This window comes from Populus trichocarpa, chromosome 5 (genome assembly GCF_000002775.5).
Source record: "Populus trichocarpa isolate Nisqually-1 chromosome 5, P.trichocarpa_v4.1, whole genome shotgun sequence".
Classification (NCBI taxonomy): domain Eukaryota; kingdom Viridiplantae; phylum Streptophyta; class Magnoliopsida; order Malpighiales; family Salicaceae; genus Populus; species Populus trichocarpa.
Window position 1 is genome coordinate 15,853,897 of NC_037289.2, and position 72,089 is coordinate 15,925,985.

The 72,089-nt window shown below is 32.5% G+C and overlaps 5 protein-coding genes and 1 long non-coding RNA gene across 10 annotated transcripts; 4 read left to right on the forward strand and 2 right to left on the reverse strand.

Annotated features, from left to right (window-relative positions):
- Nucleotides 1-14,815: 14,815 nt before the first annotated feature.
- LOC7468883 (uncharacterized) lies at nt 14,816-17,474 on the forward strand. Of its 4 annotated transcripts, none has more exons than XR_002981834.2 (4): nt 14,838-15,226; nt 15,643-15,707; nt 16,512-16,700; nt 16,950-17,474. XR_002981834.2 is itself a non-coding variant. In XM_024601152.2 (3 exons), exons 1-3 carry the CDS (start codon nt 15,082-15,084, stop codon nt 16,578-16,580), a joined length of 273 nt encoding a protein of 90 aa, XP_024456920.1. In that variant the 5' UTR covers nt 14,816-15,081; the 3' UTR covers nt 16,581-16,930. The 4 variants fall into 4 exon arrangements, 2 of the variants coding, with proteins under 2 accessions (XP_024456920.1, XP_002306562.1); XR_002981836.2 differs by having other exon boundaries at nt 16,975-17,474; XM_024601152.2 differs by lacking the exon at nt 16,950-17,474 and having other exon boundaries at nt 14,816-15,220; nt 16,512-16,930.
- Nucleotides 17,475-23,262: 5,788 nt separating this feature from the next.
- LOC18099530 (uncharacterized) lies at nt 23,263-24,221 on the forward strand. The gene has a single exon (XM_006383441.3). It carries the CDS (start codon nt 23,440-23,442, stop codon nt 23,923-23,925), a length of 486 nt encoding a protein of 161 aa, XP_006383503.1. The 5' UTR covers nt 23,263-23,439; the 3' UTR covers nt 23,926-24,221.
- Nucleotides 24,222-44,813: 20,592 nt separating this feature from the next.
- On the forward strand, nt 44,814-49,352 carry LOC7468885 (O-fucosyltransferase 7). Its single transcript, XM_002306528.4, has 12 exons — nt 44,814-45,207; nt 45,484-45,588; nt 45,820-45,913; nt 46,002-46,069; nt 46,362-46,450; nt 46,547-46,727; nt 46,840-46,968; nt 47,050-47,183; nt 47,263-47,476; nt 48,150-48,334; nt 48,417-48,512; nt 48,782-49,352. The coding sequence occupies exons 1-12, from the start codon at nt 45,052-45,054 to the stop codon at nt 48,933-48,935; spliced, it is 1,605 nt and encodes a 534-aa protein (XP_002306564.2). The 5' UTR covers nt 44,814-45,051; the 3' UTR covers nt 48,936-49,352.
- Nucleotides 49,353-49,617: 265 nt separating this feature from the next.
- Nucleotides 49,618-53,158, forward strand: LOC7468886 (thylakoid lumenal 29 kDa protein, chloroplastic). Of its 2 annotated transcripts, none has more exons than XM_002306529.4 (11): nt 49,618-49,848; nt 49,956-50,054; nt 50,444-50,528; nt 50,612-50,646; nt 50,780-50,845; nt 50,957-50,997; nt 51,425-51,555; nt 51,702-51,808; nt 52,160-52,297; nt 52,425-52,559; nt 52,752-53,158. In XM_002306529.4, exons 1-11 carry the CDS (start codon nt 49,633-49,635, stop codon nt 52,860-52,862), a joined length of 1,164 nt encoding a protein of 387 aa, XP_002306565.2. In that variant the 5' UTR covers nt 49,618-49,632; the 3' UTR covers nt 52,863-53,158. The 2 variants fall into 2 exon arrangements, with proteins under 2 accessions (XP_002306565.2, XP_024457448.1); XM_024601680.2 differs by having other exon boundaries at nt 49,618-49,788.
- Nucleotides 53,159-59,859: 6,701 nt separating this feature from the next.
- On the reverse strand, nt 59,860-63,262 carry LOC7486579 (cytochrome c oxidase subunit 6b-1). The gene is made up of 5 exons (XM_002307326.4): nt 63,096-63,262; nt 61,797-62,099; nt 61,594-61,676; nt 61,388-61,469; nt 59,860-60,227 (listed from the first exon to the last, which is right to left on the reverse strand). The coding sequence occupies exons 1-5, from the start codon at nt 63,141-63,143 to the stop codon at nt 60,174-60,176; spliced, it is 570 nt and encodes a 189-aa protein (XP_002307362.1). The 5' UTR covers nt 63,144-63,262; the 3' UTR covers nt 59,860-60,173.
- Nucleotides 63,263-66,605: 3,343 nt separating this feature from the next.
- Nucleotides 66,606-67,460, reverse strand: LOC112327448 (uncharacterized). The gene is made up of 2 exons (XR_002981649.2): nt 67,229-67,460; nt 66,606-67,120 (listed from the first exon to the last, which is right to left on the reverse strand). It is a non-coding gene; the product is annotated as an uncharacterized LOC112327448 (long non-coding RNA).
- Between the last annotated feature and the right edge of the window lie 4,629 nt (nt 67,461-72,089).

The following is a 72,089-nucleotide window of genomic DNA, read 5'->3' on the forward strand; positions in this document are numbered from 1 at the left end:
ATAAGAAACCTTATGTGATTTACTATGCAAGTAAAACTTTAAATAGTACTCAAATGAATTACACCACCACTGAAAAAGAATTACTTGCAGTAGTATTTGCATGTGAAAAATTCAGGTCTTATCTTGTTGGCTCACCTGTTGTTGTTTTTAGTGATCATGCAGCATTGAAATATCTTCTTTCTAAGAAAGATTATAAGGCTACATTGGTGCGGTGGATTTTGTTACTTCAAGAATTTGATATCACAATCAAAGATAAGAAAGGCACCGAAAATGTTGTCGCAGATCATTTGTCAAGATTGACAACAGATTCAAGATCTGACATCACACCGATCGATGACTACTTTCCTGATGAATATTTACTTTCCATCTCTACAATGCCTTGGTTTGCTAATATTGTTAATTTTCTTGTTTCAGGACAATTGCCAGCTCATTGGAGTACCCAAGACGAAAGTTCTTGAACGAAGTGAAGAACTTTTATCAGGATAACCCTTATTTATTCAAATATTGTCCTGATCAAATATTTCGAAGATGCATTCCTGACAATGAGGTAAGTAATGTCATTAAATTCTATCATTCTGAGGCATGTGGGGGTCATTTCTCATCAAGAAAGACAACTGCAAAAATCTTACAAAGTGGATTTTACTCGCCCACCATGTTCAAGGACTCACATGCATTCTGCAAGACTTGTGAAAATTGTCAAAAGTTGGGATCTATTTCAAAACGTCACATGATGCCTTTAAATCCTATTCTTGTCATTGAGATCTTTGACTGTTGGGGTATAGATTTCATAGGTCCATTTCCTCCATCATTTGGTTTCTTGTACATATTAGTCACAGTAGATTATGTTTCAAAATGGATAGAGGCAATTCCAAGTCGAAACAATGACCACAAAACAGTGATAAAGTTCTTGAAAGAAAATATTTTGAGTCAATTTGGAATCCCTCGAGCTATGATAAGTGATGGTGGAACACATTTCTGCAACAAGCCATTTGAGTCTTTAATGAAGAAATATGGAATCACACACAAAGTTGCCACCCTTATCACCCTCAGACAAGTGGACAAATAGAGATTGCTAATAGGGAGATCAAACATATCTTGGAGAAAACAGTGAACCCTAATACAAAAGATTGGTCTTTAAGACTTAATGATTCACTTTAGGCTTATCGAACTGCTTATAAAACATCATTAGGTATGTCACCTTATAGACTAGTCTATGGAAAACCTTGTTATTTGCATGTGGATCTTGAACATAAAGCTTATAGAGCTATTAAAGCTTTCAATTCTAACCTTGATGATGCTAGTCAGCTGCGAAAATTACAAATGAGCTTGAGGAAATAAGAAATGATGCATATAAAAATTCAAGAATTCATAAAGCAAGAATCAAAGAGTCTCATGACAAGAAAATACTGAGAAAAACATTCAATATTGGTAAAAAAAGGTCTTGCTTTATAATTCTCGACTCCATTTATTTCCTGGAAAACTAAGATCAAGATGGAGTGGTCCTTTTATTGTGAAACATGTGTATCCATATGGGGTCTATGATATCGAGAATCCAAAGACTCGCAATGTTTTCAAGGTAAATGGACATCGTTTGAAAGTTTACTTTGACAATTTTTTAGTTGAAAATGACTCTATTGAATTGAGTGATCCTGTATATAAAGATTGATTCTTTTTCTCACATTGTTTTGTGTTTCGTTTTGGTGTAACTTTTATTTTGCTAGTCTCTCTCACCCCTGTCAAATGGCGAATAACGGTACTCCGTGACTTAAGTTGGTTCTTTCAGTTTCCCATAATAACTTATATCTGTATATATATTTGTGCAATTCTTTGCTCTTTCTCCCTTCTTTAAATCTCTTCTTCAATTCTTATTTGAAAATGGACACTACTCTTGAAAAATTGAAAAAGTATTTTCCCGCTCTGCCTCAGAATGCGATTACAAAAATTTACAGTGCTAAGTGTGCAAGATTGAGGTTGTTAATGAATCATGGAATTCCTGAAGATATTCGTTGGCTGATTGAAGCAAAGGTCCGATTATCAGGTGAGTCTTCTAATTCTTTCATTTCATATATGCTTGGGACAGGTAAAAGCACTTTTGCAAAGAAACATCGTGCAAAACGATTGAAAGTCTGTCACCGATGTCCCAGATGGACTTGTAATGCGCAATGTTGTTCTTTAGGAATGGTATCTGTAAACCGTGAAGATAAAATACAATTCATTAAGGATGGCCTGAGTAAGGGTCATTAGATAATCTTCTATTTACTCTTGAGAAGTATCCTAGTGGAGATGTGCATCATGCAATTCATGATTTATGGCCATAATTCCATAAAGAACATGACCGACTTAGTCTTAGGAATCTGACTATAAAAGACCTTGTTTGCCAGTTTTTAAGAAAACTGGATGGGAAGCCTATCCTCGACCCATAGAGGGTGTTTAAGTCGTTCTTGAACGTAAAACCAAGGAAAGATGTGAGCCACAATCACAACTACCTGTACATACACATGCTTTTTCAAAATAAATAAATAAAGAGAGAGAGAGAGAGAGACTTTAGTTGGCCTACATATAGGTGGTATGATTGCATTTTCAACTTCTCATCTATAAAATCTTCTCTTCCTTCCCTTCATTTCTACTCAACCCATATTTTCAACAGATATAGAAGTTTGTAGAAATGGCAGGTTCCTCAAGTCATCACATAAGAAATATTTGTGTTTTCGGTGGATCTAGTCCTGGGAAAGAGAAAGAGTTTTTAGAATCAGCAAATCATCTTGGTCAGGTACTAGCTGAGAGAAAGATTCATTTAGTGTATAGGGGAGGCAGCCTTGGGTTAATGGGGGTGTGTCAATAGCTACATTTTTAGGAGGTAGTCAAGTTTTGGGGGTCGTCCCCAAAGCTTTAGCAAAAGGGGACATCATTGAAGAAACAATTGGAGAGGAACTATAGGTCTCCACAATGTCTGATCGATTGAATGCAATGTTTAACCATGCTGACACCTTCATTGCCTTACCAGGAGGTCTGGGCACATTGAAAGAGATTTTTCATATTTCCTCTTGGGCCCAACTGCACATTCACCATAAACCCATAGGTCTGTTAAATGTTAATGGTTTTTATGATAATTTGTTATCTTTTCTTGATCAAGCTGTGGAACAGGAATTTCTAACATCTTCGGCATGACAAATTATAATCTCTGCTGCTACTGCTAAATAATTGATTGACCAACTACAATCTTTCATCCCTATAATTGATCCCTCCATGAGTCACGTAAATTGGTCAACTAAGGAAAGTCGTAAAAAGCTTAGATTGGATTTGAGCCTTCGTTTGTGAATCCTTGTGTCTTTTGGTTTTATTAATAGCATATTATTTTGTTTTGTTATTTCTTATATTTGTTTAAGTGTGTTTCAGGTTTGTCAGTGTTCGTTGTTTCAGGTGATGTCTTCTATACTCTATCTTTCTACCTTATGACATGGAGGACAATGTCTCGTTCTGATTGGGGGGAGAGGGTAGTGGTTGACATTAAAAAAAAAAACTAACTTACTAACTGTTTTTGCTATTATTAAAACCATTTGACAACTATTATTAGGATGGCAGAGTAAGGAGGAATTTTATTGACTTTTGAGACGCATCTTAGTAAATATTCTTATCAAGGTCTATCAGAATACTTCTTGAAATATTTAGGTTTACAAACTCTCGCATTGTTATCACTTGATTCTGCCCATATACTCATTTAACAAGTATTCTTAAACCTTCATTTTCACACACACACACTTTAACATATGATTATGGGTTGCACATTGGATTATTACATTATTTATGTTCTTTTGTTAAAGGTAACAACTAAGGGAAAGGGATCGTATATAATTTGCAAAAAAAATATGATAATATTGATGATAATAAAAACATAGATAAGTTTAGTTTCGTAGCCTCCCTAACCTAAGCAATTAAGCCCGAATGGGTGTTTTAACACCTAATATCCTAAAGTCAACTGACTTGGGAGCTATTGATCCAACGCTTGTTACATGGGTTAAGGAGAAAAGCTTAAGGGAATCAAACATTGCACTATCTACATATCAGTATCTGCAACCCGAGTTACTAAGCTCGTAGGGGTGTCTCAACACCTAATGCCCTAAGACCAACTGGTCTAGGAGTCATTAGCCGAAAGCTCGTTACATGGGTTAAAGATGCATTGTGTTTTAAGTTATATGTATATATATTAAAAAAAAAGAGAAAAAAAGATAATAATCCCAACCCAAGGAAGTTATCCTTAAACATTAGAACATAATATTGTTTTCTATCAATAAAAGCCTCATCATCTATGTTATCATACATTGAGCACATAAAAAGGAAGGTTTATTAATATTTTATTTAAGAGGTATTGAGCAGATATATAAATTTAATGAGAGTTTGTTTATCTAGATAGATTAATGGAAATTAAATTATGAATGCCTTGCTTTGTGGAACTTGCAAATTGTTTTTCTATTTTAACGCTTTGATTACTAGGGACTAGTAATAAGCTGGTTGGAGGGTGTGATTAGTACTTAAAAGTGTATTTTTATCAAGGTTTTATATCATTAGTTTGCACTTGAAGTATTAATAACTTCTTAATTAAAGCATGTTTTATAATAACAAGTCTGATACTATAAGATACCTTTAATTTATGGTAAATGTTCATCTTAAATGCAGGCCTATCACATAAATCAAAGGATTGATTGATGAGTTGAACTACTGAAATTGAGAAGACAAAGAGAGGGTTAAGTTTAGAAAAGAGATGCTGGTTCAGTCCAAACTGGAACACTGTTCAGTCATTAGGTCATATCTGGAGTTGTAGATCTTGGATTTCAATTTGGTTTATATGGATAGAAAGCTAAGACATGGGCCTAAAACATTCATGGGAAGTGCAAGACTCAATTCTGTTGTTTGGAAGTCCAAATCTTAGCAACAACAGAGAAGTCAGAATTTGTCCTGCAGCCCAGACATTGTTCAGTGTTCAGCCCATATCTCGAGTTCTAGAAGTCCAAATGCACTAATTTTTTTTGGAAAGCTGAGACAATTTCCTAGAACTTTCATGATTTAAGTCTGTTCAAATTCTAACGTTATCAATGATGTTTTGTTCAGACAAGAAGATAAGGATTGTCACAAAGTCAAGATGTGGCCACCCACTCAAGAATTAGTCATCAAATCAATAGTTCTAAATTTTGGCCTATAAAAGGAGGCATTTGCCATGCATTTAGGCATCTTGATTTTCATATCAAGATCATGTTCTTGCTCTCTCTCTTTATATTTTTGTAATGCTTAAGTTTTGTTTATATTAATCTCTTGTTTATGCTTTTCATTTCCTTTCCTTTACTCAATTAACTTATATCTTATTTATATTCTTATCTTGTTTATTTATGTTTCTCTTCTTCATTATGTTTAGCTAAGTTTATCATGTCAAGGTGAAAAGGGTACACTAATGGTGTAAGAATAAGTATAGTATAAACTCAACATGGACTTTAATGTTTGATACTAACATGTTTTGTATTTGTTATCTTATTCACTCTTAATACTTTGCTTGTTAAATGGTTAATCTAGATTTATGTTGTATAACCTTGGTACAACAAATACTTGGCACTTTCATAGCCCAAACCGTATGGTATAACCGACACTTGTGCTATGAAAGGAACTTGATTTGTTATTAACATAAGTTATAATCATTAATGCTTGACAACATTTACAAGCATTAACATTATTCGAATAAGATAACTAATGTAATCATGTTAACAATTTATAATCCGATTGGAACCTCCTTTGTGTGTGGTTTCCAGTTGAGTAATAAGAGTTTATACTGTACATGTTTGAAATACCATTAGTGGATCCTCTAACCTTGACAATTATTTTTATCATTGTTTAATCCTTATATCAATATCAAATCTCAAAGCTCTCTTCAACTTATTATTATTATTATTTATAATTTATATAGTTAACCTCCTTGTGGTTCGACCTCGGTCTTGTCAGGTTATTTATTACTTCGACACTCCTACACTTGGGAGAAGACATCAATCTTTTGGTCGTGTCAATGGCTCCTCTTACAAACTAGCAATTGTGGCCTTTTGTATATCCATTTGATCCTTCTCTTCGCCGAACATTACATTTATCCTCTCAAATTATTATTACATGGCCTGTAAGACAAAGAAAGTGATCTTCTTCTCTTTCTTAGGTGATGAAGCGTCTTTGAAAGACATCATCAAATTTGAAATTTTTGTTAGTAAATAAATAAATAAAAACTCACACAATCTTTTATATGTTTACACTTAAAGATATAACACTTTATTTGTGTTTCACTCAAAATTTATCTTTTCATGATAATAGTCTTACATTTTTTTCCTTTTACCTCTTTTTCTCGCCTATTTAGTTCTTTAAATAACTAAACAAAAACAAGCAAGAATTTCAGTTCCTAACATCTAACCAACAAATTAAAAAAAAAACAAGACAATCAAGAAAACAAATACAAAGATAAAAAAAAAAAAAAGTAGTTCAAGAATGATTCAATAAAACCTGAAACTACACTCAAATAATCTAAAATCAATATCAAACAAACAAATAATCACTGATGAAACAAAGTGATATGAGCTGAAATTTTCTTAGGACCTGAAATAAATTGTAATTTCAATTTGCAGCATAAACCAAATTTACATTTTCTTTCTTTTTTTCTTTTTTTAATCTATTTTAGTAGTAGTTATAATTTTACTGAAATTTTTCTTTTCTTTTTTAACAGGTATCTCAATTCAAGAATTGATAAACAAGAATAAAGAAACATATTCTTGAAATTAAACAAGAACAAAGATGCAAAACAAAATAAACATAGATAGATAAAACCTACTTTTAGAGCTAAGCTCTAATACCAACTGATACAAGCCAAGAGGGTAAGAACCCTGGAGTTTATAATTAAAAGATTGAACACAACCTAAGAAAATTAAAATTAAGTTGAAAAGAACTTGATCTAATGATTACTTGAACTAAAATATCACAGTTATTGGATGAAAAAATTGTGACCCGTTGATTTTAAAGAATAAAGAACCAAAGGTATAAGATTAAAAAACCTCGCTCGTTACCAAAGGTATAAGATTGAAAAACCTCGCTCGTTGATTATAACAAACCAAGAATTAAAGGTATAAGAATGAAAAAAAAATGAAGAAGTAATCTTTGATAAGTTCTGAAAGTTACATGAAGAACCAAGAGTAAGAGAAAACTTTCACACATATATTTTTATTTTCAAATAATCAATCCATTTCTCTAAATACAAGCTAAATAGCTCTATTTATACTAGGTAGAACATCATAACTAAGGCTGTTAAAAAAAAAGTTCTAAATAAAATATAAAAAATAATCCTAAATCAACTAGGAAAATATTGTAAATTCTAAATAGTGACTTTTAGGCTTTACCATAAAGCCTTCTCGATGTTTGTTTACTAAGAAATTTTAACCCTAGAGAAAATATGACCTTTAAGATCTGCTTAAAAACTTTAAGCCAAATCCAATTGTCGGGTCGAAAGTAATACCCATTAACGTAAAAATACATATTAGGAAAATAAACCTAATTTGCATGCCTCAAGCCCAAGAACTAGCTCTTTCCTTTCCATAGATTATATTAATTAAAGCTTGATCATTCCTTGTTGTAATATTAAAGCTTCCCATTAAATACCTATTTAATCTTTCTAGTCATTGACCTTGTAATTGACCCAATTGACATCTACAATGGATTATTTAATGATACTTATTGAATGTCATCATTTATATGTTGATAAGAAATCCTTAGAGTTTAAATAGGGTATTGAACAAGAAAACACATTTAATTTGATTAAAGAAAGGCTATTTTACACATTTTTATTAGCATTACCAGACTTTTCTAAAGCTTTTGAGATTGAGTGTGATACCTCAGGAATAGGTGTTTAAGTTGTTTTAATGAAGGAGAAGTGACCAATTGCCTATTTTAATGAAAAACTTAATGGACAACATTTAACTACCCAACTTATAGAAAAGAGCTTTATATATTGGTGAGGACTTTGAAAATTTAGCAACAATACTTCTGGCCAAAAGAATTTGTTATCCATTCGGATAATGAATTCTTGAAGCATTTAAAAGGACATGGTAAGTTGAATAGGAGTCATGTCAAGTGGATAGAGTTTATTGAAACATTTTCATATATTATTAAGTACAAGCAAGGTAAGGATAATATAGTGATTGATGCACTATCTATACGTCATTCTTTTTTAATTTAAATATGAAATATTGGGTTTTGAATATGTTAAAGATTTGTATGTCACTGATAATGATTTTGCTAATGTATATGAAGCTTGTGAGAAGTTAGACTGTGATGAGTTTTAAGACTTGATGGTTTGTTTTTAGAGATAATAAAATTTATATGTCCGATAGTTCTATGCATGAAGCTCATAGGGCAATTTAATGTGACACTTTGGTGTTAGGAAGACTTTAGAACTTTTACATGAACACTTTTATTAGTCTAAAATAAAACATGATGTACAAAGAGTGTATGATAGATCTATCATGTGTAGGCAAGCTAAATCTAAAGTCTTATCGCATGGGTTATATACTCCATTACCTATACCTAAAGAATATTAGGAAGATATTTCCATGAAATTTTCTTAGGTTTACCTAGATAAAAAAAAAAGGGCAGGAGTTTAATTTTTATGGTTATAGATAGGTTTTCTAAGATGAAACATTTATATCATGTCACAAAATTGTTAATGCAACCAGTGTTGTTGATTTATTTGTTAGTGAGATAATACGACTTCATGGTGTTTTTAGGAGCATTGTTTCTGATTGTGATGTTAAATTCATTAACTACTTTTTGAAGGTTTTTTAGGGAAAGTTGGGAGCTAATTTGTTATTTTTTTACTACTTTGTTTTTTTATTTTTTACTACTTGTCATCACAAATGAATGGTCAAAGAGAAGTAGTAAATTGGATTTTAACTATTTTATTATGTGTTATCATTCAAAAGAATTTAAAAAATCGAGAAGAATATTTGTCATTTATAAAGTTTGCATATAATAGGGGTGTGTATTCTACTACTGATCATTCATAATCTGAGATTATTTATGGCTTTAATCTACTAACCCCTTTAAATCTTATTCATATACCTGTTAATGAAAGGGTTAGTCTTGATGGAAATAAAAAGCAAAGATGATGAAGATACTTAATGAGAGTGTTCAACAACTTGTAGAGAAAAAAGAATAAAAAATATGCATCTAAAGATAACAAAAGTAATATGCGTTTTATCTTTTGATGCGATCCAAGCAACACCAAGAGATCTGTTAGATGTTCTGGTTGATCCAGCGATAATAAGACTTAGGGTTAAAAGGCTTTCAATGGATTTCTAAAGTGGACTTCAAGAAGATATTGAATAATAAAGTATAGGCCTTGATTAATTTAAATCATGTTCAAGAAGGGCTTATAAATAGGCATTCAAACATTAAAAAAATATTGGAATAAGAAGATTTAAATCTGCCAGTTTTAACATTGTTATATTGTTTATGTCATAACTAGAGCTATAAAAATACTTTTAATGTGATTCTAGTTTGGAAAGTAGATATCCATAACTTTCCAATGATATATGGAACACCTTCTAATTCATTAAAACAAGAGAGTACCATGCATTTGAACTTAGGTTTTGACTTTACCGGCAGATTTTAAAAATGACTTTATTCTTATTTAAATTAGTTAGATATTTTTCTATTTATCTTTTAATTATTATTAGAGCTTTTAGAGATATTTAGGCCTTTATTTAAATTTGGGTTCATTGGATTATTATTATTTATTAGGTTTATTCATATTCGTTAAGGATATCCTATTAAACTTAAGATTATTTCTAGTATAAATACTCTTTTGTAGAGATTTATTGAGAAAGAAGACTATTTTTATTTTAAAAAACGACATTCTTGCTATCTCTTATGGTTGAATGATTTCCATATGAAGTTCTTGTTTAAACTTGCAAGCTTTTCGAAGGATTGATCAACTTCATTGTAATTTTATACTATTCATTCGTGTCTTTTTATAGGTGTAAGGTGTCAGTGATTATCGCGTATAACTTTGGTTCTTCAAGATAGGTTCTTGTTGGGTCAAGTTACAAACCATTCAAATATGATTTTAGTGTATCTTTGGAGGTGTCTGCATCATCTTTGAACTAGATGATTGAGTTTGGGTGCATACGAGGAATAAAAGATTTCTAGTACATAGAAGATCTAAGTTACATCTTAGAGGAGATGGTATGTTCCAAGTTCTTAAACGAATCAAGGACAATGCATATAAAATGGATCTTCTAAGTGAGTATTGCTTTAGTGTTACTTTTAATGTTTTTGATCTTTCTCTATTCGATGTAGGTGATGGTTCGAGGTCGAAACCTTTTGAAAATAGGAGAAATGATAAGAATCACCAAGTATCACCAAATGATCCATTAAGGGTATTAATTAGGCCAATTACAAGATCAATGACCAAGAAGATTAATACAACCATTCAATGAGTTTATTCAAGATATTTGGCCCAAGTCAAACATCAAGATTACAATAAGGGATGGTAAAGTTTTAATTAATACAATCCATGCAAAAGAAGGAGTTGGTTATTGGGCTTAAAGCATGCAGATTGGGCTTATTTTCTTAACGTGCAATTTTATGATAATGAACACAACTTTCAATACAACCATAGGATCAAATTGAAATCTTGTTAGAAGATTTTAAAGGCCTTATTTTCTATAGGGTTGAAATATCTTAGCGATCAATATTATGAAGGCTTTACGATAAAGACTAGAATTTACTATTCAGGATTTGCAATATTTTTCTAGTTGATTTAGGATATTTTTTTTATTTTATTTAGAAATATTTTATTATTTTTCAAGCCTTATTTACTAAACTTAGTGTAAATATGGTTATTTAGCTTATATTTAGGGAGATTGATTGATTATTCAGAAATAAAAACTTGTGTGCAAGAATTTGCTCTTACTCTTGGTTCTTCATTGAACTTTTAGAATTTATCATAGATTACTTCTTTGTGGCATCTATCCTTATACCTTCGGTTCTTGATTCGTTATAATCAATGGGTCGGGTTTTTTATCCAATAACTACTGTTTTTTGGTTTATGCAATCACTATATCTAATTTTTATCAGCTTGATTATAGCTTTTTTGGAATATGTTCAATCTTGATTATGTATTATAAAATTCTTACCCTCGGAGTTCGCATCACTTAATATTGTATGTTAATGGGTTTTTATCTTATGTTAGTTCAAAACGTTTGAAATTAGCTCCAAACTAATAGAAATGATTGGATTGTGAATTTCTTTATCTTTAAAATTAAAATATTAATTTAAAAATAAAAAACTAGAATTATTATTCATGTTGTTAGTGGATGGTTAAGAAAAACATTTATCTTATATTTTGTATAAAATCCTCACTGTTGATTTTAAATCAAACTATTCAGATTAATAAACATGATACATTATGTTCTTGTGAACATGAAAAAAGCCAAATCGGGAATGATGGAGTTGACGGAGGACTTTGAATTTCAGAAGTAAAAACATACCAGAAGACTGACCATCTCTTTAATTCTCTTTAAATATAAAATAGGTCCTTAGTTTGAGAAAAAAAGAAGTTTTTCCGGTGACCGGATGCTACAGATCAAAGATTGATACGAGGATGAAGATGCAAGGTTGGACTAAAGCCTATCCTTAGCAACCAATTTTCCAGCATGTAAACAGTTTTCGAGCAAAAATACAGTTATATTATTGGTCCTGTGTTATGGGTCAAATGGAAATGCTCCCACTATTACTGACTCCAGTGATGAATGGTTGGCTGGCGATGATCGTGTCCCCCTAACACATTACAAAATGAAAAGTAAAACGGTGCGTTTAGCTATTTGGTGAATTCCCGTTTTAACCAATGATTCAAATCTCCACTTCCTCTGTTATTGCTTGTTCTTCGTCTTCGTTTTCAAATCTCCACTGCCTCTGTTATTGCTTGTTCTTCGTCTTCGTTTCCTGTAGTGCTAGTATTTGCAGCATGTGACATCCTGTTTGTACCAAATATGAATTAAAAAATAAAAAATAAAAAATAAAAAGACCTTGTTATAGAATACTCTAAAACGCGTGGGATATTCACCGTAGCAGTAGGTTTTTTTTTTTTTTTTTACATTTTTTTTTGCTTTTTTTTTTACCCAAAACTGATTTCTTCTTCTTTTTTTTGTTTCTTTTTTTTAAAAAAATTTTTGTTTCAAAATTATCTTTGCTAATTTTTTTAAATATTGAGCTGGTTGAAAATTTAACTACGTAGTTTTTTTCTTTAAAACATTGTGGATTGCTATAATATTCTCATACATTGTTTTTTTTTTTAATGATTTTTTTTTTTCAAAATGGTCTTTGTAGATTTTATTTTTTTATATTAAGTTGGTTGAGAATTTAGCTTTGTAGTTTTTTTTAAAAAAAAAAACAATATGGATTGCTACAGTGTTTCCCCTACATAGTTTTTGTTTTGCTGCAGTGTTTCCCTATATATTTTTTTAAAAAATTATCTTTATCGATTTTATTTTTTCAATATTGAGCTGGCTGATAATCTAACTTTAGCTTTTCCCATATGTTTTTTTTTATTTTTTTTTATTTTTATTTTTTTCCAAAATTGTCATTTTTTACATATTTTCTTTTTTTTTTGTTTTGTTTTTTTCAGAATTATTTTTGTTGATTTTATTTTTTTACTATTGAGCTGGTTGAAAATTTAGTTTTTTTGTCTTTTTCTTTAAAACAATGTAGCTTTCCCCACGTGGTTTTTTTTTTGCTTTTGTTTCCTTTTTTGTACATTTTTTTTTCATTTCTTTTACCCAAAATTGACTTCTTTTTTTTTAGATAGCCTTTGTCGGTTTTTTTTATATATTGAGCTGGTTGAGAGATTAGTTTTGTAGCTTTTTTAAAAAAAAATACTATGGATTACTACAGTGTTTTCCTTACATGGTTTTTGTTTGGTTACAGTGTTTCCCTCACATGTTTTTTCTTTAAAATTATCTTTGTGAAATTTATTTTTTCAATATTAAGTTGGTTGAGAATTTAGCTTTAGCTTTAGCTTTCCCCACTTTTTTTTTTCATTTTTTTAAATTTTCCCCACGTTTTTTCATTATAATTATAATTATTATTATTATTATATTGTATTATATTATATAACTGTTTTTTTCTTTTGTTTTTTCTTTTTATTTTTTTTAATGAATTTTTTTTGTTTGATTTAGTTTGTTAATGTTAAAAAAATTTTATTTAGTTATCAGATTTTCATGATACGAATCTCGGGTTTGATGGGTTAACCTGATTTGACGAGTTATTTTTTTTCATTTAGTTTAGTTTGTTAAAGTTAATTTTCTTTCTATTTAATTATCAGACTTTCATACTTTCATGACACGTATCCTGGGCTTGACGGGTTAACTTGGTTTGATGGGTTAACCTGGTTAATTCTAGGTAAACCCGTAATTTTTTTTCTATTTAGTTATTAAACTTTCATGACGCAAATCCCAGGTTTTACGGGATAACCTGGTTTAAAAGGTTGACCCAATTAATTCAATGTTTTTTTTTCTTTTTCTTCATTAGTTTTTTCTTTCCTGTTGATTTTTTTTCTTTGTTGTTTTTAATTAATCTATTTAATTATCACACTTTTATGACACGATCTTATAGCCAGACCCACATTCAGTATTCGTGGGTCCGGTGTTACAGCCAGACTCACTTAAATTTGGCTCATGTAAGTTTAATTTTATTATTAATATTATAAATATTACTTTTAGGTCAGGCGTTGCAGCCAAACCCAAGATTATTAGGTATAACTTTGCAGAAAAACCCAAGATTTTTATTTTTTTTTATTTTTTTTAATATTTTTTATGTAAAAAAAATAACCCGCGACATCACGCAGGCATCAAAGCTAGTATTCTCCATAACCTGTGCTTTGTGCTTCGAGGCGTAGAGTTCATAGAGGGGATAATCTTCCTGTCAATCTTGATAACCTATTTTGGATTGGAAACGCTAGAAGATGTGACATGAGACTCTGTGCGGTGGTTGATGCTGAACCCAGAGACGTTGACATTTAGCAAACTTCTTTATCTGAATCGTGATTTTTCGACCTCCTAAAGGAGGGACCAAGTTTATCTATATATTTTTCTCGATGCAAGAGCTCCTTCTTGTTGTGGTCACCAATTAACTTGCCGCTGCATTGCTACGTGGTACTACTATGTTTATTTGTGTTGTTTTTTAATTTTTTAGTTTAACGTGTATATTCGGGTCAACTTGCGCGTATTTTGATTAATTTCGCGGGCTTTAAAATTAACGACCATATAAGCTTTCAGTGACCATCATATAAACAACTATAGGGCTTGAACCTAAGACCACAGAGAAAACAAATCTCTTAATCTCAAGTTTTTACCACTACGCCACTATCTAGATAGTTTCATTTGTGTTGTTTTTACCTGGGGAACTCCATGCTCAATGAGATTTCACAGTCAGGATTTGGCGGTGTTGGACTTGATTTTTATATTTAAAAGTAAATTAGGCAAAAACCTGTGATGTTTTGCATTATGTATGTATACATATTGACGGGATCCACTATTGATTTACAAATCCGTCAATTGATTTAACTAGTTCAATCATCTTAAATGTAACGAAGGAACAATATTATCAAATAATTTTGTGGGGATAAAAGGACAATTCCACAATTAAGAATTTTAGGGTTTACTCTTAATTTCCTATTCAAACTCAATTTGTTCCAAATTTCCAATCGAGAGCCATCTATATAAAATATTTTTTATAATGCCTCAAGGCGACAATCACACAGCCCATTTCTGTTCATCATACCTAATTAGCCCAGCTTGCTTGTTTGGGCAGAAACCCAGTCTCTCTCAAGCCTTTATGTAACAAGAAGCTGCAAGGAACGAAACCCCTGAACCCTCTACAACTACAACCCAGTAGGACACCCACCCTCTTTATTACTCCATCGCAGCTTTTCATTTTCTTTTAAAGTCAGGACAGCAAATTTATTCGTTTGGTGCTCTTTCTGTGCTTGATTCACGGTTTATTTGGGGGGAAATGCCGTTGGGATTGATAACCGGGATAGGGAGGGCGATGAGGAGGAAGCGGACGTCGTCGCTGGACATTCTTTCGTCAAAACGTGCTCCCCGTAATTACTACAAGGGAAAGAATTGCAAGCCCACGGGTTTTCACACTCGTAAAGGTCCTATTTCACTTTCATCTTTTATTTAACCAACTCACCAAGTATTTGATAAATGCTTCTCTGTGTATTTGGAAACTACAATCCCAACACTGTATTTTATTATTATTAACGCCCAGATGCTGAATCAGAGGTTTTAGGTGGTAATTTGTGAGGTCAAATGCGCCAACATCCGCAACTCAACTTTGTTTTGCCTAAGGAATTGTATATCATTCAGATTGTTAATTCTGTTCTTCGAGTTGTTGATTGATGATGCTTATCTTATAAACATGCAAATGGTTAAACGAGAATATAGATATGTATATTTCGCTATATGATTTGACTGTTTTATTTAAACTGCCTTGATTTTTGAAAATGCTGTTGGTGTATGAATTATGAATCTAGGACTTAATGTTTCCTAACCAACCACCTCGTTGCAGGTGGGTATGTTGTTGTACCGGAGAAACTGCCCAACTATGTAGTCCCTGATTTGACAGACTTCATGGTAATCTTATTTCACCATTGTCATTTGTTTGAAGTTGTATAATTTTTTCTGTGGATGATGAATGTTAAGAACTTGCATCAAGTATCAAAATGGCTCTGCTGATAAGTTGGCAATTTTCGGTGTTGCGGGAGTATGTTACTCTCTTTAAATTTCTCAGGTCATAATTTGGTTAGGATGTAAATTTTGCAAGTGCTTGACTGGCAGTATATGGTGGTAATCCTTTAATACCACAGGAAGATAAAACTATAGGTTTCCTACTAATCCCCTTATGTTCACTAGAATAGTCGTTGTCATGTCAATTCTTACTGTTGGTTTCGATATGGAATATGACATGTTTTTCTTAGTAGGTAATGGTGTGCTTTTGAATTTTCTAGTATTTGTTTTTGTGACCATGGTTCACGATGGGGGAAGTTGTTTCATTATAATGAAAAACATGGAAAGTGGAAATTTTGATGATCGACTTTGTAGTTGGCAATCAGATTACAATCCCATCATTTGTATAATATCTTGATATTTTCAAGGTTCTGCTCTCCCTGGGAAACAAAAGATTGAGAGTGAGAGCACTACATGATACACTGCCTTCGTGAGCAGAAGGATCTGTATTCATTCTGCTAGTTCTGTGGCCAGCATGTATACTAGGAAAAACAGGGCCATATTTCACATATAATACATAAAATCCACAACTAAAAACTGCATAATTTCCCCCCTGGTAAGATTTTGGTCGCTGAAGTTAGTGATTGAAGGATTTTTTGGAGATAAGGTTCTGTATAATCACTGACTGGGATTTGTCTCTTTTTTTTCCAGCTCAAACCATTTGTGTCTCAATGTCAGACGGATGTTAAAACAACTGAAGCATCTGAATCTGCTAAGTAGAGCAAGAATGAATAGTTGATCTCTTACAGTATTGTTTGCTGCCCATTTGTTGATCTCAACTCAAGCTGGACGTAATGTTATGGTGCCATTGTGGAGTACGTGAAAGGGGTGGACTAGCTGGTTAGTGTTTTTTTCTCATTCTTGTTGAACTAATGAGTTAGTTGCTTATTCAAAGTCTATTGCTGGAAATTCTGTGATGGTACCAGTAATTTACTTTTGTTTGAACTTGTAAAGATACAGTGTCGTGATTTTGATATTAGAATGAGCAGGCAATTATAAAAAAACTAGCCCTTAAGCAAGATAAAAACAGTAATTAAAAGTATGGATAGTACTCCTTTTCCTGCTGACCATTCATGGTGTTTTTGATAGGGAGTCTCGAATTGAATTTCTTCAGGTTTTTGGTGGGTGTCGGCTTCCTAATTTGTCTGGCATGTTAATCAACCACGGTTAATCGATTCGAATCTTTATCCTATCCTCTTTCGGTCACTAAACTAAAGGATACAGGTATTGAGTGATGGGAAACAAGTTCATCACTTGCAGACCAAGAACCAAATTCATTTCCTTTACAACCGTTTCAAGTGATCATCGAAAACAAGCAGCGTAAGTGGTGTTTGGTTACGGAAAGAGACCGTAGCTCTTAAGCTAGAGACAAGTACACCTAATAAAGCAGGAGTGGCTGGGTTGCCATTTGCCAAGATCAGAAACTCTTAGTAAGATAACTAAGGCCCGTAAGCATAAAGCCTGTATTACAGATGGGGTATGGACCATTATGGCTGTAAGTACAGTGGCTCCACGGCCAAGTTTCTGCGTGCGAATAATTTCTTGTTTTGCTTGTTTGTTGAAAATTGTTATTTTTTAAAAAAAATATTTTTTCTGAATTTCTTATTATAAAAACCTAATTGGTATGGAAAAAATATTTTATACATGTCATGGTTTAATGTGGATTATAGTAAAATCAAGATTTTACTCTTTGCTTAAAAAAAAAAAAAACCACTGAACTGGTTACCCCTAAAGAAAAAAAAAATTTACCATGCATATTGCAATTACTCTATTATCTCTGCAACCAAAGATTCATAGGCTTGATTTTAGGGATATATTAGTCATTTCACTTTGTTTTCTCGCAATATTCATGTTTTTCCTAAGCAGTTTGGTAATTTAATTAAAAAAAATATTAAAAAAAATTGTTGGTGTGTTCATGAAACTCACTAGTAAATAAGTCACATCTTTGAATGGTGTTTGCAGTGGCTCACAATAGAGAAAAACAATCTTCCTTGGTGTTTTTCAATTCTTCACGGCAGAGCCTACCTTCCTGGGTGGCGTGTGTACTTGAATTCCTGCTGGTTTAGAAGCGGTTGACTTTCTTCTTTTTTCTTCCCTTCTTTTTTCTCTTCCTTGGTTTCCATGCCTAACCTTGCAACATTTTATAGCAACTTTTCAATTTGTTTTTCATAAGGATTTGGTCTATATTCTTTTAATTGTTATTTTTTTATTTGAATTCATTCATGAAATTGAATTTTTTTTATTTATTTCATCTTCCATCATTTTTTATTATTATTTTAGATTTGGTTTTCATTCTTTTGAATGTTATTTATCTTAATTAAGATAGTTTTTGAAATTGATTATTTCTTACAACTTCATCCTCTTTTATTATATTTACATATTATGTTTTATCTTCATTCTTTTGATTGCTATTTTTTTACCTTGTTAATTTTTTAAAATTGATATTTTTTTTTAATTCCTTCCTTCAATATTAAATTGAGTTTCTTGATTGATCCTAGGTCTAAAATTTAACAGGTTGTGAATTTGAGAGAATAATTCAGGTTTAGAAGATTTGCTTAAGTTCATTTGTTTTTCTATTTTTTAAACTCTTGTTTTTCAGTTCCATCATTTAGCATTTGATTTAATTAGATATTGGACTCCTTATTTTGTTTTGCTTTATATAGGATTTTTCACTCATTTTAAAAATAAGCTAATTATCCCTAGTTTTTTTTATTTGTTTTTCTCTGTTAGAGTTAGCTTCTTTTTAAGGAATTTTTTTGAATTAAATTAAACTAATTGCTCATTATTTGTTTTTAAAAATATATCATCCAATATGTCATCATCTCTTTCTCTTTTTTTTTGACATTTTTTAAAAGGTTAGGAAAAAATATATGACTTGTGGCGTAGCCCAAAGCAAAAATTCATTTGTCTTTTTTTTTTTTGTAAGTTCATGTTTTCAGTTTCATATTTCAGCATTTGATTTGTTTAGGGATTGAGCTCTGTTATTATTGTTTTTTTTTTTTTTGCTTTCTATAGGATTTTTGACTGATTTTAAAAATGACTCAGTTTATCTCGATTCTTTTTATTTATCGTTCTTTGTTAATTAACCTGACTTAATGGATACATTCAGGTCAATGACAATGGTCTTAGATTTTTTTTTCTTTAAAAATATTGGCATCACTTGGACATCCTTTTTTATGTTTGAAATAATTTAGGTCGAGCTGCGACATAGTGCAAGCCATCTATTTATGTTAGCTTGAGTTATTTTTTTTTCTTTTTTTAATTAAATATTTGTTTCATTTTAGGCTTTCAATATTTGGTTAATTAGAATTGGGCTTCTTAACTAGTTTCAATTTGGATTTCATGGGATTATCATGGGCTTATGCCCCGGATTCTAGGTTTCGCGGGTTAAACATAGTTGGCCTAAGTTGATTTAGTGTGTCATCATCTCAATATTTTTCTTTAAAAAAAATATGTCGTCTAGTATATCAACAACTCAATATTATAAAAGTGTTTTGTCTATTATATATCAAACTTTTAACTTCCTGATATTTTTATATTTTTTTAGGTTATAAAAAATGATTTAACCTGCAGTATAGCGCAAGTAAAAAAAAATAGTATTTGACTATATTGTGAAAAATCTATCAACATAATTCACATTTTGATCAAAGAAAAACATAAGCTTTAGATGAAGAAAAATATTTTTCCCGTTTAAAACATTGGAAAACACTTTCCATAAAAGACTTAAAAACTAAAGTGGTACAATACTTTATTATACACACACAAATAATATAGTAATAAAATACTTTAAAATATAATGTTATTATAAAATAATAAATTACTAGTATATTTATATAGGAAATAATATATTAGGATATATTAATATACAATATAAAAATATATTAACTTGATATATTAGTGCATGCATACAATACTTTAATTTAGATAATATTACTAGAAAATACATTCAAATACAAATTATATTTTAGTATACAATAATCATACATTTTAAATCATATAAATTGTGTTATAAAATTAGGATACCATAGGAAAAAAAACTATTTTCAATTTTCTTCAAATACCAAAAAAATAGTTATATGTTTATAATATTATATTTAAAATATTTACAATTATATATAGTTACATTTTATAAAATAAACCCTATGTTATGATGGGTGTGTTCTCACAAAGGGATATTCGTTAAAAGATGAACTCCTCTCTACTAGCTGCTATTGTCTTCTTCTTACCAAAAAAAAAAAAACGAAGAAAAGAAACCATTGTTTGGTAAAAATTCTCTTCTTCTTCTTCATCATCTTCTTTTTTTTATTTGAGTATTAACATAGATGTTTTTTTTGGAACGCGGTTGAAACCATATTTTTTTTTTTGCTAAAAATTATTTATTTTATATTTTTAGATCGTTTTGATGTGCTGATTTTAAAAATAATTTTTAAAAATAAAAAAATATCATTTTAAAGTATTTTTAAATAAAAAATATTTTAAACCGTAACCACTATTATAATTTCAAACAATCCTTCGGATAAAATTATGTTTATTGCTCTCGAGCAAAATCAAACTTATTTATGTTTTTTACCAGCAATCTTGTGCTTTGAACCAGTTTAACAACAACATCAACAACATATGTTGACACGGCTTGCATGTAATTGGTGTGCTCGTGGCGAAACCTTATTGGTGGCATAAACCCTCGTGCAAAGGACTTCTTTCGCAAATCCTCATTTTTTACAAAGACCTACTCCAAGCAAGCTTGATTTTAATTTCCACGCCGCCTCTACAGAATTCCCTTTTTTTTCCCCCTCCAATCCAGACATCTTCCTCATCCAAACACATCACAACCACCGACTCAACAAACCCCATACAGCTTTCCACTTGATTACAGCCTTACAATTAAGTCCTCGGGTATATGTAATATTTATTTGTTTAATATGAGTTGTATCTAATCAGTTTGTTACATTTATCATTATTATATTTATATAAAAACTTATTTATTATTAATAAATATTTAATTTATCTTTAATATTTATATAATATTAAATTAATGAATATATAGTAAAGATAAAATTCTTATGACAAAAATATTTTATAAAGAAAATTATAAAGTTGTTATAATTATAAGACTCTTGTTTAATCAAAGTATTGTTTTTAAAATATTTATAGTCAATGTCCTCTTAAATATTAGACATTCATTAGAATCGTAAAAACTAATACATATTATGTTATTTCTTTTATGAAAAGAAGTGATTGTTCTTATAAGCTGAGATATAAGGGATACTTAGAACTAATATGTAGGTACTTGTCATAAGACATGTACATTAAACTAATCCGCATGAGAATTTCATATGGAGAGATCACATATGTCTATGGAAAGGCTCACGTGACGGTTGTGTAAGTGATCCTTAGACTTGAGATCACTAAGTTATCTTATATAGAGAATATTATACATTGATCCTGTTTCATGTTATCTTAATCGAGGTAGGTACTTGAGTGATTGAGAGAGGATTCATCACCTTAGGTGACTTAGAGAAAATATTTTATATGTTCTCAAATAGTATTGACTGGGAAATCCTTAGCTAAGGTGGAATGATATTTGAAAAGAGTTTCAAATCTTATTCAAACGATCAATGACTATTATGTAGGGAACAAACATGATTTAAAATGGCAAACATACTTCATGCTTTAATGTTAAATTAAAATATTATTGATGAAATGATATTAAATACAATGAGAAACCATTCACTGAAAGTTTAAGTCAAATTACTAATGACTTTTCTAATATTTGGGGATCATGACACATTACTAAGCGACGCACTTGATCTTCAAATATAAATTAATCAATTGTTGTATTCATAATAAATTAAATTATTTAATTTATTTAATTCTACTTAATTAGAGTTATAATTTATATTAGGCCAACATATTAGAAACCTAATGGGTCACACACATTAAGAACCATTAGTCGGAAATTAAATTGTGATGATTTAATTAAGTATAACTTGATTAAAATATATTTTAGAAATTAAGGAGTAGAATATAATTAATACATGGATTATATTTTTAAACCTAGAAAAATCAAGTAATGACTTGATTGAATTAATTTCTAAAATTTTCCTGAATTAATATATGAATATTATTCAAAGGGTAAATTGATATTTTATCAATTTATAGGGTTTTTTAGATTTTTATATAAATAGTAAGTTATGTCTCTTATTTTATGGTTGTCTTAAACAAAAAAAAAAACTATGTAAGTCATAGAATAGAGAGCTTGCACTCTAGGCATAATGATCTCTCTCTCTTTCTTAGAATCAGGAGATTTCTCACTGATAGCTCATATGAATTATCGTTGAAGACCAGATAATTGGACGGCTTGTGGTTTGTGATAATTCACCCTTTAAAGAATTATTTAAAGCCAAAGAAGATTAGATCTTCATGTAATAAATCCCTAAACAACTCTAGATATGTTTAACGGGATCCTAGGGACTCCTGAAATTTTGTTTTATTATTTTCGTTGTGTGAATGATATTCAGGAAACCCAACAATATTTTCATTATTTGACCCGGTCCAACTTGTCCGACTCAACTTGTCAAAGTCAAATAATATAGATATTATAAATGATAATAGATTAAAAACTTAAGAAATAAATATTACATATTGGGTGGCAGATCAAGGTTTTTGAAACCTGATCTAATTCGTATATTTTATACTCTTTTTTTCTTTATATTTGATAGTTTGTGGATTGAACAATTATTTTTATTTTATTTATAAATGTTTTGGCTCTAAAGTTCTTGTTAATGAGCTTTCTATTGGATCTTTTAACGCAGCAAAAAAAAAAAAAAGATTATCTCTTTGTTGGAGAGGAGGGGAAGATAACTAGAATTTAATGATTGTGCAATATATTAAAAATTAGACATAATATTAAGAGTGTCATGATACTTTCAGTCCTTGTTGTAGATCCGTCTCTAAATACAAACTCATGAAAATTAGTATAATAAGTTCAATCTGTAAATATATGTAATATTTATATAAAAAATAAACTTAGTCCAACCTGATTAGACGCAAATAACAACAATAATAAATGAATCAAGTTTACTATTTATAAAAAAATAAAAATTAAGTTAAATAAAAAATTATCTCTTTGTTGGGGAGGAGGAGGAGAAGATAACTAGAATTTAATAGTCATGTAATTTATTAAAAATTAAATCTAATATTAAAACTTTTATGATCTATTCAGTTCTTGTTATAGATTCGTCTTAAAAAAAACATAGAACAACCTGAATATTGGACGCAAAACAAGAATAATAATAAAATAATTATGTTTACAATTCATAAATAAAATTAAAAATTAAGTTTAATATAATTATAAGTCAAAATCCAAACGAGCTACGTCCTTGAATACCGCCACTCATTCCTATCAAATTTCTCACAGCCAGCTTGTGTGAACTTCTCGCACAAACAGTCAAAAAAGCAATTTTAAAGAGAGAAATTCCGAAGAAACCTCCTGCTATGAACTATCATGGAAACAAACACACAACTTCCTTTCCTTTTATAAATATACCAAGGCAGTCACATAGTAATACCAAAACCGAAAATGGCTAGCTTATGGAGATCAAAGGAGGTAAAGGGTCGATCAAAGCGTGATCGTAAGTGCAAGAAACACCCAAAACACGAGCAACCACCAGGTGTTTGTTCCGTTTGTCTAAGTGAAAAGCTTTCTCAACTTCCGACTAGTGCGACTACTTCACGTATTGCCTCTCTTAATACAATGGATTGCTCCTCCTCTTGTTCTTTGTCATCATATTCTTCATTTTCTTCATACTCATCTCCAATGCATCATTTTCAATATCCTACTCATGGGAAAGGTTCTTTCCCGTTGTTCTTCAATGGCAAGAATATGTTTCTCACCAAGAGTAGATCACTGGCTTTTGTTCCGAGAAGAGGGAATAAAGATTGTCACGAGAAGAAGAAAGGTGGGTTTTGGTCCAAGTTGCTACGTCTTCCGAAAGGTAAGAAGGTTGAGGAAGGATTGGTACACTCCAGGACCATGAGGGAAAGGGTTATCATCAGTACTAGCTAGGGTTGAACGAGCTAGTATATGTAGTTTCTTGAATATTTTCTTGAATTTGTTCTTTTTTGTTATATTAGTTCGATTAGTTAAATGTTATAATTGTACAACAAAACTAAAACAAATGGATATAAGAATAGAATAAACTAAGAAGAAAGATAAGAATGCTGTGTTTTTCTTGTAAATTAATTAATCCATGTATTGATCATCTCTTGATGAATTACTATGAAGAGAAAGAATCAGTTCTTGTTCCCGTTTGTAATAATTATGATGTTAGTAATTAATTTACTCCAGAAACTATTTAAGGATCTTGGTTTATGTTAGAGATTAATTTATGGTTAATTATGATATTGTTTGTTGGTTTTTCGATATAGCTAAAATTATCTTATTAAAATCTTTCTAATGGTACATGGTGTGTCGAAAACGAAACCTCAATTATTTATTTATTTATTTTTTCTTTCCCTGTTTCTCTCTCCACTACACCATCTTATTTCCTGTCCTTTTCTTTTAGCCAATTAGATCTTAAATTCCATATTTTAGCCATTGAATTTTCCTTAAATTATGCGTTGATTTTTGTTAAGATTAATTAATATGCAAAAGTAATACATTTTAAAACATGACTAAACAATCTTATAAAAATAATGTTGCGTTCAAATTATGTTAATATTTTTCAAATTGATGTCATTTTTTTAGAATTTTACCAAACTGTGTTATTTAAAAGAAAGAAAAAGAACAATGGATCATCTCGTGTTTATACTATTATTGTCTGTGATATTGTGAGAGAAGTTTAATTCTGATAAGACAAAAATTCCATAAATGACACCAAGGAAAAATGCTGGCATTGAGGCAGTCAATTTGGGGGTAAAGTAATATTGACCATTTCCAACAAATATTTTGAGGTCACAAGTTTTGAAACTTCGACCAGTCTACCTTGATTATGTTGGTAGTAAATGTTGGAAGAGCAAGTCTATGGAACAACAGGATAAACTTGGGAAAGGTTTCTTCTACGCAGCTTCCTGTAGGCTTCAAAGTTGAGGACTGTTAAAGCTAAAATTGAAAATCCTGCTGACAAAATGGCAAAATTCCGAAAACAAGTTCTTGGCAATTCCGCCGTGACAGACACTATCAAATTGCATATCACCTGCGAAATATTCCATGGAAAAGGAAGAATATGATATCATACTAGCCATGTGATTGGTTAGCATACATCACGTATAGAATACTTTATTAACGTCAAGCATGATGTAATGTCACTCCTGCAATTAATTAGCGTACACGTTTCTCTTGAGTTTTCAAAGTCATATCTTAAGTAGAAACAATAAAATAAAATTAACATAAAATAAAATTATTTAGAGATTTATTATTTAATAATTTGATTTTTTTTAATTTTAAATAATTCTTTAAATGTCAGGTTGTCGCATACGACAAATCATCCAATTGTCTGGTCTCCAACAGTAATCCACACGAACCATCAGTGAAAAATCTTCTAAATTTCTATTTATGAGAGAGAAATTTTTATGTCTAGAATGCTCGATTTCTATTCAGTGACTTAAGTAGTTTTTCTGTCTAAAAAATAACCATAAAATAAAAGGTATAACTTACTATTTATAGAAAAATCTAAAAAACTCTATAAATTATCAAAATATCAATTTACTCTTTGAATAATATCCATATATTAATTCAAGATAATTTTAGAAATTGTAGAGGAAAATATGGAATTGCTCAGCAAATCAAGCAACTATAGCTATCAACAAGAGGAAAATTTGGAGGAAGATTAAGAAGACCAACTGATCTGATCTACCCCATGTCTTCTGCTGAATTTCAAATGTTGATAAGATTTTCTGTTAAGATTGTTATGTTGTACCAAAACTCTATAAAGAGTAGCCTTACATCTGTAACATTCAAGTGAGAAAAATACATTTTCTACTTCACTGTTTTCTTTAAGTTTACATGGTATCTGAGCTACAAAAAGACTAGCGTCTCATCATGTCTTCCTCTCCTTCCTCGTCCACTACAATCCTTAACTCCTCCTCTTTGATCCCCACAATAATTTCAATCTCTAATATTGTTTCACTCAAGTGGACTCCTGATAATTATCCTCTTTGGAAGACACAATTACTGCATTATTTCCGTGGACAAGACCTACCTTGATGGTACACTCATTTTTTCTCCCCAAATGATTGATACTCTACATCTTGATACAGGTGTAGTCACCCAAATTCCAAATCCTGCGCATTTTCAATGGTTGCGACAGGACAGTCTAATCCTTAGCACTCTCATGTCTTCCATGACTGAGGGTGTTTTAGCTCAAATAGTCTCTTATGCCACCTCTCATCAGGTTTGGCAAGCACTTGAAACAAACTTCTCCTCACAATTTCGGGCTCGTACCATCTAGGTTCGAACTCAACTTGTCAATGCAAAGAAGGGCAGTCAATCTGCCAATGATATTTCTTATTGATTGAAAGATTAGCTGATGAACTTGCTATGGCTGGCCAACCTCTCAAATGTGATGACATCATTTCATATGTTCTTGCTGGGTTAGGACATGAATATTACAGCTTTGTCTCCTCTATCTATGCCCGTAATGATCCAGTCACACTTAAGGAGGTATACTCTCTTCTAATTGTTACAGAATCTTGTCTAACTCGTCATCATCTATCTACTCCCGCACCCTTTGCTGAAGCAAATATTGCCCAGAGACAACCGCCACCATCCAATAATAGGAGCAGAGGTGGTTCTCGGGGTAGAGGCCATCATAACAACTATCGTGGAGGGGTGCTTTCTCCTACAATAGAAGTGACATATATAATTCTTCTACTATTGTGTGTCAAGTCTGCGGAAAATATGGCCATTCTGCTCGCAAGTGCTACCATCATTTTGATCTCACCTATCAACATTCTTCTTCTCCTCCAAATAAACAGGCTTTTATTGCAGCAAACAATGGCGGCTGGGAGAATGACTGGCATGCAGACACAGGTGCTACTCACCATATCACTCATGATATGGCCAATCTGAACCTAAAGAGTGATGACTATACTGGTACAGATCAACTTCAGTTGGCAACGATCAAGGTTTGCATATCTCTAAAACTGGCAATTCCTCTCTTCATACATCCTCTCATTCCTTTGTATTGAATCAAGTTCTTTTAGTCCCTCAAATTCAGAAAAACTTACTTTCTGTCCAAAAATTATGCACTAACAATAATGTTTATTTCGAGTTTCATGATCAATATTTTCTTGTGAAGGATTACTCGGGGACAGTCCTTCATCGAGGCCATGTTAGTAATGGGTTGTACCATTTCTCAACCAAAAATGTTCCTCCTCAAGCCTTTTCAAGTGTTCGCATTTCATTTGATCAGTGGCACCGTCGCCTTGGTCATGCTGCTTCTCAAGTTGTTCAACGTGTTTTGTCCTCAAATAAACTGTCAGTTGATAAAATAAAACGGCACTCTGTGTGTCCCGATTGCCAATTAGCAAAGAGTCATGCTTTGCCTTTTACTAATTCAACTTATGTTTCAAAATCTCCATTAGACTTAATTTTTACCAATGTCTGGGGTCCAGCATCTGTAACCTCAACTACCGGTGCTCGATATTATGTTAGTTTTCTAGATAATTATTCTAAATTCTTATGGTTAGTTCCCATTAAATTCAAATCTAATGTTGAGTGTGTTTTTCTTCAATTTCAATGTTATGTGAAAAAACAATTTAGTAGTAAAATAAAGGCCATACAATCATATTAGGGTGGTGAATATCGTAGACTTCATAATTATTTTCAAGCAATGACATAGCTCATTGTATTGCATGCCCTCATACTCACCAACAAATCGGTTCAATTGAACGAAGACATAGACAAATTGTTGAAGTAGGCCTTAGTTTATGAGCACACTCAAATTTTCCTTTCCTTTATTGGGAAGATGTCTTTACAACTGCAACCTTTTTAATTAATCGTCTTCCAACACCCATCCTCAATAATTTGCCACCTTATGAAATGCTCTATAACCGGATCCTAGATTTTTCTTTCTTACGTGTCTTCGGATGTGCATGTTGGCCTAATCTTAGACCCTATAATAAATATAAATTGGATTTTAGCAGCAAATCCTGTATTTTCATTGGCTATAGTGTTAACTGTTAATCATCATGGATACAAATGCCTTGATTTATCAACTGGTCGTGTTTATATGTCCTGTCATGTAATATTTGATGAAAATATGTTCCCTTACCAGAAAAATGTTTCCTCTATACTATCCTCAAAATCCAGCTCATCCACACTTGTTACCCTACCTTTCCATATTCCAGTACCACAACCTGCCAGATTTAATGATATGCAAACACAAAGTATACCATCTGCAACTAATGATTCTATTCCTTTAGTGTCTCACTCTGCAAAAACAAACGAAGAACCACTTGTTATGCATACTACTTCTATCTCCTCGCCAGACATAGTTGCTGCTGACCAGCCCATCTCCTCTAATCTATCAGAGACACCTCTTCAACCCACCTTAAATCCTACAGTAATGTAAGGCAATACCAACACCCATGCCATGATTACCAGATCAAGAAACAATATTTTTAAACCAAGAGCTAACTCTGATGCTTTTGTACGATATCCTCTACCTAAAGCATTACTTACCTCTCTTCACTCTTCTGATGTAGAACCAACATGTTATAGTGATGCAGTCAAGTCACTACAATGGCGAACAACAATGAATGCAGAATTTGATGCTCTTCTACGTAATGGGACTTGGTCATTAGTTGCTCCTCCTCCTAAAGCCAATATCATTGGTTGCCACTGGATATACAAAATTAAAAAAAATGCTAATGGTTCCATAGAGAGGTTTAAGGCCAGGTTAGTTGCCGAGGGCTTTCATCAACAAGAAGGAATTGATTTTAATGAAACATTCAATCCTGTTGTCAAGCATGCTATAATTCGAATAGTCTTGTCCTTGGTTGTTACTTATAACTGGCAAATTAAACAAATTGATATCCAAAATGCATTTCTACACGGTGAATTGGAAGAGGAAGTTTATATGGCCCAACCTCAAGGCTATATCCATCCCCAATATCCTAATCATCTTTGTAGACAACATAAGTCAATCTACGGCTTGAAACAAGCTCTAGGAGCTTGGTTCTCTCGTCTAACAGATAAACTACGGGCGATTGGATTTCGTGCTAGCAAGGCAGACCCTTCTTTGTTTATTTGGCACAAGAATGATGTTTTGATTGTGATTCTTATTTATGTTGATGATATTATCATCACAAGCAATTCTAGTACCGCCATCCATCACGTACTTCAAGACTTACATTCAGATTTTGATGTTAAAGAGCTTGGTGATCTTAGCTACTTTTTGGGGGTGGAGGTCTTGCGCTCAACTGATGGTATGTATCTCACTCAAAGAAAGTATGTGGCTGAACTCCTAAACCGTACTCACATGGCAGAAGCAAAACCATGTAAAGTCCTATGTCAAGTACCTGTCACCTATCTGCAACCGAAGAAGCTAAGTTTTCGAATCCTTCTCTCTATAGACAGGTTGTTAGTAGCCTGTAATATTTGGCATTTACTCGACCTGATCTTTCATTCTTAATTCACAAAGTAAGCAAGTTCATGCATAACCCGTTGGAGCCACATTGGCAAGCAGTAAAAAGAATACTACATTATTTTAAACATACCATATCAACGGGACTATTTCTTAGTTGGTCTCCTAACTCTGCAATTCAAGCTTTTTCAGATTCTGATTGGGCAGGTGATTGTGATGATTGATGGTCAATAAGTGCTTATTTTGTTTTCATGGGCAACAATCTTATCTCACGGCGCTGCAAGCAACAATTTACAGTTGCTCGTAGTAGCACAGAAGCTGAATATAAGTCTCTTGCAGACACTGCCTCAGAACTCCAATGGTTGCAATCAATTTTATCTGAAATTAGCTTAAAAATTCCAAACCCCCCCCCCACCGGTGTTATGGTGTGATAATATTGGAGCCACATACTTGACTGCTAATCCTATGTTTCATGCTCGTACTAAGCACATCGAAATTGATTTTCATTATGTGCATGATCAAGTTCAAAGAAAGCAACTTACGGTTCAGTTCATTTCTACTAAAGATCAACTTGCTGATTCACTGACAAAACCAGTGTCTCCACGCAAGTTTCAAAATACTTTGGCCAATCTGAATGTCCGAGCTCTTCGTTTCAGATTGAGGGGCGTGTAGAGGAAAATGTGGAACTGCTCAGCAAATCAAGCAACTGTAGCTATCAACAAGAGGAAAATCTGGAGGAAGATTAAGAAGACCAACTGATCTGATCTACCCCATGTCTTTTGCTGAATTTCAAATGTTGATAAGATTTTCTGTTAAGATTATTATGCTGTACCCAAACTCTATAAAAGGTAACCTTGTATCTGTAACATTCAAGTGAGAAAAATACATTTTCTACTTCACTGTTTTCTTTAAGTTTACAGAAATTAACTCAATCAAGTTCTTATTTGATTTTTCTAGGTTTAGAAATGCACTTCATGTATTAATTATTTTTTAATTTTTAATTTTTAAAATATATTTTAATAAAATATAATTGATGAATTATATTTTATAATTGTTACAGTTACGAAACGTGATTTGGCTCATCAATAATTGTTTAGAGATCACCGATGTCCTCCTGCGTTCCTTCTACCTTTTGTTGATTTGGTCTGTGAGCTCCCATAATCATCCGAATCAATGTCAATTATTAGTGTTCGATTTCACGTGATTGGGCTACAAAAGACACTTGCCCAGCAACTACCAAACACACTTCAATAAACAAGCTTTATGTAACGAAGCCCTGATCGAGCTTAAGGCTAAATAAACTGTGCCCATTCTCTTCTTGCATTCTTGACATGAGCAAATGTTGATGGTCATCTGCAACTCAGGAATTCTACTTTGTGTTTCGTTCCCTTTTGAAGCTAAGCTCCGGTGGCTTTTTTTCCCCTGGATGGTTTTAAGAAGCATAGAGTCAGCTCTGCAGTTCACTTGCTGTACAAAAATCGAAGATCCGTGACAATAATTCCAGTTTGGATTGAAAGAAGGAATCGAGGTGACTGAGTGCTAACAAGAACACGACATCTTTTTAACTGGAGCCCCACCACAACCACCTTCTCCCCATTGCAGCATTAAGGCCGAAGGAATATGGTTATGATGACTACAATTTGAAAGGAAACAATGACGTGACTGCGGCCCAATTTAATCATGCAATAAAGAGCTTGTTACACACACAATTGGCTTTATTATTCAGGCATCAATCAAATCCATAAATTGTTCTGGTTCGGCGGTCGCTGACAATCAGGCATTTCGAAGTCGTGCAAGTTTCTTCCCCAGACGCAGATAACCACTGTTTATAAGTAGTAGTAGATACGTTGCAACATTTAAGGAAAACGAAATCAGCCCCCCTCACTCCAAATGGAAAATAAATATTTTTTTTTTGAAGTTTAGTATGGTTATAAAAAATAACTTAGAAAATATTTTATAGTGTTTGACTATATCATGAAATATAAACTGAAAAATAATTTATTAATATTTTATTTTTTCAAGCTTATTAAAAGAATATGCATCAAATCTAACAGGTAAAAAAGTTGAAGGATATGAAATTAAAAAAAAATTTAATTTCATAAATTATTTCAAATAAAACAAATAGCAGTCAAAAGAATAAAGATCAAATCTGACAGATAAAAAAATTAAAAAATGATGAAATTGAAAAAAAAATTCAAGATATATTTTGATATAATTAATAAATAACAAGATATTTTTGAATTTTTTGCAACTTTTAAAATGTTTTTCCATCCAAAATAAAAGGAAAACACTTTTCTGGAAACAAAACCAAATTTTCTTTTAACTCGAAAGTGTTTTCCATTAACTAACTTTTCTAATTGTAAACAAACACATGAAAGTTTGGAAAATGATTTTCAGGAAACCACTTTCTATGAAGCAAGGTCTAAATGAGTTATGGAGAGAGTAACAACATTTAATTGGCTTATCTACCAAGTGCATGGAGTTAAGTGAGGAAATTGGAGATCTATTAAAAACCACAGAGTTTACGTCAGGGGTCAAAAAATATTGAAGATTACTATAAAAAGATGGAAATTACAATGATCATGGCTAATGTGGTTGAAAATAGAGAAGTTACTATAGTTAATGTTGATGAGCTATAACAATGTGCGGAGCTAGAAGACTTAGTTCATTTGGCTACGAAAGTGGAGAGATGAATCAAAATGAAGGGGAATGTATGCTTGGCTTACATTTCAGGTTTTTTTTTTATCATCATTAAAGTTGAATTTCAAAAGAGAGAGGGTTGCACAACCAAAACCCTTCACTAGGACCAAAGTCGAACTACCCAATGCCTAGGAAGATGCCTTTACGGCTTCTAAAGGTAAATATGATACTTAGCCTAAACATACTCATGATGTTAAATGTTTTAGGTGTCAGGGGCTTGGGTAATACACTTTAAAGTATCCAAATAAGAGAATAATGGTTATTACATACAATGAAGACATGGAGTCCAAAAATGATAGATCTAATTGTGAAGACATGCCACCATAGAAGGATTATACTGATAAGAAGGTTGCATAGCCTGCTGGAGGTGAGCCTTGGTTATAAGGCATATACTTCAGGTTCAGTTTAAGAAAGATGATATTGATCATCAAAAGGAGAACATCTTCCATACGCGTTATGCACAAAACAAGGTGTGTAGTTTAATTATAGATAGAGAAAATTATGTTAATATAGCTAGTATTATTCTTGTTAGTAAACTGAACAAGATAGTGGGAGAACATCTTGCTAGTAAACATCATGGACATTATAGATTGTAATGGTTGAATGATTGTGATGAGATGAAAGTGATTAAGTGTAAAGTTCCAGTAAATCATAATTGAGAAACATGGTGAAGATTTGATAGAAAAGACTTGCTAAGAAAAATATTAAATAAAATATCAGGATGTCTTGAAAGTTAACCTAAGGATGTTAATGATTTCAGCATTAAATTGTAAACCCTCAATCTAAACTTGATAAATCCAGACTTAATAGGGTAAGTATTAATTGAAAAATGATAAACTAGAGAGAAAATTATTGGTGAATTAGAATAAACATTCCTGAATGATTAATTTAAATGTCGGGTGAGATGAAAAAATAAATTGATATGTGAAATATTAAATAGCAATAAATCATGTAAGTTTCTTGATCGAGTAAGATAATTATTGGAAGGAGGGAATTTTGTAATCTTAAGTAATACTATTTATAAAATGGGAGAAGAATTTCAAATAAATTATTGCATGACCCTTCCAAGAGAAAGGTTGAATGTCGGTATAAACATGCATATAACCATGCTAAGGGGTGGAATGGGGTATGGACTCTTAGGAAAATTTTTATGATAATTACAAATAGGAATCTCCAACAAATTATTCTATGACCAGCAATGATTTAAGTAAATTATCTAGTATGTAAAAATTCAGATTTTTGGCATAGAATTACCTACTATCTAGTTTTATGGTATTGAGCATATCTCCCAATACACTGTTGAATCGAGTTGAAATTTTACGAGAGGTCTTCTGACATATGTTTTTATCTTGAATTAAAATTTCAGGACAATTAGAAAGATAAATTTCAGGAAGATCCCAAAGATAAAATGGTAGTACTAGGTCGGTGCATAAAAAACAGGAAGATAAATTATGGTGTCACCAAACAAGGCTTAAGCTCATTAGTGGGGCACATAAAAAAAAAAAACAAACAAAGGAGATAGGACTTTTATGCCTTGCCCCCATTAATGCAATCGGCCACTCCTAAACCAAGGAGTCAAAATTCTATTATCCCACCATTTGAACATTGGGGTATGTGCTGCAAGAAAGAGTCTTGAGAGGGAGTTAGTGGTTAGGTGAGTAGAAAGATAAAAAAATTAATGTTAAAGGAATAAAGGGACAGTTTTGTTAGGAAAAAAAGGAAGAATAATAAGTGTTTAGGAACCCAAAAATTAACTCAAATTTCTTATGAGGGTATATGCAAGTGAGAAGAGAGTTAAACATCTGAGAATGGAGAGAGAGAGAGAGAGAGAGACAGAGAGAGACATTACGGTTTGGGAGTGAAAGAGAAAAAAGAAAAAACCAAAGATTAATGGGAGGAAGAAGAAGGAGAAGAAGAAAAAGAAGAAAAGGAGGAAGAGGAAGTTGTCCAAACATCCATAACACTAACTTAACCTTGTTGGTAAGATGATCTTCATTATTTCATTTATATTCTTGTTAGAAATAGATGAAGGAGGTGGAAAACCACCATTATTGATGACCTTAAGGTTTGTATAAATGTTTGATGATGAAAATTGAATTGAATAAATATGTCAAGTTAACAATGAAAGGCATAAATTAAGGAAATATGGAAGAAAAATGAAGAAAAATAAAAGAGAAACTCATGACCTTATAGCCGGCCAATACTGAATAGTAGGGGGAGAGAATTTTTTGCTAGAAATTATAATGTGAAGAACTTAAAGTTATGTAAAAGGGTAAGTTATGGTATAAAATGGAGTGGTGGTTAAGTTGAACAATTGTGTGCTCCTTATACGAGTGGAAGGATAGTTTGGTGTAAGGTTGAGAAGGAACCTTGTTGTATGGACATGCTTAAGATTTGCAACTAACTTGTAGGGTGTGTATATATGAATGAGGTGAAGAACATGAAAAAATTAAAATGGGAGAACTTGAAAATAGGCATGATAGGGCTATCCATGAAGGTGATTTAAGAAAGGTTGGGATTTTGACTTATAATATTGTGTAAATAAAATCATTTTAAGGGAATAATAGACAAAAAAACCTAGACAATTTTGTTATGAAATTCTCCAATAATATTAGGGCTTGAAAATGATAATCTGTGAAGAAGGTTTCTTCATAAGAGTTATAGCTGGATATGTTAAGGTTCCAATGGATCTGACCATGCCTGATTTGGAGTTGTATAACTCTAGATATGATCTAAAAACCTAGTAAAGGTCTAAATCGATGTAAACCTGGACAGAATTTGGAATGCTATTATGATTGTTTGATTTGAACCTTAAAAGTATATAATTTTATGCACAAATGTTATAGGTATGGATTTTACATTTCAAGTGAAACTGATCTTGCTTAAACTGGAGTTGTATAACTACAAATATGAGCCAAGAATCGAGTAAGAGTCTAGCCAGCACAAAACTGGACAGATTATAGATGCTACTATGATGGTTTAAATTGAGCCATAAAAAGGTATAAATTGGAGTTAGATTCTTTATAAAGGTCGTAGGCATGAATGTTAGCTTTCAAATGAAATTGTTCTTGATAAATTTAGAACTATATAACTCTCGAAATGACTTAAAAACTGAAGGAAGGTTGAATTCAACTTTACTAAATAGATTTCATTAAGTATAATAACGGATGAATTTTGGTACCTTAAGGATAGAACTGAGTTTCCCTTTTTTTCTATAAAGTTGTAGATTTGTGTTTTATCTTTCAAAAGAGTCACGCCACGTTCAAAACCAAGACCTAGAACTCTGCTTATAAATAAAATACAAAATAGTGCTCTTGAGTAATAAAATGAAGATAAAAGTGTAATGAGAAGATTAGTTGATGGAAAATGAATTTATAGTAATGAACTTACGTGAATGAGATTTCAATAATATTATGAGAATTCACATTATAGTAAAGTTATGAAATCTCTTGATCCAAAACATGAGAGGTGTCTGGAGCATGTTTATTTGTGGTCGGAAGGACTCGTTCAGGCGGAAGAACAAATAGGTGCATCGCACCTTGTTTTTTTAGTTCATGTAAACTTATTGGTAAATTTCAGAATTAGTTGTTGTATTGTTATTATAAATACTAAAATAGATATAAGTATCTCTCGTATATTGGTATGGATCAATTAGTTATGATAATGTTTGAATGGATATAAGTACCTTGCGTACATTGATATGGATTAATTAGTTATGATAATGCTTGAATGGATATGAGTATCTTGTGTGTATTGTTATGTATCAAATTGGTTATGATATTATTGGAATGGATATGAGTACCTTATGTATATTAGTAGACATCTTATACCTCATTGAACTTATTATATTTTTATCCTTGATTTTTGCATAATTACAAATATGTCCATTATGTTGAAAGTATATAAAGAATTAAAAATGAGAATTTAATTGATTTGTTTCCTAGTTTGGAAACTAATGGCATCAGCATGCCTAACGACCTAGATTTCAATTGATTAGTTTCCTAGTTTGAAAACTAATGGTGTCATCGTGCTTGACGATCAAGATTTCAATTGATTAGCTTCCTAGTTTTGAAACTAATGGTGTTAGTATGCCTGATGACCGAGATTTATATTTATTAGTTTTCTCATTTGGAAACTAACGTCAACATGTCTGACGACCGAGATTTTCAATTGATTAGTTTCCTGGTTTGGAAACTAATGGCATTAACGAGTCTGACAACCGGAATTTGAATTGATTAGTTTCCTGGTTTTGGAAATTAATGGTGTCAGTGTGTCTGACGATCGAAATTTTAATTGATTAGTTTTCTAATTTAGAAATTAATGGTGTTAGTTGGTCTGACGACCAGGATTTTAATTGATTAGTTTTCTAGTTTGGAAACTAATAGCATCGGTGTATCTGACAACCGGGAATGTAAAAAAGTAGCCATTGGTTAAGGGGAGACTCTACCAAAATTTCAGCAATAATAATAATAATAATAATAATTACTGAAAATTCCTAATGTATCATGAAAAATGATGTATAAAATCAGAGTTGTTACACTAAGCAAGTTTTGATTCTGTTGTTTTTTATTGGGATTTATGTTGATGAGATTCTTTATGATGTGATTTCGATGTATACGTCCAAGTCATATCTTGTTAGGGGGGTTATGATAGTTCAATAAGAAGGCAACACATGACGGAGTTAGAAAAAGAGGTATACTATTGTAAGAGATAGTAAAACCATCACTCTTGTACCTCTTACACCCAAACAAGTATATGATGATAAAATAAAGTTAAAAAAGAAACATAAGGATACGAGTATAGAAAATCAAGGTGAGGAATAAGGTGAAAGAAGACAATTAGAATCGGCCATAACCAAAAACACTTCTCACACTACCCAAAACCATTCGACCAATAACCTAAACCATTCAGTCATTTCTAAAACAATCCTAAGTCTAGCCGAGAGTAAAGGTAAGACCTAATGAGTGAAAAAAGTAAGGGAACAAAATGAAAACAATATGGAAAAATTGAGGAAACAACAAGATTTTTATGCTAAAAAGGTGAGGTTAAATATGCCTTTATACTAACAAGCCGATTATTATACTTGTATATAAGGAGGTTTATTTTAGTACTAATGAACTTGATCCTTTTATTTCTAGTATGACTATTTTTTTGTTGATTTGAGGTTGAATCCTTTTTAATAATGGGTAAATGATATGTATTAGTTTATGACATCAACGAATCCATTTAAGGTGTTGATCAAGTCCATTGCAAGTCCAAGAAACAAATTGACTAAAGAGATTGTTTTGGGTTTAATGTTTCTTACTGTCTAATTTTACGATATTGAACATAACTCTAAATCCGACTATTGGATCAAGTTAAAACTTTACCAGATGATACCAAATGTGTTGTTGTATGTTGGGGTAGAATTTCAGGTCAATCGAAGTTCAGTAAGGCAATATTATACAAGTAAGAAATTATATATGAAAATTATATTATTTCCCTAATTGGTTTGGGATTATCTTTTCTTATGGTTTTTGGATTCTATGTTTGGCATGGATTCCTTATTTTATTAGAAGACATATATGACAACATATTACTTTTATATTTTTACAAGGATTCCATGTGCTACAAGGAATACAAAATCAACAAAGATTCCAAAGTTACTAAGGAAGAGAGGTCAACATCAATTCATATTCTACAAGGATTGTTTAGCTACAAATAAGGAAGTTTCCTGGTGCTTTGGGGGATAAATAAGTGGTAGAGAAGAGGACGTTCATTGATAGATTCTCCCTCAATTCCAAGAGATTGCAAGCGGCAACTTTTCCTTGTTTCTAAGAAAATAAAAGACAACTACTACAAATTATTTAAGTAGGGGATCATACTTGTTCTTGCTTTTTTTTTTGTTCTCTAAAATTTGACAACTTATATAAACTTATTGTTTGAGATTTAAAATTTCTTTTAGACTGACAAAAGTCATGACAACCTTGGTTTTTATGGGTTTAGTTGTTTAAACATTGAGTTTGTTGTTTTATGGGCTTAGTTGGTCTTAGTTGTTTTAGCTATAACTCAATGCTTGTTTGGGCTTAACTTATATTTGATTTTAATTGTTTTTAGCTATAGCCTAAAGCTTATTTGGGCTTAATTGTTTCTTTAGGATTTCAAGTTTAATCATCTATTTTGGGTCAATTTTGTAAGTGAGTTTAATTCAGCCCACTAGATAGATTCATTATAGTACTTTTTTTTGGAGTATAGAAACTCCTTGTAAGACATTTTTTATTCAGTTTATGATCAATATTGTTGCCAAACTATTGTTCATGAGTATTGAGAGGATTTCTCGCATTCTTTTGTTCTTTAACAAACTAAATTGACTTATCAAAGAATAATTAGCTTTTTAGCGTCTTTCTTATACTTCTCGTTCGCAAATTGAAATCTGTAGGGTTCAGGTTCTTATTCCAATAATGTTGGTGTCTTACGATAGGTTTTTATTGTGTCTCACTCCTATCAAACTAGTTTCAACTTTCCGGGATTCATTGTCAATTTTCTTGTGAGTTGCATGACTATGTAATCACGAAGTTCGCATCATCTACATGAACAGAAAATATTTACTAATAAAATTTTAAATTAGAGTTTTATGTGATCCTTTTTCATCATTATTCTCAAACTTGATATCAGAGCTTCGCGTCACATATAATCTCTTTTTTTTTTAATTTGATTCCTTTGCATTGAGTTGATTTGAGTTTGAGCTTGATAGTTTGATTCGATTTACTTAATATGGGGTTTTCGTGATGTTGAAAAAATATCTCGATATTAAGTTGATGTTCGATTTTGTTAAAAAAAAAACTGATTTCATTTTTTGTTGATAATTAAGAATAGAGAGACTTAAAATGAAATTGAGAATAAAAAAAGCCACATTTTTTTTCTTAAATCTTGCCTTCATATTTTTGTCAAATGCTATTTTCATCCTTTTAGTTTGATAAATATACATTTTGATTCAAAACTTTAATTTGTTAGACTTATTTCATGAACACCAACCAAACTTGGTGTTTTCTATATTTCAAATAAAAAGAGGTGTCATTAAGGTGGTTTTAATCTTTATTTTATGGGATAGGTAAATTGGGTTTCAAGATTTATTTTTATTCAAGATGATTTTTTAATTATTTTTTCGGAGCCTTTATTGAATGTTATTTTTTGGTATTTTCGAATAAAAAAGAGGTAAGAACAATTGTTGTTTTTTCTGTGTGCAGTGGAAGGTGAAAACAATAACATGAAAATAATTATGGTATTATTTTTATTATATACAAGTCAGAGGAAAAAAGAGAGTAAAAAGGACTGGATTGGGCTTAATCATCTGCAAAGCTTTCTCGATTGTCCCCCGCATGCGACCAAAATTCATCTCCTTCGACTTCAAGGCTAATAAAGGTCTTGTCCTCCGCTCGTGACTTGTTCTTTTCTTGCTGACATTAGTTTTCCCGACAACGTGAATGACAATGGACCCACTTGATCTTCGCTGTGCAGATAATTTATATTAATTAACCTAGAGGGGATCTCTTGCCACGTGTGACACATAAAAAAAGCGGTAACTACAATAATATCATCATCAAATTAAACCAAAACCACTAAACACGTCAAAAGTAGCATTATTTATTTTTAACAAATAAAAGTAGTTTTAATATAAAAATAATATCTTTATTTATTTGTAATATCAATAGGTTAAAAGATTTAAAAATTTAATTTAAAATAAAAAACAACCAACGCTAGCTAAATATACTAGAAATCTTGGGGGCACACTACTGAATTCGGTGGTGTGAGGAGAGGATCCCGGCAGCGGTGCCACGAGCAAGTAGGATGTGACAAGAAAAGAAGAGAGGCCGGATGTCACGAGACCTTAATGGCATTTGTTTAAGCACAAACTCCCAAGAGATGTATGTTGTTATATTATTTTGTCTTCTCCCAAGAGTAAATTTAACTTTATCAGCTACGTATAATTGCTTGGATTTTCCCGGATGGTGACAGTGTATGTAGCTAACATTTGTTTCTTGCAAAATCCATCCATTGTTTTTGGGGTCACCTGACATTCCAAGGCCCCATTTTCTTTTTTTTTTTTTTTTGATTTACGTGGGGTGTCCGGGCCAGCTTACGCGCACCACGACTATTTCCCACGGCCCACTGGATATCCTGCAAGCCCAATAGCAGGTAAGGCACCGCGGGGGTGACAGGCGTGCACATAGAGGGTCGAACCCGGGACGGGGGCGGAACAAGTCACACGATTGACCACAGCAGCTAGACTCTCAAGTGCAATGCCCCATTTTCTTGTTTGGACATGTCAACATTCCCTTGGTTTGATTAGCTATTTAGTCATTGGGAAAAACTATGTAAATAATCCTATTTATGTTTTATAGATTCTTTTTACATTCCCTTGGTTTGATTAGCTATTTAGTCATTGGGAAAAACTATGTAAATAATCCTATTTATGTTTTATAGATTTTTTTTTTTTATCGAACAATAGAAGATGTAAAGTGTTATAAAGTTATTAAAGTTTAGAATTTAACGAGTTGTTTTTTTAAAATAGAGAAAAAAAAACAAATTATTAAAAGCTTTATTTATTGATATTGTTGTATTTGATTAAGAAAGAAACTAAAAACTAAGTGAAGAATATAGTTTTTTTTTCTTTAATGAAAATATCACTTTAAATGTGTAAGAATTTCTCCTTTTCCATAACTATTGTTTCTTAACATTTCTTATTTTATTTTCATTTATGAAAATCCTAAACTTTTGCTAATTTTATTAAAATGCCGATTTGTTCATCGTTAGCCGGACTAAATCTCTTTATTTCCTTCTTTAGTTGCAATCAAATAATACCATTAAGCTAAAAAAAAAACTATTTATTTCCTTCTTAATCACAATAAAATATTATCATTAAGTTAAAAATCAATTTTTCTAATTTTCTTCCTTTATTATATTAATTGGTTCTCTAAAATCTTACCCTTCCCTTTCTTTTTCATCATTTTCACTCTCCAATCCTTTTTTTATTATCATTTCTTGACATAAATAAATTAGTGGCTAAAAATTGAGTTACGGCAAAATATATTCAATTAAAAAATATGTTACTTTTTGTTACTATCATATTGTTAATTGTTTTTCATAAATGAAATGTGCACATCAATTCAGGAGAGGCTATAAATGCTCCGATCAAGACTTAAGTGTATCTATGCGTGCTTGAATTTTTCTTTTAAAGGAATTATGTAGCGTTAAAATTAACAAAGAAAAAGAATAAGGGTGAATATTTTTTTTTGTTTGAAAATAATAATCAAACCAATTTTTTAGTTTTAGAATCATGCTGAATCAAAAACTAATTCAAACCGATCAGGTTTAGTTTAACTCGGTTAAATTTATTTTGTAAAAATTAAAAAAATAATATTTTTTTTGTCGAGTTTTTTTTTTAACTTTTTATGGGCTCTTAAAAGCTTTTTAATTGATGGAAAAGGCCTATTTCAATTGCCCAATTTCCCTTTTATCTTTCAATTGATTTTTTTAAAAAAAATTTATAGGAGCTATTCACAATAATGTGATAGTTCTCATGGTTTTATCCCATGAACAAACACACTAACACAAACAATAACAATAAAAGAAACTACAGTTTTTTATAAACAAACACATTGATCCATAAAGCCAACTCAGTTTTTCATTATCTATCAAAAGCCAAGCTAAGGACATGAAGGGATGGTATGTCACTGCCAACAACAAAGTAGAAGCAAAAAGGTTTCATATAAGTTATACAGACATACCATACATGTTCTAAGCTAAGGTGATATCTTCATCCATTCTAACCAATCATTGCTTATGCTTCACATAACAAGCTTGCTAAATATCATAAATATCGTCTTTGTATGCATGACAAGAAAATCAACAATAATAAAAGAATACAAAAATAGCAAATTAAATATATTTTTGCCCTAATGATTTGTCATGCCACACATTCAGAAAAATCAAAGTTAGTTACAAGCAAATACCCTTAATTTTTTAATTAATTATCATTCGTTGTTATATGCAATTTTTAACCAAAATCTATAAATAACAAATTAAACATGTTAGATTGAAAATGCGTTAATTAATAAATCATAAAATAAAAAAGTGTAATTTTATAAGATTCTAATGTTAATTGGAATTAGTATATAATGTAACCAATTTTAACAATAAACAACTGCTTGGACTGTTGCTAGAGAACAAAAAACTTCAAGATTTATTGAATATATAGTTGTCAGTGCTAAAGGCTGATTTGAAAGCCGTTGTCGATACAAGAATAGCTAGCACATGTTTTTAAACCTTCAAAAAGATCTTATATTTCGAAGCATTGTACTTCCACCAACCCAAGACTTCTAACTTATCATCATTAGGATCCTCACAATCGTTAACAAATACCTCTCAACCTTTTGTCTACTCTCAACACTATCTTCTTCCTCTAAATATTTTTTGTAATCGAGCCAAAGTGTTTGGTATATCATCTACCTATATGTCATCACTAGCATTAACATCTTATTGATGTCTAGAATCATCCTTCATTTTAAGAACTTTCAAATAAAAATCATACAAGCTCACCCAAGTATCTTTCACCTTATTTGTTAGCAATTATGATTTGTCATCATCATACAAGTCACTAAAATAGAATCCCTCATATTTCAACTTGAAATGTGGATACAAGACAATAGCCACATATAAATTTTTTTTTAATCTTTTTCATTTTCGTAGTACTTCTCAAACTTTAACATCATGTTCTTTGTTATTCCTCTTAAAATATTATCTCTACTTTTAAGTAGTTATGATATGTTGGTGCGTATATAAATCAATTCATTATAAAAAAGATTTGATGTATCATGCAATGAACCAAAAAATCTTAATGTAATCATGAAGATCCTAAGTAACTTCATCAAAGGTCTAGTATTTTCTTAATCCTCCAAATTAGGTGGCTCTATGTTTTTTTTTATTGCCCCTTAAATCAACCTCCATAAAGTAACTTGTATACCTAGGGTTACTTTCACTTAACCTCATAAAGACCCTCACAAACACCTTATAAAATATGAGGAGAATCAGGGCAACAACAAACAACAACATCTCATAATGAAACAAAACAAATAACAATAATCAAGGAAAACATAGAACTTGAATAAGATTCTCATCTTTTTTCGATTATATAATGACTTTATCCTATAAATAAATCATTATTGATTAGTACATGTAATTTGATTGAAGTAAATAAACATAAAGTGATGACTACTTTTGAAATAGTGAAAATATTTCCTTCATTTAAATGTCCTTTTAAAAATTATCATCAAGTTATAACCTCTCTCATTTTTTTTTATATAACTCTGTAGATTCATTAAACACACTGTATGAACAAGAAGTAACCTAGGCGAGAGAGAACAAACAACTTGAGAGGAAAGAACCCCAGATTCAAAACAAAGTATTCGAGAGGATCAATGATAAAGGCCAGAGAGATAGTGATCGACGACCGTGTGGAGGATAGAGAGGCAATGACTAGCAATGGAGGCTAGAGAGAATGAGAAATAGATGAGAGACAAAGAGACGACAAGAGAGCGTGGGCGACTGCATTTGAATTTAATTTAGGGTTAGAACATGGTGGGAAGAGATGAGAGATAGAGAGAAATCTTAGGGGATACTTTTAGGTTGCGAAGAAAATTTAATATTTATACATTTTTATTTTCAAAATGCTAGTTAAACTGATCTGATTCAATTGATTTTAGACTTTTGAAACTAAAACCGAATTAAATCGATATTTTCTTTGTTTTTTTAATCGGTTAATTTGATTTTTTTTCTAATTATTTTTTTTTGGTTTTATCAGCCCAATAAGTTTTTCGAATTTATTCTCAACCTTAGAAGGGAAGGCTAAGATCCAAGTGAACAGTTAGCTGCATCGAGTGTGAATGCAAGCAGTGACTTCAGAAAATGATGTGCACATGCATGCCATCCTCTTTCATTCAATGCAACTCTTCTTGAGATCCACAATTCGATCCACCCAACCCGAATTATACAGCTTTTTGTTGGTTTGGGCGAAATAAATAAATGGAAATCAGACATTTTTACATTTACATAATGACCAAACAAAATTAATTGTAAAAACAAAATAAAAAAATAAAAAATTAATGGTCCATCAATTTACGAACGTGCATCGTAAAAATTCATATATATATATATATATATATATATTTTTTTTTTTTTCATTTAGATGAAAGAGTATTATAATTAACCTTTTTTTTTTACACAACCATCATAACGGTGATTTTTATTTGTCTGTGAATAAGAGAAGCTTCTTCTTCTGCTTTTTCTTTTTTTTTTTTTTTAAAAAAGATTTATGGGTGGGAAGAAAGATAAACAGTTAAATAATTTTAGCGCATTTTTGTTTTTAATTTTTAAAAGTATTCTTTTAAAAAGTTTGAATTTTTTTATTTTTTTAATATACTGATTTTAAAAATAAATATTTAAAATTAAAAAATTATTTTAATCTATTTTTAAATAAAAAAATATTTTAAAAATAACTATAACATAATATTATAATATTAAACATAATTTTTAATTCCATCCTAGAGGATCCAATCTGTCTCCACTGACAGCGCAAAAAAAAAAAAAACAAAAAAAAAAAAAAGATATTCCCCAAGCAAACCCCCCTCTTTACTTTACTACCACAGCCGACTGCTACACACAGACACAAACTCTCCTTTACCTTTCTTTCTTTCATTGATCCTTCTTTCTTCTTTTCTTTTTAATGGCCATTGATACCCATTGCTCCTTCATTAACCTCTTCTTCTTCTTCTTCTTTTCTAACTCTTAGAAAAAAAAAAAAAAAACAGCGATAGAAAGGGAAAGAGAGACTGGAAATAAACACCAAGAAAGAAAAAGTAGCGAAGAAGATGATGCAGAAGCGAAGATGGAAGACCGTGGGTTTGATGAGGAAGATGCTATCATGCGCCATATGCACGATAGCGATGATGGCCCTCCTCTCCGTACACTTACATGTTTTCCCTCCTTACTCTAAACTCCCTGATCCTTACAGGCTTCCTCATCCCGTAAGTAATTCCACACTCACCTGATTTTCTTTTTTCCCTTTTTAGTGTTAGAATTAGGGTTTCTTCTACTTTCTAAAGTTTCTGTTACTTCTTTTTCGAAATCCGTTAACTGTGGCCTAATGTGCTTGAAAGATAGATATCTTAGCCTTCTAATTCTTGGATGTGATTTATTTTTGTACTAACTGCGTTAGTTTTATTTTTTCTTTTTTGGAACAATAATTGGTGGGATTTTAGTTCATACAATTTTTTTTAACAATAAAAATATATTATCTGTAGCAAATTGAAATCAGAGACAAGATATTGGGCAAAGAGCAAGAACAGAGCTGGACCAGTGAGATCACTCCTCCCAATGTATACAAAGGCCCTCTCTCATCCCACCAGGTCTTATTACATGCAATTCATTCCAATATATTTTCCAATTCAAGCACTTTTTTTTTTTTTGAATTCTGATTCATTGATGAAATTTAACAGAAATGAAAAGTATGGTGAGGAAACAATTTGGGATTAGTCTGTGTGTAGCTGTGGATTCAGCGTCATAAGTGTTTATGTTTTTCTTTATTCTAAGCAGTCAGTCATGCATCTTTCATGTTTTCACTCCTTTAGACTTGACAGTGTTCTGATCGGAACCCCAACTGTACCAAACTATGGAAGCCTCCACCAAATCGCAATTATTTGCCTTGTACTCAACCTAGTCCTAACTATACTTGTAAGTTTGGCTTTAATTTCATATTGATTTGCTTCTTTTAAAAACATTTTCCTGTTTGCTTATTTCTGCTTTACCTACTGTTTCTCAGCTCCTTCAGAGTCGAGAGGTTACCTTCTAGCTCATACAAATGGAGGGCTCAACCAGATGCGAGCTGGGGTACTTATCTACCGTCTATCTTTTATAAAAATTTACAGTGTCGATATCCATGACTACTTAAGTTTGTCAATCACAATGGCTGTGTTTGAAATTCTGAAATTTTATTACACTACGCTATTTGTTAGGCCTCCCAAATTCTTATTCTGTTTCTATGTTATCCTGGAAGATGTATGTAGTTGTGCTGTGCTCTATGGTACAATTTATTAAGGCAACAATAATTTGTGTTTTTTTTTTTATTGGTTCTTGTGTTTTTGTACTGGGGTTGAGAAACACTGTCTTTCTTGAATTGCAGATATGTGATATGGTAGCTATTGCACATATCATAAATGCCACTCTTGTTGTTCCAAAACTAGATAAAAAGTCATATTGGCAAGATTCCAGGTAATTTTAGATCAGTGAAAATTTCAAGTTGTTGGGCCCTTTCATGTCATGATGCCATAGCTCTTTCTTTCTTTGTTCGTTGTTCTTTTTTTGCAGCAACTTTTCAGATGTCTTTGATGAAGATCATTTTATCAATGCTCTAGCTAATGATGTGAAAGTCATTAAAAAGCTTCCCAAGGAAATAGGTAGTTCTATGAAAGCAGTTAAATATTTTAAAAGCTGGTCTGGTATGGACTACTACCAGGAAGAGATAGCAAGCATGTGGGCTGATTATAAGGTATATCAATTGGAAGTTTCACTTGGTATTTATGATTGCAATCTGCTGGTTTTACTCTCATTTATTATTGAAATTCTAACACAATCTTCCTAACATAAATTTGTTTTCACAGGTTATTCGGGCTGCCAAGACTGACTCTCGCCTAGCAAATAACAATCTCCCTCCTGATATTCAGAAGCTGCGTTGCCGTGCCTGTTATGAAGCCCTCCGTTTTGCACCTCAAATTGAAGCAATGGGAAAGGTGAAAATAGCTAGATATTTTTGCTCTTGTTGATTTCTTGTATGTGCAATGATATGATTTCAAGTCACATTGGCATTGTAGTTGTTGGTGGACCGCATGAGGTCATATGGTCCTTATATTTCCCTGCACTTACGATATGAGAAGGACATGCTTGCCTTCAGTGGATGTACACATGATTTGTCTCCTGCTGAAGCAAATGAACTAAAAATGATACGGTATTTTTGCTGCTTATGTGATAATGAATTCAATTCAATGTTCGGGCTTTTTTGCTTATGTATTTTATGTGACATGAAGAGACGCAAATGATAACTGGAAAGTGAAGGATATTGATCCCAGGGAGCAGAGATCCAAGGGTTTTTGCCCCTTAACTCCAAAGGAGGCTGCAATATTTCTATCTGCTCTTGGTTACCCATCAAATACCCCTATCTACATTGCCGCAGGAGAGATATATGGAGGTGATTCACATATGGGTGATCTACAATCCCGATATCCTATGTTGATGCGCAAGGTTCGAGTTTTGGCTTTACTTTATAACTTTTCCATGTTTTCTCTGTATAAGTTAATTGTTGTTATTGTTAGTTTTGTTAACCTATAGATAAATATCTTTTCAAAGGCCTTGCTGTGAGAGCAATGAAAAATTTTATACTTCAGGAAAACCATAAGATTGAAAAAAAAAAATTAAAAAAAATTCACTCCTCACATCTAAGGATACACCCTAGTCCATCTACACAACTAATGATGAGTGCAATTGCTTGCATTGACGATGCCTTGTGCATTTTGTATGCTGTTTTTGTGTTCATTGTTTTTTGTGGATAATCAAAATAGTAGTTTATTTTAGAAGGCAGATTACGAGGGGATGCCATGTATAATACTTTTAACCCATTCATCATATAAGAAGTAATTTTTGGAATAGTGTTTGTAATCAAGTTGTATCCAAGTCTGGAAAATTGACAAATCTCCTTCCTTCTCTTTCTATGTGCCTTTTTGTTGTCAATCACAGTGCACATATACTTATGCTTGCATGGAGACTTGTAAACATACATGAATATTCTCTGTATTCTGTCTATAAGTGCTGATTTTGTTTTCTTTTTGGTGCGGGAAGTTGGGCCGGGATGAGTGAGAGCTGCTAATTTTTCAAGTGTGTTGCTCTATGACTAGCATGTCCTTTAAACATCTTGCAGGAAACGTTGGCATCTTTTGAGGAGCTTGAACCATTTACCAATCACTTGTCTCAGCTGGCTGCGCTTGACTATATTGTATCTGTTGAAAGTGATGTATTCATGCCGACATACTCTGGAAACATGGCAAGGGCAGTCGAAGGTCATCGTCGCTTTCTTGGACATAGAAGAACAATTTCCCCGGACAGGTATGGGATATTCTTATATATATTTTAGCTTATTTTGATCAATTTCTTTGCACTGAGCATTTTCTTTTTTTTTGTCCCTTAGGAAAGCACTTGTTCGTCTGTTTGATAAAATTGAGCAGGGAAAACTGAAAGAAGGCAAATATTTATCAGACCATGTCATTGAAAGCCACAGAAAACGGTATGTATTCTTAAGCATTATAATCACAATTAATACCCAAAAACATCTTCAACAGCTGAGTTACCCATGGGCACTGCTTTTCTGGGAGAAGAGGTGAGGTATAGTTAATATTGTGCAGCCACAATTGGGTGGCACTGGGAAACTACTGCTCGTTTTGTGAGATTTTGAGGTTATCTTCCATGGCCATTATCTTGACGGGTCAGCATTCTATAAAGATTTGAAAATAGAATCCACTAATTTAAATTTTGTTTCTCATGTTGGTTGCATAGGCAAGGCTCCCCAAGGAAGAGGAAAGGCCCCATTTCTGGAACAAAGGGCACAGATAGGTTTCGTTCAGAAGAAGCTTTTTATGTAAATCCTTTACCAGATTGTTTATGTCAGGGGCAATCCCAGAATCTGAACACCTCTATCATAACAAGTTAGTTTAGATGCTGAAGAACAATTCTCTTCAAGATCCAAGTGCGGGAGGATAGTGGCAAATTTAATCATTCACTATCCATTGATAGTACAAGCCGGCTGTGCCAGAATCAGTGTTAGGTATGCGGATTGTGTATATCTCGAGTTTAGGTGGGTGGAGGCATGCATGAAGATACAAAGCAAATGGACGCTGCTGCTATTCGGTGCCAGTGCAGGCACAGATTATGTTGGGAAGAGAAGGGGCCTTTCATTCCATCAACCAAAAGCAATTTTCATTTTTCAAGAGGACAATTTAAATAGTCAGATTAGAAGGAAGTTAGGGATACGATTATCATTGGATCTCTATAGTAACATCCTTTTCTTCGATGCATGTATTCGATTCATCGTCATTCAATGCAATAAAAGTGAAAACAATTACTATCTTTTCTCCCGATTGTCGTCCACCTCTCCTCCTTCTTTTGCAATAATCTTTATCCTTGCATGGTAAACCGAACAACGAAAATGATCTTTGGACTTCTAAAGTACTAAATAATTAACCCCACAAATGAAGGAAGAGAGCGACGGCATATGCAGGCTGTCATTCTTTCTACTTAAAAAAAAAAAAAACAAAGAAAGAAAATGGGTCGGCGAACCGGGTCGGTAACCAATGAAAAGAAGATAGGATATCCACATATCTCCTCACGAACACTCATGCCCACTCCACATGTATAGGTATAGCCACGTAGGCACACATAATCTTGTTACCTCTCTCTACGAAACGGAAGAGCCTTCTGTTTGTCTTTTAGAAGCTCGAAAGCACAGAGGTTACACTGTGGAGGCAACTATGGGTGCTTCTTTCCTATCAACCCTCCCCTCTTTGGTTAGTGTCCCTTCTTTAACCATCTCTACTACTCCTACCATTAGATGTCCTTCTCATGCTGTAAGTTCTCTTGAAATGTTGCTTCAGTTTCATCTTGGCTGGGAATGCTACAGAAAATGGAATCGTTTATTTTTCTCTCTTTTGCCTTTTGGCTAAATATTGATCAGGTCGCAATTCGTTGTCATAAAATGGACACTGATGTCCCTGGTGAGAATGTTCTACGGCGAAGAGAAGTTTTGAAATGCTTTGGTGCTGCTGTTGGCATGGTAAGAGAGAAATAACACTTCCCTTTCATTGCTCAAGGATTTGGCATTCACATTCTATGCAAACTTGACCATCCACTTCTTGATTCTATTTCAAAGGAGATACATTAGTGTGTTGTTTTGGTATACATGGTCAGATGACACTAATCCTACATTCGAAACATTGTTGATTTATGAGATATACAATTTAATTGCCTTTTTTTTTCCTGCTCAGAAAAAAATATAAATAAAAAGGTGATATCTGAAATATTTCAGTTATAATATTCTCTCATTTTGATTTTGTGGAATGTTGATGTTAATGGTTGTATTTTGACGCATCCTTTATATATTGGAAATCCATAATGTAGAATGATGTGATGATGAGTTTCTAACCTGTTTTGCTGTAAACTTAGGAATTGCTAGCAAGCTCAGGATCATTTGTTGAAATGGCTAGTGCTGCTGATTTGATCCAACGCAGGCAGCGTTCTGAGTTTCAGTGTGAGTTCCCTAATCTCAACATTTCCAAGCATGCTCAATCAGCTACAGTTTGCTCAGTTGATGTTGCATCTTCTTTCTCACAGCCAGCATAAGGCAGACCCTTTTCGCAGCTATAAAGGTGAACCACACAACCTTGCCTTTATGCTATCTTTTTATCAAGTAGTTGTTCTGCAGTTCTATAAAATGGATAGAAATATCTACATCGTGCTTTGATGGTTTTTTGATCACTATTCCGTTGATATTTGTTTCAGGGCAAACCTGAACTTGTACCATACATTCTAACTCTGGCTCTGAATGATGCCATTACTTATGATAAGGTCAGACAAATTCCTTCACCTATTGAATTCCTATATGATTGCTATGGAAGTCCTCAACTAAAGGTAAAAGTCGAAAGAAATGCGCTGATTAATTCCTGATTAAGTTTGCAGGCTACAAAATCTGGGGGCCCAAATGGATCCATACGATTCAGGTATTTCAGTTATGAAGTTATCATCTTTTATGAGTTTGTACACTGATTTATCAATGTGTGAAAGTTTACACTTTCCTCTTCCTCTAGCATGTAGAGAAACTGGGTCTCATACATTTGCATACGCACTGCAAGCATCAACTCCCAATTGATTATGATTATTCACTGAGGAATGAGCAAATAGAACCTCCTACAGGTTCTTTGTGAAGCATCCTGTCAGCACGCTTATATCACGATCTGTGATGTTCGCTGTTCCTGGTTTTTGGATGCTTAAGTAAATTAGAACACCTGCTTAGGTTGCAGAATTGTAAATTATTGTCTGAAGTAATCCCTGCTTCTTGATTGAAGTCCCTTTTGCTTTTTGAAGCAATAACTTACCTCCTTGCCTGAATGTTGTCTTAATTTTCTTCTCCTTTTTTCCCACCTGAAGTTCAGAGATAAGCAGACCTGAAAATAAGGGACTTTCTGCCGCGTTGAATTTAATAGAGGAAGCGAAGGAGGAGATTGATTCATATTCCAAGGGTGGACCCATCTCTTTTGCAGATCTTATCCCGTATGCAGGTTATACACATTAATAATCCCAAATTTATGCCGTGCTGCATACTCTGGCCTTATTGCATGACCTAGTTTATGTACAGATGAACAGAATTTAATTCATCAACAGAGAAGACCAATGTCCCTGACTCAATTTTGTTTGTTCTCTGCAGGACAAAGTGCTGTTAAGGCTACATTTCTGGCTTCTGCCATCCGCAAGTGTGGCGGTAATGAACAGAAAGGAAGCTTATTGTACTCCGCATATGGATCCAGTGGACAGGTTAGTGTTTCTAATTTGGCTGTGTTGTGGACAGTTTTAATTTGCACCAGGATATATAAAATATTGGCAACTCTACCTCTGAACCAGCCTTATTATTAAAGTCAAGGTGTAAAACAGTGGCTACATAAGAGTTATAGTATGCAGAAAGGTTAGGGAGATCCTTGTGTAAAAAGGAACATTACGATGACTGCAATTATGCTCAAATGAGTTCTCGTAAATACATACAGATAGAAGTAGATATTTCATCATTTTTCCTATCATCCGACCTACAAAAGGGTGTGTGTCTATTATCAATAAAAGCAAGTTATAGTGATAAGCAATTAATCCCAACAATTGTTGTTGTTCTTATAGTGGGGATTGTTTGATAGACAATTCGGAAGGACAGATTCCCAAGAGCCAGATCCAGAAGGGAGGGTTCCCCAGTGGGAGAAAGCCACAGTCCAAGAAATGAAAGACAAGTTCTCATCTATTGGCTTTGGTCCCCGCCAGGTATGCTTTCAACAAATATATTAAGGATCACGAGCTCACAACCTTCTAAAAAGACAGGAAATTTCACTTTGGAAAGACACCTATAGATGGTCGCTGATCCAATTCTGTTCCTTCCCTGGTTGACCAGCTAGCTGTTATGTCTGCGTTCTTGGGTCCTGATCAAGCAGCAACAGAGGCCTTACTGGCAACTGATCCAGATGTTACACCATGGGTTCAGAAGTACCAACGTAGCCGAGAAACAGTGTCTCAGACAGATTATGAGGTCAGTTGATAATTCTCAACAGGGATCCCAATCAATTGAACCTGCCTAATTTGAAATTATGCGATGTAGTTCTTGCTATGGAGGAGCAGAGGGAATTTGATGCTATTATGTACCGTTAAATCCTCGCATTTCCAAATTTATGTTGCCTCTAGATCTGTTCTAATTACGGTCTTGGAATTGATTTTCTTGCAGGTCGATCTGATAACTACTCTCACTAAATTAAGTTCCATGGGCCAACAAATCAATTATGAAGCATATACATATCCTGTCCGAAAGATTGAGTTGAGCAAACTCAAGTTATAGCGCAGACGATTTGCATTTTCAAGGAGCCATCAACTGTTCCACCACGCGCAATTATTAATGCTTCTCACAATTTTGTAAGCAGTGATGTTTTCAAGCTTCCCACTTGATTCAAACCATGAAATGACTCTGTGATTTCAGCTGCTTGGAACACTACATCCATGTTTCTAGTTTGCGATTCTCCTCGTTGTCCCACGCCACGCGGGTGCTCGCTATAATGTGGTTTGTGGTATAAACAAATCAAGATATGACGCTACAATATAAAAACTCAATTTAGAGAATGCCTCCAATTATCAACACCTGAAGTTGTAATTCTTCTTTCTTCATTTACCAACCTCTGATGTTGTAATTCTTCCTCCAAGCTACAAGGATGAAAGCCAGGCTTGGTGTCAACTCCAAGCTCTGCCATTCTGTAGCCTTGTGCTTGCTGCTTGTTGAAAATTAATGGCTTGATGAAGACGAATGTCATCGCCAATAATGGTTACATCCAACGCACCTTCTGCTGCCCAACTAATTCAGTGCACTCACGTCTATTTCATATCTCTCGTGCTTTTAATAAAAAGGCATGAAGATTCAACCAAGTAGAAACTATCAAGGCCTTGAATAAATTTGGCGGCCTGGCAATTCACCAAGCCAGCATATAACTACAAGGAGACAAGTGGTGTTTGAAAAAGCGGGGCCAGCAACAAACTGCAGGTGGACAGTGTAAAGGAGATGCATGATCATTGGATTTTTCCATTTGTAAGGAAACTAAACAGTACTTAATACTGGATTGCTGTTATCAACAATAATATAACAAAAGTAGCGAGGCCATGAATATATGATTTGGCAATTAGCCAAGACATGAGAGTTGAATATGAACACTGATATTCCTGAATGGAGGAACCCCACCATGAAGAATGGAGTATTGATATGAGACACTTTGCATCTAGTCAGAGTATCAGACAACTGTCATACAAATGAATAAAGCCAGATAATATACCTTGTTGCTGTGTCTGCAGCGCCAGCCTCTGTACGGAAGCAATGGGAAAATGCCACATACTTCAATGGCAACAGTGACTCGGCAAGGATAGCATCCATGTGGATTCCTCCCACAGGAATCTCTGCAGTGCCAATGAGGCATTGATCACTATCCTTGATAGAGTAAACCTGTTAATTGTCAGGCATAAGTAACAACAAGTCAGGGGTGCCTGCCTACAAGAGCTCAGGGGAAATATACTTAAACCTGTAAGATGTCCAGCATTATCCCCTCCTTCAAACATACTCGCACACACGCACGCACACTTCTCTAACAACATACTTGCAAATGAATTATGCTATTATCTCATGCAACATCATAATTACAAAAAATTGGCAAACTTGTAACTGAATTCAACTGCTCGGTCTTTTAGTTGCAAAAAGCAATTCATGTCTTTGTGTTTTGTTCTACGTTTCATTTTACTCATGAAATATAAGGAAGCAGTTGAAAGAATTACATACCATCGCTCTCACTGTTGAACTATCTTCCCCTCCAATCGGAGCATGTGGATGAGCATGTTAGGTATACATTGTGCTTCCATCTGAAGCTCATCTGTAAGTTTAACCAGGTCTTCTTCCGAAGTTGCAAGTCCTTTCAGATTCTTTCCTGAAGAAAATGAAAGGACATTCATTACACAGATACAAGCAATAAAAAAACCGAAAGAATGATAAATATTCAAACCATACCTTCCTCAATCAGTTTTTGACGCTCTGATGGCTCTAGCTTTCCCTTCATCTTGTTTGCTACCGCATTCCTTTCCCCTCGAAGCCCCCAGAGGACATGGAGAGAGGGCCAATGGGAGAGTTTATCACATGACCCAGGAGGAGGTCAGAATTGATCTAGAGGTGGTGGCAGGTATGCTACAGTTGAATTCTCCTAACAAGGGAACGGATATATGACATATTTAGCTTATGTCATGGGGTTAGAAAAGAAAAAAGATAGAATTGAGTAATATCCCTATAGTTAGGAATTCCTTAAAGTGTTTCCATATGAGTTGCTAGGATTACCCTTGAAAGAGAGGTTGGAGTCTCTATAGATATAATGTTTGGAACTACCCTTATAGCCCAAAGACTACCTTCAAAACCTGCTGTGGACATTATGAGTTTCTTATGATGCCGTTTTGGTTGACGAATGCTTTGGAAATATTTGTGGACTTGATTGGTAGAGTCTTCATACCTTACTTGAACAAATTTGTTGTGGTTTTTATAGATGATATTCTGGTCTATTCTTACTTGTAGCAGTAACACAAGCAATATTTGAGACATGTATTAAAATTTTAGGGATCAACAATTGTTTTCCAAATTTAACAAATGTGAATTTTGGTTAAAAGTAGTCTTTTTGGGACATGTTATCTCAGGAGAAGTAATATATGTAGATCCGAGGAAGGTAGAAGTAGTGCTGGAGTAGGAGATACCTGTAAATATGATAGAAATTCTAAATTTCCTTAGGCTTGCCGGTTACTATAAAAGGTTTATTAAGGGGTTTTCAATAATAGAAACCCCCTTTGACTTGGCTGATCTGGAAAGAAGTAAGGTGGGATGGACAAGAGAATGTGAGTAAAGTTTTCAGGAATTTAATGGAATACTCACAACTGCTCATGTGTTAACACTTTTTTCATGTTCATAAGGTTTCATTGTTTATAGTGATGCATTAAAGAAGGGATTAGGTTGTGTTTTGATGTGGCATGGAAGAGTGATTTGCCTTTGCTTTAAGGCAATTGAAACAACATGAGGTTAATTATCTTATTCATGACTTAGAGTTGGCCATTATAGTGTTTGCCTTGAGAGTTTAAAGGCACTACTTATATGAATCTCAATCTCATGTTCAAATATTTATAAATCATGAAGTGTCTAATGTCATAGAAAGAGTTAAATATATGACAAAGATGGTGGATAAAATTAATCAAAGATTATGATTGTGTAATAGATCATCATCTATGAAACATTAACATGGTGGAAGATGCTCTTCGTCGTAAGGAAAAGGGAGTGGAAGAAGAAATGGTGGTTAAGGACAGAAAAGAGATAGTAAAGTTGAAGAAGATTAATGCATAATTGAAAATCAGACCTGAAGGATCCTTGCTAGCATAATTCAAAGTACATTCTGTACTCTGAGATCTAGTGTTAGAAGCTTAGAGAGATAGAAAAGTGGAGAAAGCGAAGAGTAAAGTGAAAGCAGGGATCAAAACACCTTTCCAATTCTTGGAAGATGAAACAGTAACAATGGATAAAAAAGATGTATTTACCTGATGAAAAGACTCTTAAAGAGGAGATCTTGAAAGAAGCTCATGAATCAAAATTTGTTGTGCATCTAGGTAGTACCAAAATACATAGAGATCTTAAGAATTATTATTGGTGGTCTAATATAAAGAGGGAGATAGCTGAATATGTGGCCAAATATAAAATATGTCAATAGGTAAAAACAGAACATCAAAAACCAGTTGGACCATTACAATTGCTTTTAATACCAGAATGGGAAAGGAAAAACATTATCATAGATTTTGTATCTAGATTTCCAATAGGGAAGAAAGGCAATAATGTGATATGGGTTATAGTGGATCAACTAACGAAGTTTACTTTATTTCTGCCTATAAATATGACGGATCTTGTTGATAAGTTGGTGAGATTGTATATGAATAAAGTAGTCAGATTACTAGAGTGCCTGTATCCATTATATTTTATCATGGCCCCCGATTTACTTCTCATATTTGTCCCAATATTCAGAATGCTCTGGGAACTAGATTGAGTTTGAGCATTGTTTTTCACCCTAAGACAAATGGTTAATTAGAGAGAACAATTCAGACTTTGAAAGATTTATTAAGAGCATGTGTGTTGGAATTTGGGGACAATTGGGAGAATCATTTGCCTTTAATGGAATTCACCTATAACAATAGTTATCAGACTACTATAGGAATGATTCCTTATGAAGCCTTGTACGGATAGAGATGTCATACTCTATTATGTTAGGAAGAAATTGGAGATAAAGAGGTAATAAAGCTAGAGTTGATCCAAATCACCACAAAAAAGATAATGATTATTATGGAAAGAATGAAAGTAGCTCAAGATAGACATAAAAGTTATGCAGATAATAGATAGAGGTCACTTGAGTTTGATGTTAGAGATAAATTATTCTTGAAAGCTGCTTAATGAAAGTATATGTTGTAGTTTGGTATGAAAGGCAAATTAAGGTCGAGATATATTGGGTCTTTTGAAGTGGTGAGATGCTTAAGTGTGTTTGGTATTATGGTAGCTTTTGTGGTTGTGGTTTGAAAAAAATTATTTTATAAAAAGCACTTTTAGTTGAGGTTGGTTTGATATTTATATATGTTTGGTTAAAATTGTGGTTGAAATTGAGGTTGAACAAAAAATAATTTAATGTGTTTGGTAATATATATTAATATTGATGGTTTTTAATTTAAATATTATAGATTTAACTATTGTTATTATATCATGAAATAAATAATATTTTATATTAAAAAAATTTATTGTTCCATTAAACTATCTACAATTCTATCACGTACGAAATTCATCCGACAAGGACTACAATTTCCATGGTTTTTTGAGCGTACAACAAAATCAGGTAAAATATCATCAGGAATAAAATTGGGATTACGATTAAATTCTACAAATGCTACGCCATCATGCGATCTCCTTCTAATTTATATAGTGTCATTAAATAATGTTAAACACTAGTTTTTCAAATAAAACACAATTAAAAAAATTGAATTTTTTTACTGTTCACGTGAACAATGCAAGTGAATAAATTCACTGCACTGTTCACGTGAACAGTGCAATTGAATAAGTTCACTGCACTGTTCACGTGTTCACTTTTGTGTGCAGAGTGAAAGTGAACAGTGCCGGCGAAGCTAGTGCAAGATGCTTCTCCTGAAACTATTTTTCTTTGCTATTTTTTTGTGGGTCCCTTGTTTTAAAAACGATGGTTAACACTTTAACAAAACACAATTTTTTATGGTTTCTTCAAAACGCAACTGATGTCGTGTAGACAAACACACTCTAAACTAGTAGCATATAAGTTGGCTTTACCCTCACACTTGGCCAAAATTCATGATGCATTTCATATTTCAATGCTACAAAAAGAAAGAAGAAAAGAGATGGACCCTTCACGGATGATACCACAAGTGTCTTTGAAGATTAAAGAGGACTTGACAATTGAAGTGAAACTATGAAGATACTAGATTGAAGCGAAAAAAAAGTTAAGGAATAAGAAGATCTTATAATTAAGGTATTATAGAGAAGCGCTTAAGTAGAAGAGGAAACTTGGGAAAGAGAATTGAAGATGAGAATGAAGTATTCTGAACTTTTTCCATACTCAAGTATAAAATTTAAATTTTATGGATGAAATTTTTAAAAGATGGGAGAATGTAAACCCCAACTAAAAGAATTAAAGAAAGGTCTTGAAATTTTAGAATGGTGGGTTTGAACAAAGATGAAGGATTAAATTAATAATTCATAATTTAGAAGATAAAATTAGCGGGGTCTAAGGAAGAAAGCGGTCGACCGGTTCATTTAATAAATTAGTTGGGTTTCTTTCCATTTTCTTAGGAAATTGCTTAAAAAATAGAGATTAAAGGGGTAAGGCGAATTATAGAGTGTGTAGTGAAGGTGTTTTGATGAATCATTGATGAATCAAGAGGGTTTTTAGAAATTTGAAAAGTTAAAGAAAGGGTAGAGAGAAAGGTGGAAGAGGAAAGGTGAAGAGAACCTAGACTTCTCTCACATCTTTCTCTTGTTTTAGTATCCATTTGAGGTAAGAAACCCAACTTAAATTATCAGAGTGAATGGTTTTGAGTTATATGAATTGTTGAATGTGTTACTAGTGATTTGAATGTGAAATTGTGAATAACTTATTATTTTTATATTGTTTGATGATGGGTAATGGTTAATGTCATGAAAATAAAATGGGTAAAATTCCAATTGAAAGAACTGAAGAGGAAAAATTAGTAATGGGAAGTTGGGATTATTTGATGGAATTGTGATGGAACTTATGTATAAATGCAAGTAATTAGTAATTGGGTAAGGGTTGGATTGCAATGAATTGGAAGGAATTATACCTCACCCTTGATAATAGAATTATGGCCGGGATAAGATTTGTTTGAATAATTGGCGTGTAAAGGATGTGAAATTGTATTGAATTACTCTTTAGAAGGGTAAGAAATAGATTAGTTTTAATGGAATTAAGAGAAAACATGTTTTTTTTATTTTATTTTAACACTATTTTTAGTCAATACGGTGGTAATTGTTTGCTGTGGTTGTTATTGGATATTTAATTAACAGGATGAGAGCTTGGTTTAAATATATAAAAAAGTGAAAACGAATCTAAATAGAATGAGAATTTAATCTAAGAACATTATTGATAATGATGGTGCAGACCAGACTGCAAGGGTTGCGTAGACAATAGAGACTATTGTTCGCGTGCAGACCCAAATAGGTGTCCTTCACCTTGACCTCATGGATGATTTAACTGCAATTTCTTTAAATACACAGTTGCATGATTATAATCAAGAGAATATGCATTTCCGAACGAAAACTCTGGATTGATTGGCATCGGATTTTTGTTGGTTTCCAGTTGAAACTTGAGTGGGCCATCAATTTCTCATTCTCTGCCCGTAAATGGCTATTCTCTCTTTCATTACAAAACTAGCTCATAGCACAAATAACATGTGAGTGCAGCAGCTATTTTAACTTTTTAGTCGAGAATGATTAGAGCTCAAACTTCGCTTAACACGAGCCTGAAAAAGGTTCCCGGCGAGATGAACCGATGCATGATCGATCGCAGATCACATCAGCAGGAAAATAAAGTGGCGTTTTGAACCACCTAGTAGCAGATCGATGAGAATCTGATTCCACTACGCAATTTTTTGCTCGATGTAAATAGCAAACTTTTAAGCTGCGTAAAACAGCAGCAAAGCAACAAGTATAAACTTGATAAGAGATATTCCGCAGGAAGTCTTTCTTGAGAGTAATCAAGGCGAAGTATATGTTCTTATTATCTAATTCAAGATTCTTTTGGGTTCTAAACAGTAATGAGTAACTGTTACACAACAGTTAAAGCAGGAAAAAAATGGGAAAAAAATAAGCTTCATCTTAAGACAAGCAACACATTCTGTGTTTAGACTTGAGCTAGTTCTAAAAGACAAGCCAAAATTTCTTATTAACTCAATGATTCAAACAGGGCATTCCCTGAGAAAACACTTTTCATTAAAGGTACTCATCTGTTGGTTGAAACTTTGATTTAGCAGCAGAAAACAAACTGCATGGGGGTATTCAAACAGGAACCACCTACAGGGGGCCTGGAAACGTGCCATTCGACCTTTGCTCATTCCATCTCTCTACCTGCCACCAGATAACAAAGAAAAAGTTGGCTTACACAGCATTAATATAGCCAGGTCAGGAGACAGAAACGAACATTGATGCCCAATTCAACCTTAAAAGGTAATATTATGATCTGCAGCAATGATTCATGGTTATGATACTTAGCTCAGTAATCATCTAAAAACCTAGTATCAGAATGCAGCCCGAGCATAAATGAGAAGCTTAAATATAGCAGCCTAAAACAAGATGCCTCATGAACAAAGCACTGCTAAAAGAATATCTAATAGTGCTCCCGGATAACCAGAACAGAATTTGCAGTGGCAATTATAGATGTGCTTACAGCCTAAATTCAACAGAATCTGAGTATGGGTTTGTGGAAGATTTTGACTGTCACGATTATGGAGTTGGTTGTTGGCTGGTAGGGACAATATGGAGTAGAAGTCTGTTTGAGGATAACAGACCTATAAATGATGAGGAAAGTGCAATTTTGTCTTATGCTAAAGATGTTCAGCAAGTCTTGCTGCTATAACGGGCAAGACATCTTGACATCAGAAAAGATAGAAAACCTAATCGTAAGTGTAAAGTTGAACCTTGATGGAGCCCCTAAAGTTAAGCCAGGAATGCCAGGTGTGAGCGGTTTATTGTGTGATGAGAGGGGGTGCCCCATCTATAGTGCAGGGCCTGTTTCAATAAAGCTCTTGCTTGGCACTCTTTTTGGCTTACAGATGTTAGGAGGCTTTGCACACAAATTGGGACATCAATTGGCATGGATTTTAGAGTTCAAGAAGTTCATCCTAAATAGTTGATTCAAAGGTGACGCTCAAACAAATCAACACAGGAGCCAACCTGTGTGGATTCCAATGCACCTTTGGACAAAGAAATCTGGAGTTTGGAAGAGGACTTGGTTGTGAGATCACAGCAATCTTAAAGGTGATGAGCATGCTTATCAAGTTGAAAATTAAGATCTATATTTAGGACTTGGTTTTTTCTTTCTTCAACATCCCATGACATGACAATGGTATATATCAACGTAACACTAAGGTCTTAACTTCCGAGATTTTTATGCCAGGTATACATCCTTCGACATTTAAAGAGCATTAAACAGCTTTGGAATAGCCTGTTGTTGAGAGAAAAATTAATATCATGCTCCTTAGTACATTGAAGATCTCAGATATACATACCCATTCACTAGGGCAGAGTGAACGATAATATTTGGCAAACTTATCACACTCTGAAGCATCTTCACCCTTGGCAGCTACGCACCTGGAGAAAATTATAAGAATAAATGTTTTATCTTGGAAGAAAGAGTCAGCATCAACTTGGAAGAATGATGATTAAAAAAAGATGGCAGTAGAAGAAGAAGAACCATGGGTGTGGTTTCACTTACCGATGATATTCAATGTATCTGGTAAAGCAGTGCCTTGTTTGATTTGTAGTTGGGAATCGGTAATCAGCTGGTGCTGTCTCAATCTAAACATCAACAAGGCAATCCCATCACAAAATGAATATATGGGAAACATGAAGATGGAAGTAGAATGAATATGACACAATTATGCCACCACCACGAAGAATATCTTGATAAATGGTTACCTTAATCTCCCGCTTCTCTTCTGCAGCTTCTTTTCCTGAGTTCTCTTCTGTAGCTTCATTGGTTTCTTCAGCAGCAGCAGGGGTATCTTCACTGTTGCTTTCAGCAGTAGCGGGAGTTTCAGTGCTTTCTTCAACAGCAGCAGGAGTATCTTCAGTTTTTTCTTCAGCAGCAGGTGCTGGTGGTTCCTCAGCTTTCTCCACAATTTCCTCAGAAACAACAGTTGCTGGCTTCTCGTCTTCTTTTACTTCTACAGGTTTTGAAACCACATTGGTCTTCTCTTCTTCTCCCTTCAATAAATATTGCTGCATGCCATAGCATGTGAGCAAATGGGTTGGTTAATACTAGTAGCACGCCAATGCAGAAAACATTTCTTGAACATGCAAAATGACCAAAGGGCTGGAGGTTTAACATCTTATCACACTTCAAATTTTTCACTTGTGCAGGTTAACAATAAAGACATTTACATTGGTGAAAGGCAACGTTCGTTAGTGAGCACAAAATCAAATTTGTCTCAAATTCTAAATGTGCAGACATAGCAAGTAAATGTTGTGAAAAAAATCAATCTCTTACAAACCAATTTGCAGCTGAGTTCAGAGCATATGAACAGGTCAAACAGCAGCTGATTTTATACTGAAATAGTAGCCTATCTTGACGCCAACAAGAGTGCCCCTCAACTGTTAAAGCTTGGGTTGATCTGTTGATCAAGCTCAAGTTTAATGGGCATAACAAAACACAACAGCGAGGGAAAGGCATCAATCTATTGGGTCCCGATCCCACAAATACTTATCCTTTGGTAATTGAAACATATAGCCACAGGTTCATTTGAAGAAGCATTCGCTTTAAAAAGAAAAGGAAAACAGAGACAGAACTTGTTTCCAAAAATGCAAGTTAATATGACAGCATTAACACAGATTGAGACAAAAAAAATTAACAGCAGCCGGCAGTACATCTGTAATTGCACATCTCTTATGCAAAACATATGTTTTTTGCACAATCTGTAGCAACTACAAATCGAGATTCTCACTCTTCCACCCAAAAAAGGGAAAAAAAAAAGAATCAACCAATCAAAATATCACCATCAACGTTTTCCTTCATGATTTACAGCAAAAGAAGATCCAGTCAAAGAAAAAAGCGCATAATTATCCTCATTTTCGCCAATAATTTTCTACATGAAACGAAAACATACTAACGATCCGAATAAAGAAAATGCAAAAAAAAAAAAAAAAAAACTTTAAGCCGAGCTTAAAAATTTAGAAACTCGAAGTAAACATTTGAACAGTGAGAGAGAGATGAGGAACCTCAGATAGGGTTGGGGCTTCGGTGGTTGCAACAGCAGTTTCCGCCATTTTGTGGAAGAAGAGGAAAAAGCGATCAGCTTTGCGGTTGAGTTGATTCAACAAGAGCGAGCGGCCAATCAGAGTGATATCAAGAAGGCAGCGCTCGGGTTAGGTTATGACTTGTCCTGACCTCACCAGTAGTTTCGTTTTACTGCGTGTTACTGTGCAAGTAAAAGTTGGTGGAAGCTGAGTTACACGCATTGTAAGCCACGTTTCCATCTGACGGTAGTTTAACTTTAAGATAACTTTTGGAAGCTTCTGGCTTGCTGGCTCGGCTCATTATATTTTTCTTGGACCGATGAGTGAGGGCTTCAAGACTGGGCCAGGGTTGGATAGGTTACTTTTTAGATATTTTTCAGCCGAAGGGCCAGACTTGGGTTTTAACCCTTCCATTGATGACCCAATAACACTTCTACCTTTGAGCATCTCGTAATTGAGATTTTAAAAATGATTTTATATTATTTTGAATAGATATTATTTAGTTTTCATGTGATCAATCATTAATCATCAAGTTTTAGGAAGATGCTTTAAAAACTCAAATTTTAAGATAATATTTATTTAGGATTTTCAAAATAATGAATGACTTGATTGATTGATTAATTACTTAGCTGTTTATTTTTAGGGACAAAATTGAAAGAGAAAACATGCTCCTTAAAAATATTTATGTGTTGACCACTTTAGTTTTTTTGATAGATGAATGGATATCATCCTATTATATCATCATATAATTAATTTGATAAGAATTTTAAACAAATTCACTTCTAAATTTCTATCTCAGATATTTCCTGGCTCATATAAATAAACCTTATTTGGATTGAAAAATATTTTTACAAATCAAGAGAACAATTAAATCTAGGATGATAAGCAAAGAAATCCCAAGAATATGATGCAAAACGCTACTAATCTCAATTCTAAGCTTGTAACATTAGAAGAACTATTTAAGTAACAAGTAGTTTAACAGGGTGTTTGAGACTATAGTACAGTTATTCTTCAAAGTACTTTTCACTCAGAAATATTAAAATAATATATTTTTTTATTTTTTAAAAATTATTTTTGATATCAGCATATCAAAACGATCCGAAAACATAAAAAAAATAATATTAAGCAAAAAAATAAAAATTTACCCAAACCTCATTTGGAATGCAATACCAAACGAGATGTAAGTGTGTGTAAAATGTCAAATAAAAATGTATGTGATTGGAAACAAACACTTCACTCATGAATAAAAAAGCATTACTACAAAGAACGAGGGGGAGCAAGTTACATTGTTGCATACTTGCAGCCTCTTAACATTTTTTGAACTTTTGTGCACTACTTGTTAGTACTCCACAACTTAGAAGGGAGGCCTTATCGATAGGAATGACAGGGCTAATCTTTATGACATGGGCAACATCCACCACAATATACTGAGAAAAAGCTTGAAACATTTAAGAAATAGTGCAAGACTTTCCCTTTTGTGTCTTTGAACCTGCTTGTTCCATCCTTTGGCATGCCAAAGTAAGTTGGCCTAAAACTTTGAGCAAATGTTGTTCTTAGCTGACATGCAATCCCTTTTTTATCCATAATGTGATGTAAACGGATAATACCAAATCTTTTTCGTTCACTTCTTTCACACGTTGAGTTTTTCAAAACATATACACGTAGTAGAAAAGGTATATTTAAAAACTTTTCAGGAGTTTTAAAATCTTGTTAGACAGATATAAGGTTATGTAGGATTTGTATGAAGATCAGATTTTCTTTTCGGCTTTGAATAATTGCTTCAAAACTGAGTTGTTGCAAACCACAAGTTGTCCAAGTGTTCGGTCTCTAACGGTAATGTATACCAACCACTAGTGAGAAATCTTCTAAACCATTTTAGAAGATAGGGATTGTTATGCCTTTAAGTGTTATTTCTTTTCTTTTGTGTTTTCCAGGTGTTATGTAATGTACTGTGTATTATTTTAAAAATAAAAGGCATGACAAATTTATAGGGAAACCTGAAAACCTATAAATAGTAAAATATCAATTTGCCTCTTAAATAATATGACATATTATTTCAGGGAGATTTTAAAAAATTATTCCATCATGTCTTTACTTGATTTTTCTAGATCTAGAATTGTGATTCCCTATATAAATTAAACTTTAGTCCTTAATTTTTAAAACTTATCTACAATCAAGTCACACTTAATTAATCATTCCATTTTAATTTCTGACCAATGATTCTTGTGTGTGTTGCCTATTAAGTTTCCTAATAAGTTGACCCAAATATAAATCATAATCCTAAATAAAATAGGATTAAATTAATTTATTTATTATCAAATTAAATAATTGATTGATTTATATTTGAAGATAAAGTACAATGTTTAGCAACCTGTCATGATCCTCATAATATTTGAAAAGTCATAAGTGATTTGATTTAACCTTTTAGTGATAAGTTTATCAATATAATTATTGTTCTTTCATCAATAATATTCTAATTTAGACATTATAGCATGTAATGTGTCTACTTTATCAAATCATGTTTGTTCTCAACACCAGTCATTGATTATTTGAATAAGATTTGAAACTCTTTTCAAATCTCATTCCACCTTGTGAAAAGATTTACAATCAATATTAATTCACTTAGGGTGATAAATCATCTCCTGATTACTTAAATACATTCATATAGTTTATGTTATACCCAATATTTGTCAATTTGTTACCATTGATTAAGACAACGTATAACAGGATCAAAACTTAACACTCCCAATAGAAGATAACTTAGTGATTTCAAGTCTAAGGATCACTTATACAACCGTCATGTGATCATTTTCATAAACATATGTGATATCTTCATAAGAAATTCTCATGCGGGTTAGTTCAATGTACACGTTTTATGACAAACACTTTTATATTAGTTCTAGATATCTCTTATACCTTAACTTATAAAAACAACTTCTTCTTTTTTTTTATAAAGGAAAGAACATAATATGTACCGGTTTCAATGACTCTAATTAATATCCAGACTTAATAGAATATTGACTAGAAATATTTTAGGAATAATGTTTTGATGCAATAGAAATTTCATAATAACAACTTTATAGTTTTATTTGTAAAACATTTTTGTCTCAAGAACTTTATCTTTACTCTAGATTCATTAATTAAATATTTGATGAATAATAAAAATAAAAGTCTTTATTAAAATTAAATATGTTTACATGTAAGGCTATCAAAAACATTTTTTTGATACGATACGGAAAATGTAATATAAACTCGAATCGTAAAGGAAATTTTTTTAACTAATTATATAGACAATTTTTGCTAAATAGTAACACAATTAAAAAAAGAGTAAAATAAACAATATAAAAGCTCGAACATTTTAAAATACATAATTTAAATAAAAATTCATACATAATTTAACTTAAAAATCCCTTACAATACAATTATATTTATAAAATTTCATTAGCTAACAATTTACTATTAGTTTGCTAATTCAAAAAAGAAGCTGTGGCAGAAACTAATTTACCTACTATATATACATTGCAAGTTGTTATAGCATACAACAATTATATTAAAAGGAAAAACAAAACATAAAGAATATGATGCAGAAAAGAATGATATTACAAATCAAATATATGGGCCGAGAATAGCAGATATAACTCACGTCAACTAGGATCTACATTACATTTTAATGTCGAAACCAGTCACCAGAAAAAAAAAAATTACAGAACTTCATTTTCCATCCCTGCTTCTTCGTGTTCTCTATCCCTGAATTACATCCCGGATGAGGACGTCCAACGCCCAATTTTGGAGCAGCAGGTTTACCTTGGCCCCTACCAGCTGCCAATGGTTTGGCTCTGGTAGTAGGTGAAGGAGCAGCAATGGTGCCCAGGGGTCATCAGTAAAAATTTCATGATTTGGCCCTGGTAGTAGGTGAAGGATCCTGATGCGAATCTCCCAAGCTTTTGGAGGTTCAACTTCAATCTCTTCTATCACCAGTGGGTCTCCAGGGTTTCTGCATATTGCAGCTATTCGTGTAGCAACAAAATAAGAACAAGAATGGTATCAGTGTGTTGGGGACTGGTGCAATATAACATGTGAAAGCAGTAAACTTAATAGTCTATTCAGAAAAGAACCTCTGCGTATTATGGCTTTCCCTGCAGTTTCCGATCCGTCATTCAAAGCACAGACACTCAAAGTTATAAGATCTCTCTCCTTTTGCCCACAGATTAAAGAAACAGAGATTTCCCGGTCTTTCCTGATTTCATTTTCTGTCTAAATGTATGCAGGGGATATGCAGTGCCGCGATGTCAGGTACCAAGTAGTCAAAATCGCGAGGCCAGAGATTCATTTCCTGATTTCATTGATGAAAATGGTGTAACATTATTGTCATCTCTCGTGTTTCTTAATTCTTAACTCTTTCATTTGGTGGGTTTGAAAGTGTAATCATATTTAAAAATATATTAAAATAATATTTTTTTATTTTTTAAAAATTATTTTAAACGTTAAAAAAATATTAATTTAAAATAAAATAAAATAAAAATTTAAAATTTTTTAAAAATATTTTTAAAACACCCAAATAAACACCACCGAATTCTCAGTGAAAACCACATGGTGCCTCAGCTACTATCTTATAATATTGGAGTTCATGAATCATTTCATCTCAAGAGGAGGGTACATTTGCAGCCTATCTGTCTCCATAGGCTCTAAAACGGATTAGAGAGTTAGAGGGTGTTTGCCAGTGTGGTTGCGGGTGCTTTTTAAATAATTTTTCATGTCAAAATACATGTCAATAATGTTTTTTTATTTTTTAAAAATTATTTTTGATATCAGCACATCAAAACAATTTAAAACGTACAAATCATATTAAATTTTAATAAAAAAAACAAAAATTTAAATTTTTTAGGAACGTAGTCGCAGCCACTTTCCCAAACATTCTCTTAGTGTGTGCGTGTAAGAATTATAATGGACCACATGTTTAGCTTGATTTTACGAACAAGACAAAACAAATTGCTTGCGCTCATAGATTCGAAATCCAATCTATAATTTTCACACGATGGAAAATAACTATTTTATGGTTGCTGCACTTATAAAAAAACACTTGAGGCCCGTTGACATAGCCCAAAAATTCCAGCTTGAGCCGCGAGGAGATTTGTCTTCCCACCTTCGAGATAAGGACCGTCTACCCTTTACATCAATGCCAGTTGCCAACCACTTAAATAACACAATTAGTCAAATTAAAGAATATAATTCTTTTTTTAAAAAAAAGGCAGGAGAAGTTTAGAAATGTTTACTTTTATTCGCTGAAAAGTAATTATTTTTGAAAAGTTAATTTTTTTAAAAATAAATTCTTAAAAAGTAAATTATTTTTAATATTTGATAGTATTATAAAAAATAAGTTGGAAAATACTTTTCAGTATTTGACTATGTCATGGAAATTGAGCTGAAAAATAAATTGTTAATATTTTTTTTAAGTTTATTAAAATAATAAAAAACAAATCTTACAAGTTAAAAAGTTGAATGAGAATAAAATTGAAAAAAAAATATAATTTTATAAAATATCTCAAATAAAATAAATAACAATTAAAATAATAAAGATCAAATGTAATAGATAAAAAAGTTGAAAGATGATGAAATTAAAAAAAATTACAATTTCATAAATTATTTCAAATAAAATAAATAACAATCAAAACAATTAAGACCAAATTTGATAGATAAAAAATTTCAATTAAGAAAATGTTAAGAGAAAGCAAATAACAATCATAAAAATGAGGACCAAAGTTGATAAAGAAATCAAATTAAATCAAATTCTAAGGGATGAAATTGAAAAAAAAACAAGATTTAAAACAAAATATATAGCAATCAAAAGTTTGAGGATCAAATTTCATATAATCAACAAATTACATAATATTTTTAAATTTTTCACAACTTCTGGAAAGTGTTTTTCATTCAAAATAAAAAGAAAACACTTTCTTGAAAATAAGTCAAATTTTTCTTTGACTGGAAATGTTTTTCGTTGACCAACTTTTCTAGTAATAAATAAATATAGAAAAAATTTAAAAGTAATTTTAAAAAAACTACTTTTCATAAAATAAACGGTATAAATGTAATTCTCCTTTTCTTCTTCTTTGCCCCTTTGTGTGTGGTTGGGCCATTCTCCCACAAAGAAGGGACTAACAAAACTTGATGTTACAATCTTATACAGTCACGCAGCTATAGAGCAGGAAATAATCAACAAATTGCCCGTGGCTGCTGTGGCAAAAACCGCAGTGCTTTCGCTGAAGTTTGCAATTTACTTTAAATATTTAGCTTAGTCAATTTTTTAAAATAATAGATCTTGCTTGAATTTTCTTTTGTTATTTCAATGACTCAACCCATTTAACATTTCAATTTGAACCGTAAGCTGCACTTGGAATTCCTTGTCTAGCTTCAATTTGATTAGTAACTGACTGATTTGGACCGGGCAACTTTTTTTTTTTTTTTTTTGCATTTAAATTTCCAAGCATCCATGCTAACGGGCTCTAATATAATTGAACTTTTCACAGTCAAGTTGCACGTTGTAAATAATTTTAGAGAAATGCTCTTTTTGTGGAATATTTTTTATTTTATTTTAAAAACTCTTATACATTAAAAAAAAATGTATTTCACCCACAAATCCAGTTATTTTTATTATTAAAAATGATTTTCCTTGATATGGAAAAAAACGTAAAAATATTTGAAAAGATTACTAAAAGAAATTTGAATAATGCAATATCAACAAACAAACATTATGTTTAACGAACGCATACTTTTTTTCTTCTTTGACCAATTACTTAATATTTATAGGATTTACTATCCTTTTTTTTTTTTTCACTTGCCATATCATTCATTTGTATAATTCAAGATGCTGCCCAAATCCTCAATGAAGTTTACTCTATTCCTTCACTTCTTGGATTTAAACTTTGAGTTTCACGCCTAATTTTTTTATTAAACTCTTCTAAGTATTCCGGATTGCTTAATTATGATGCATCTTTAAAATTGATATGCAAGATAGTCAAAAAATACCCTTTTCATTAAATAAAAAAAATCATATGTTTCTTATGGGATTTGAAGCGAAAGCCTTTCAATAATAGATAATTAGGTTGTATGATGGAAGAAAAAGGATATTATTGTAAGCTTAGGAACATTTGCAAAACAAAAGCTTTATAAAAAAGATGAATATGTGAATACTAGAATGCTTAGAGAGAATGTTAACACCTATCTTGAGGTTTATAGAGATGTAATTATATTAATAAATCACGTTTACTTTTCATAGTAATAAGGATAGAATAGGAAAATAATTGTGGCCCATAGACAAATAGTAATTATTTAGGCTTAAAGTCCTTTATGGGTGGTGGTATTATGTTCGAGGAAAAAAGATCTCATCACGTGGCCCATCAACCGATAAAATAAGTTCAATAAAATTGTTGTTACTCTGTGTGTCTATTGGTACAAATTGATGTGGGTGAGTCAAATGCTAGTTTATGCATTCAGAGTTAAGGTGTGTATGCTTAAGTACATTGCCTCATAGACTAATTGGTTCAATTAAGAGTCCTATCATACCTTTAGGCTTCAAATATGTCATGCGATCTCTTATAGGTCCAATTTTCTATTGGGCCATGTGGTATAATCGAGCCCAATTGAGAGATGCATCATGTCCAAGCTTGAGGATCCCAAGTACGCTTCTAGCCCATCAACTTTTGGGCTCAAGCTATACCTTATGTTTATGCTTTTAGACTTAGGTTGTGTCTCGAATCTTATTCTTTGTGGTCCAAGTTGAGGATATAAATACTAGATCCATCAATTACCCTCCTAATTCTTTATGATGTAATAATGAAAAGACTTGATCAACCACTATTTGTATCTATGATTTTTTTTTTTTTTATGATTAGGCACTTTCTTACCTTTTTACTTTGTCATTTTGTTGCTTAGGGTCTTGAAATGTTATTGTTTGAGCGACTTTATGTCCAGATATGTGGGATGTTTAAAAGGAAATTATGTAGAACAATCTGAAGGGCTGACATCCTTTAATATCATATTTTTTTTATTTATTAAAATGCTACTATAAGCTATAACTAATGTTGTGTGACCATATATAAAGGATATAGCTACCCTCACATTATCATTTTCACAAAATCATTTTTGTTATTATCTTGTCTTTCTTTTATTTTCTCTCTCAATCGTAATGATTTTCAAAGAGAAACAACTATTATGAAATCATATAATTACCACTCATACCACCCCAAAAGCACCACTAAATTATTCTTATTCCTATTTTGATTGTTATGGAAAAATTTATGTGTGATTTTATGATAAGGCATTGGTGGATTCCAATTATATTTTGATAGAATCAGAAGAGCCAACCTAGTTTAAGGCTAGCCATTTTCCCTACTACTTGTAAAAACATAAATATAATATGTTTATTTTGGAAAGTTAGGGAGTTCGGGGCTAACTTGAGCAGAGAGGAATTAAAAAGCTATAAAAAATGGGATAAGAACTCCTAATAGAGATTATGGCTATCTCTAGGATTGCCATATAACCTAAGAACCAATAACCTAAGAACCAATTAGAAAATATTACCCTAGCACAACTATAATGTAATAGGTAATGGATATCAATGTCTGCTTAGGAAACAATTATGTGGTTAAGACTTTTTTTTTTTAGTAGAGAATATAATCAAATAACCTGAAAATGCTAAAATAAAAGGGATAAAGATAATTATACCATTTTGTATATTCAAATATGGTATGAAACTCTCTCATTTTGGTTTTTATATAGTGTGTTTTTCCATTATAATCTTTACGTAAGTCAAATACACTTAAATATATGAGTCATCAAAGCTACCTTTAAGAAGTACATAAGCCACCATAAAAAGAAGTCATCCTTAAAAGTACTTAGACATTACTATTAGTTAATATGATGTGCTAAAAAGGGATGTGAATTGGCCTAGTTCTACATCTTTTCCCTTTAGACTAATCG

Coding starts and splice junctions, on each gene's coding strand:
- LOC7468883 (XM_002306526.3), top strand. CDS start 15,082: ATGCCGTTGGGATTGATAACCGGGATAGGGAGGGCGATGAGGAGGAAG. Junction 15,227..15,642: donor GGGTTTTCACACTCGTAAAG/GTCCTATTTCAC, acceptor ACCTCGTTGCAG/GTGGGTATGTTGTTGTACCG. Junction 15,708..16,511: donor CTGATTTGACAGACTTCATG/GTAATCTTATTT, acceptor TTTTTTTTCCAG/CTCAAACCATTTGTGTCTCA.
- LOC18099530 (XM_006383441.3), top strand. CDS start 23,440: ATGGCTAGCTTATGGAGATCAAAGGAGGTAAAGGGTCGATCAAAGCGT.
- LOC7468885 (XM_002306528.4), top strand. CDS start 45,052: ATGATGCAGAAGCGAAGATGGAAGACCGTGGGTTTGATGAGGAAGATG. Junction 45,589..45,819: donor GCCCTCTCTCATCCCACCAG/GTCTTATTACAT, acceptor TAGACTTGACAG/TGTTCTGATCGGAACCCCAA. Junction 45,914..46,001: donor ACCTAGTCCTAACTATACTT/GTAAGTTTGGCT, acceptor ACTGTTTCTCAG/CTCCTTCAGAGTCGAGAGGT.
- LOC7468886 (XM_002306529.4), top strand. CDS start 49,633: ATGTATAGGTATAGCCACGTAGGCACACATAATCTTGTTACCTCTCTC. Junction 50,647..50,779: donor CCCTTTTCGCAGCTATAAAG/GTGAACCACACA, acceptor TATTTGTTTCAG/GGCAAACCTGAACTTGTACC. Junction 51,556..51,701: donor AGATCTTATCCCGTATGCAG/GTTATACACATT, acceptor TGTTCTCTGCAG/GACAAAGTGCTGTTAAGGCT.
- LOC7486579 (XM_002307326.4), bottom strand. CDS start 63,143: ATGGCGGAAACTGCTGTTGCAACCACCGAAGCCCCAACCCTATCTGAG. Junction 61,677..61,796: donor AAGAGAAGCGGGAGATTAAG/GTAACCATTTAT, acceptor GTTGATGTTTAG/ATTGAGACAGCACCAGCTGA. Junction 60,228..61,387: donor CACTCTGCCCTAGTGAATGG/GTATGTATATCT, acceptor ATCTGGTGGCAG/GTAGAGAGATGGAATGAGCA.